The sequence below is a fragment of the Castanea sativa genome, chromosome 11 (assembly GCF_040712315.1).
Source record: "Castanea sativa cultivar Marrone di Chiusa Pesio chromosome 11, ASM4071231v1".
Lineage (NCBI taxonomy): Eukaryota > Viridiplantae > Streptophyta > Magnoliopsida > Fagales > Fagaceae > Castanea > Castanea sativa.
The window spans coordinates 64,173,145-64,239,420 of record NC_134023.1 but is presented as its reverse complement, the minus strand read 5'-3'; the positions used below and the strand labels follow the sequence as shown (position 1 = coordinate 64,239,420).

Genomic DNA, 66,276 nt, shown 5'->3' with positions numbered 1-66,276 from the left:
TACTTATTGAATCATAAATAAAATAGTATACATTTACTTCATCTAAGTATTAAGTTAATTATTTGACAATATACTATAGTAAACATTGGATAATAATAATATACGCATAAATAATTTACCAGCTAATCCTTATTAGTCCATTCCCCATCAATGAGTCCAGTCCACTGCTCAACTGTGGCATTCTTTGGTGGGTGGCTTCTTGCATAGTCAGCACCATGAGATTGTACAAGCTTTTTATAAGTTTAATGCAACTTGTTGGAGTTTCAACTCAATAATCTTCCACATTTTGTATTTAATGCTTTCGTTACCAAGTTGGAATCTCCTTGTAGCTCAAACTGATTCTGTAAAATGAAGTGTATATGTATTATAAAAATATTATTATATGAATTTAATATGCTTAGTGAAAACAAAGACAAGTTAGATGTTATCAATGTAAATTTACCGCTATATTTTGAAGCACCACATCTCTAGTAGCAACATCAACACTTTTCCAATTTTTCACGTTATAATTAGACAAATTACTTCACACTTGTACGCCAATTTGATTGACAAGCTTGCACGCATTCTTCCCAATAGGAGCATCATACTTTGCAGCTATACGTACTGGCAGCTTACCACTTTTTTCAACAAGTGCCCGTACTGCTATACCTCGTGTTGTTCCACGGGTATTTTTGCTAGCAGATCCTATTTAAACATCATCAAAGTTAAATCAAGTGAAGTATAATCTCAATAGTAAAGACAAGATGCAATTGTAATTAAGTATATTCTATGTAATTACCAGTCATGCTAGTTAATGCGTTGGTAGCCTGCGCCTCTGCACTAGAAGAACTTTGGGCAAAAGGATTTGCCTCAAGAGGTGTTTCCGTAGATTAGACCACCGGAATGGATGCCTCACCTCGCGAGCGTGTAAGCCGTCCTAGTGCCATCTGTAACTAACAAACATACATATAATGGAACAACAAAGTTATTACAAATAATGGAACAACAAAGTTATTATCATCTATTGTACCCTATGGAACATCTATTGTACCTTATGGATTATAGAATTAGATGACTCATCATCATTGTCATCGTCACTAATAGGTGGTACATAATCATCATCTACCATAACACTAGCTCTACTTCTTTTCCCTTTTGCACAATTGGACTGAGCAGAATCCTTTAGAGAAGTTGAGATGTGCTTCAATCCCAAAGTATCAATTCTCTCTTGGTTTTGCCTCATTTTATCCAATCTTGCCATCTCATACCTTGGTATATGATGAGCGTATCTGGCCCTTTTGGGCATTTTTTGAAACTATATATTGACATGAAAGATAAGTACAATTGCTACTAACTTAACATTATAGTCTACACCATTATCCATATCACACAAGTGCAAAATTTGAACACAGTTGCTATTAACTCAACACAACAAATGACCACATCAATATCCATATCAAGTTCAAGATAAGTACAAAACATCTTAATAACAATTACTACTAACTTTACATATCATAGTCCATACCATTATCCATATCAAGCAATTCACAAGTGCTAAATTTGAACACAATTGCTACTAACTCAACACAAAAAATGACCACATCAATATTCATATCAAGTTCAAGTATAAAACTTTAAGATAAGCACATAACATTTAAGACAATTATTATGAACTCTACATATCATAATCCATATCAAGATTAACATCAGGTATGTCATGCACTTCATTTTGATTAGCATCTCCTGAAGTTCCACCTTCAAGAACAACCTCAGTTTCAACATCACCCATACAATACTCAATAATATTGTCCTCAACATTGACAGAGACAATATCAACAATCGCTTCTTGTTGAAACGCATCACTATCTTCTGTATTATCATTGGATTCTCCACCCCCGACTTTCGGGACATCAAACACTCCCCTATGTTGGATGGATTGCACAATTTTTCAAGGTTCACCCAATTTGGTATCTTGAAGGTAGAAAACTTGTCTCGTTTGACTAGGAAGTATAAAAGGGTCATTTTCATACCACCGACTTGTAACATCAATACTTGTGCAGTGTGCATCAGTTCTTATCATTCTCCTTTGACCATTGGTACCAGTATTGTACCATTCACACTGGAACAAAACAACTTTATAGCGAAACGCATACTTCAATTCCCAAATTTTGTACACGTGACTATAAAAGTCGTGCATTTCTCCCTCATGGTCCCCTTCCGTACATACACCACTGTTTTGGGTTACACGACGATTGTCTAGGTCCCTTGTATGAAACTTTACATCATTGACCATACAAACTGTGTACTCCTTCACATGCGGCTTAGGACCATTTGCTAATGACCATAACTGTTTAGTTGCTTCTGGTGATTCGCTAACTTTCAATCTGTTCATCTATAATGACACACAACAAGTGATATTAATTAGTAATAAGCAATGACGAATCACAAACATCACAAGTATAGAGTGTTTACAAGTATTGAAATCAATTAAAGTACTATTCATCACATCTAATCAACAAATTCCATTCACATTTTCAAGAAACTAAAAACACTCCCAATATGAATTTAAACTACCTTATAACACCCTGCAAGCCATCCGCTTGCTCCAACACAACAACCTACCACAAATCCAATTTCCAACATCACAAGTATAGAGTGTTTACAAGTATTGAAATCAATTAAAGTACTATTCATCACATCTAATTAACAATACTCATTCACATTTGCAAGAAACTAAAAACACTCTCAATATGAATTTAAACCACCTTATAACACATTGCAAGCCACCCGCTTGCTTCAACACAACAACCCACCACAAAACCATTCACAAACATCACAAGTATAGAGTATTTACAAGTATTGAAATCAATTAAAGTACTATTCATCACATCTAGTCAACAAATTCCATTCACATTTGCAAGAAACTAAAAACACTCCCAATATGAATTTAAACCACCTTATAACACCATGCAAGCCACCCGCTTGCTCAAACACAAAAACCCACTACAAATCCAATTTTCAACATCACAAGTATAGAGTTTACAAGTATTGAAATCTAATAAAGTAATATCCATCACATCTAATTAACAATACTCATTCACATTTGCAAGAATTGAAAAAACACTCTCAATATGTATTTAAACCACCTTATAACACCATGCAAGCCACCTTGTTGCTCCAACACAACATACTACTACAAATCCAATTTCCAACATCATAAGTATAGAGTTTTATAGGTTTTTAACTAAAATTTACTTATTTTGCTTAAGCTAAGCTTACAACTTTCAGAAAAAAAAATCCAAAGTTATTGCATACAATGTGTATTTAGCCTGCAAAAGAAACGTTAAATTTATAAATACTTCAATCTTAAAAATGATCCTATCATAATAAAAAGAAGAAGTGAAGGCACCAGGCCGGGAGTGACAAATCACTAGTTTTTGCCAAAGGGACACTCACTGTTGAAATGCTATCCTGCAAAAAGAGAAACAAAATTGAAAATTGAGGAGCACAAACAATAATCTAAAATAACTAACTAAACCATAAAACAAAGAGAAATAAAAATAAATAAATAACATTATAACTAGAAGACATAACGAAATTGAGTCCCTAATGATAACTTCTCTTTGGTGTTCAGCTACTCAATTGCTTAAATACTATAATCAGAATTCTGTTTCTTTCATCCTATGGTACATTATCACAATACCTAATGGTGTCACACTACATTTTCTCTTCTAAACCAAACAAAATTTTCTCAAAATTCTAACATAAGCATCATAGCAAACAATTTTTTTCTCAGAACCCATATAATTTCTCCTCTTATTCACAAGGACAACTACCTATCTATCATTTCTCAATCAAATTTCTCACCTAAATCAAATGAAAATTTCTCAGAATCTAAACACAGCTCAAATATTACACCAAAAATAGAAGGAAAAAAAAAAACGCACCGTGAGCCTTGAGAACACGAAGGATCTTGCTTCCGGTGACAAACCCTTCTTGGCGAATTTGTATATGTTCTCCTCCACCTACAAAACCCAAAAAAGAAACTCAGAAAAGAAAATAAAAAATAAATGACAAAAACCCAAAAAAGAAAATAAAAAAGAAAAGGAAATAAAAAACCCAATCTTGAGAAAGTTAAATTAAATTCAAAGCAAAAAGGTCTCATTTAATTCCAAAAAAAAAAAAAAATCTTAGTAACCAAACACAGAATAAACCCAGATGAAATTGACAATTTTGTTCAATAATATGCCTGTAGAGAATGATCTGGGAGTAGTGAAGTGGGAAAATCTAGTAGCATAGAATGAAAGAAGCGTCGCCGAAGCATTGCGGCCACGAAGCGTCGCTTGAGCGCCGCGAAGCGACGCGGTGCGATGCGATACGTTGTCGAAGCTCACTGGTGCTGGAGTGTCGCCGAAGCTTGTTGGTTTGATTTGGAGTGGGTACGGGTATCAGTGTGAGGGAGTGGGTATCTGTGTGAGGGAGTGGGTATTACCGAATGAGTAAGGGGAAAAAAAAAGAGTTAAAGTGCTATATATAGGACATCTATAGCGACGAATTTAGTTTCGTCACTATTTATTGCCTTTAGCGACGAATCCGAGTTCATCGCAGATGCTCCACAAAATCATGTGTTTTTCTTTTCAGCGACGAAGCATTTTTGTCACTAATTGTCTTCTTCAGCGACGAAACCATTTTCATCACTAAAAGCATGACAACAGCACCTTTAGCGACGAAAAAATTTCATCGCTGTAGCTCCATTTTTTTTGTGCCTACACTTTTGATTGGCGCCCATAATTCAGCACCCTCTATAGCGACGAAATCTATGTTTCGTCTCTAAATGTATCTATAGTGACGAATTTAGTTTTGTCGCTATTCATTGCCTTTAGTGACGAATTTGAGTTCGTCGCAGATGCTCCACACAAATCTTGTGTTTTTCTTTTCAACAACGAAGTATTTTCGTCGCTAATTGTCTCCTTCAGCGACGAAATATGTTTCGTCACTAAAAGCATAATTACTAGCACCTTTAGCAACGAAATTGTTTCGTCGCAAAAAACTAGAATTTTTTGCGACAAAAAAAGTCGTCGCTGTAGATCCATTTGGTTTCGCGCCTGCCCTTTAGTTTCATGCCTCTAATTCACCACCCCCTATAGTGACGAAATCAATATTTCATCGCTAAATGTTACCAATTTTTTATAAATAGCGACGAAATATAAATTTCGTCGCTATATGGTACTTTTTTGCGGCGAAAAAATTTTCCTCACTAAAATTCGTCACTGTAGTTACATTTTGTTGTAGTGTTAAAAATTACTATTAACAAGAGAGAAGATCATTTTCCTTTCTTGGCCTTCATTTCTGTACATTGAAACTTTCTCATGTAAATCTTGGGTCTCTAATCTCATATTCAACTCTTCCACAAACGTTGTATAGATCAACAAGAAGCAGAAATAAAAAGATCAAAGAGAACAATGGAGGGTGAGATAAACAACTTCATAAAGGTATGGTTCTTAGTCTTGGTATGTCTTTCTTATTGCTATGCAATTAGTAAGATAGTCTCCAAAGGTCCTTCAAGACTCCTTTGTGTTCTCCCAATAGTCTGTATCTTCCTCTTCCTTCCTCTTAGCCTCCATACCATTCATCTTGGAGGTACAATTGCTTTTTTCCTTGCTTGGCTTGCCAATTTCAAGCTCTTACTATTTGCTTTTGGTAAAGGCACTTTGTGTTCTGACCCATCAATCTCTCTTGGACACTTTGTTGCTCTTGCTGGCCTTCCCATCAAGATCCAACAAAACACAAGCCCAAAACCATTAGAGAAACCCCAAAACACCCAAAATAAGATAAATTTTTCTCCACTAAAGTCACATTTAAATGGCCATAATATAATAATCCCACCTCCAAAACAAATAGAGAAACCCAAAAAATACCAAAAATAAATTAAACCCATTTCCACCAATTTCACATCTAAATGGCCAAAACAAAGAAAACCCAACTTCCAAATAGACCAAAGAAGGCCATATATCCCTTCTTAATTATGCCATTAAGTGTATCCTTATGGTTATTATGTTTCGTGTCTATGACTATGGTGATCAAATCCATCCAAAGCTCATATTGATCCTCTATTGCTTTCACATATACTTTTCCCTTGAGATCATTCTAGCCATAGTGGCAACCTTGGCTCAAGCCCTGGTAGGACTAGAGCTAGAGCCACAATTCAATGAGCCATACCTCTCCACTTCACTACAAGACTTTTGGGGTAGGAGATGGAATCTCATGGTCACCAGTATCCTACGTGTCACCATATACAATCCCACCCACCGCTCAATGACGTGTCATCAGCCACAAGTGGGCCTCACTGCTTGCTGTCTTCACCACATTTGTAGTATCAGGGCTCATGCATGAGCTCATTTTCTACTACATGGGGCGCTTGAGGCCCACGTGGGAGATCATGTGCTTCTTTCTCCTACATGGTTTTTGTTTGGTGGTTGAGATTGTCTTGAAGAAGTCATTTTTTACCGCTGGCGGTGGGTGGAGATTGCCTTGTCTAATTTCGGGAACATTGACATTAGGATTCGTGATCAATACCTCATTATGGTTGTTCTTCCTCAATACCTCTGGTCTAAGGTTGATAGGGGTTTTGGAGAGTGCGCTTTATTTTATGAGTATCTAAATAATGTTACTCATTCATTTAAGGAATCGTAACTAAGTTTTACCTATGTTTGAAGTGAAATAGAAGCAACAAAAAAATTATGGAAGCAATAATTATCTCATCCACCTTATAAATCTACAGTTTCTGAGAAATCATGAAGAGTGAGCAGAATATGAAGTAAAATTCTCAAACATAGGGATACAAGGAATAGGGTTAAAACTCCTTGGAGTTAGTAAATTGCATTGTAGGAGGAAATTTAATGTGGTTGCCACTTGCCAGATATTGTATTTGCAATTCTCAATGAAATGTAGCTTTGAATTTATTGTAATAATTTTTTTTTATTCTATGATATATAGTTTTGACTTTTGACTGAGTTTTGTTATGTGGCAAGTTGCTGTCACACATGATAATTATATGCCAACTTGCCAAGTTTCTTTTAAAATATATATATATATATATATATATATATATATATATATATATTTGAGTAACATAGACTAAGTGGTTAATTAGTGCTGTATGCCAATAATTAATTCTCAACACTAGTAGAAATTTTAAGGCGAGTTGCATTGCTTTCAATGGGAAATGTAATTTAACAAAAAAAAAAAAAAAACGATATCTGTAAGACAACTTCTTAGGTTATTTGAATGGGAAATATGAGCAAAGCGAAGTAAATAAAATTTGGGTGCTGATAATGGGTGTTAATGGATTATTTTTAAGAAAGTTTTAATATTACTTTTATGGAAGATATAAAAAGCTGTCAAAAGAATTAATAACTTTTTTTATAAAAATTTTCTAAAAATAGTTCATAAACTAATGTTTTAAGACATTTGTCAACTTAATTTTCCCATAAAAATTAGTAAATTGAGAAAACTCTTCAACATCTCACCTTAAAGTTCCTCAAATTCAAATACCTAGACTATAGGTTATGTTTGGTAACAGTTTTTGAAGAAAAAATAGAAAATACTAAAATATGTTGTTACTAGGATTTGAACTCTAATGCTAAATCATTAAATGAGACGGATTGATTAAATCAAATGCGTGTTTTCATTGACTTTTGAAAACTAAATACTACAAACAAGCATTTTACATATTTTCAGTTTCCTTTTCAAATTGAGTTTTGAAAACAGTTTTTATTTTATGTCCATTTTGGGTTGCCAAACAAGTTTTTTAATCTCAAAAATAGAAAATTGTTTTTAAAAATATAAAATAAGGGAAAAAAATAGTTACCAAACACACCCTAAGAAAGTTTGTCTTTATTAGATAAATACCACAAACACAACTTTTTTATTTAATATTTTTCAAAATTCATTATTGACGTGGTTGACTTAAAAATAGACACAATTTTTTACTTGAAGCTGTCACTATTTTTTTTTCACCGCTCACAATTAATCATTGCAGTAATTATGAAAAGTATTGTGAAAAAATTGTGCATAGCATTATTAGTGTAGATCTTTTCATCCTCTCCTCCTGAATGTTGTTGAAATCAAAGTACCTAAACTTAAGTCTTGTAATTAAAAAGTACCCTAAGCATTGCACCTGATCCTGATCCAAATCATTCACTTCTAATATTTAGCTTGAGGCCCACTACATTATCACATTGAAGGTCCTTTAGAATGTATTTTTTGCGCTAGGCCTATTGATAGCTTGAAACAACTACTTCTTTCATTAGGAAAACAAAACCATCTACCAGTACTTCACCAGGTTCTTCATCTTGCTTAGGAATATTTTTATCTTGCTTATCCTATAAAAACCAAACCAGAAAAAACTCTTCAACTGGATGTTTGGAAACCTCCAACTAACCCATATGTTACATTAAATACAGATGGTAGAGTGATAGGAAATCCCAATAAAAGGAGGGGGAGGTGGAGTCATTACTCATTAGAAATAGTAATGGGCACTAAATATAAGAATTTTCTATTAATCTAGAAATCACAAAAAATAACCTAGCTACCGCCGCACACCTTTGGTGCATTGGTCACTCTACAAGTATAAGTGCTTGTGGGGTGTGAGGGGCAAGAGCTGGGGTTCAAGTCTCTAGGAGGGAGCTTCACGCACATATATACTTAGATTAGGTTAGAGTGGAAATTCAATCTTGTATAAAAAATATATAAAATAAAAAATAAAAAACTAGCTGAACTTTGTTGTTCATTATGGACTTAATCTAGCATCGCAATTGGGTTATAAATATGTTACTTTGAAAATTTTGATTCACAAATAGGACTTATTAGACCAACATTTAATGGTGTACTTACACCAGACATTGCTATTTTAGTTTTTGATTGCAAGAACTTAATGGCTCACAACTAGAACGTCCACCTCAAGCACATTTACTGTGAAGCCAATAGTTGTGCAGATGGTCCAGTGAAAAAGGGGCCATAAACAAGAGAAAAATACAGAAGAATATGCTAGTTGTCCCTATTTTGTGTACCAATGTTATATATAGGACTTAATGTATCTGGGATTCCCACGGGAATACCCTACAAATGCTCTGTATGTATAAATAATTTACTTAATTAAATAAACCTTCCATTTTCGACCAAAAAAGAAAGAAAAAATATTTTAGAAAATTGTACATAACAGGTCTAATGTCTAGAGCATATATCCTTAAACATGTTTGATAGGCCAAAATCGTATTGACCCCTTGTGATGAATTAATTGATTAATTAACCAAGTTTAATTAATTAACCAAATTAACATGCAAGTGCGTGGTAGCACAAACAAATCACCAATAAACTAATGTGCAGCAGAAAATAAATTGACACGGTGATTTTTTTACGAACGGGAAAAACCTCCAAGGCAAAAACCCCACCGGGTGATTTTAAGGTCACCACTCTCGAGAATCCACTATGATCACAACAAGCGGTTACAAGTAAATGAATCTCAGTACCTTCTACCAACCTGCAGTTGAACCCTTACCCTAATACCCAATTGGACTTGTTCTGTAGTAACAATCTCTTCCTTTTTAATGCATGGCTCCCAGTACGTGACTAACCAATTGCGCGAATCCTAATACACGACTTCAATCACCAACTTGAGAAAGATGTTGGTTGCAAAGTTCTTCAGTTTCTCTTCACAATGAAGAACAAGAAGATATTTGGTTACAAAACCCTATGGTGCAAATACACAACAACTTCTTCACAAAGAGATGAACTAGGGCAAACTTTGTCTCCGGCCACAAATTGCTTGAACAGACTTTGCTCAATACTTATGCAACTTGTGTTTACTTTAACGGCCCTTAAAATAATCTTTTTATATGTCTAAGGTTGTGAGAAAAGAACGCCCAAAGACATATCCACGGATTGGAATCAAAACAAATTTGAAAATCTATTTTCCTTAAACCTCGATAGATAGAGGTGTCGAGGTGTTGTCGAACAGCTGTCGAGCCACGGGGTTGGAATAGCTTCTTAAAGCTTGATAGATGCAGCTTGTTTCTTGGACAGACTTGCATGGTTTTAACACTTGATCTTGAAATTTTATTTCTTAAAGTATTAAAAATATCCTAGATCTACCCAATTACAAGTAAAGTGCATTTTGTCAAAGGATTAGCCAATTACATAAAAAAAACGACATATGTTCTTAACAAGTGAACCACATATGTCCTAACAATGTTCATCTTTATTATTAATTTTTTATCACCCATGAACCAAAAAAAGAGAGAGGATTTTTCTGTATATATTTTATCTTATTTTTATTTTTTCCTCATTATTTTCTTTTCAGTTTATTATAAGTAATTCTAAACTGAATATCTTCTTTTGAATTTTCCATTTTGTAGAGATTTTTTTGAAATATTACCCTTCGTTGTTTCCTATATATCACTGATAATTAGTAATGGAGAATTAAACCTGGCCCACCAATCATGAACTGAGGCCTACATGAGTTGGGCGTAGTCACCATGGGCCCATTAATGAGACTATTAAATAATGCGAATAATGGCCGAGCTATGGTCTGATTCTCTAACTCTTTCGCCGGCCAATTTGGCCCAAAAGCAATTTTCTTAGTGCAAAGGAAGAAAATAGAATATTTGTGCCGGTGGGAAAAAAAAAAGCCATCCTAATTGTCTTTTTCTTGTTCATTGGTGGGAAAAGGATAATCTTGTTTTTCACATGGAGATGATCTATTTGAGGATTTATTAATTTAGGAATTTAAAAGTGAAATAAAATATATTTATTTAATATTTAAAGTTCGATTTCATTCTTTATTTGGTGAAAATATGATTTTAATTGACCTAATTTCTAATCAATTAAATTAAATATAAATTAAAACTTGTAAAAAGCAAGTCATATGATATCTTTTGTGATGTTCTATATCAATAATTTGAACACCGCATCCCCTTTTTCATTATCTACTTATTAATAAATAAATAAATTTGAAAAATCAATTAATTGACCAGAAACTATGGGGCACGTGGATGGCCTTACAAAACATAGGTTACCACTAGCTTCATTGCCATTGACCCATCATATCAAACTCTTAAGTCTTAACCGTGCACAACCACCTACAACTTTTCAAATTGAACCCTAACCTCCATAAAACTATTATCCACAAACCGAATCCACCCCCAATTAATAATCCAAACCTCTTATGTTCATATGGCATTAGTCCATTATTAGTTTGATATGCTGAGCTCTTTGTTAACTCATCATTTTATAATATAAAGCACAATTGATCTTAGGTTTATTGTACTTTACTTGTATTACACTCATATGTCTGCTTATATAAACGCAATCTCTTATACAATTTTTGTTCAAAATTCACGTATGAGTAAAATCTCACATTGAATAAATATTATAAGAAAGAGGTGTTGTCTTCCTCACAACTTCTTTTTTTTTCCTAAGTCTATCATACTTATATTTAATATGAAGTGTCAAATTTTATGGTTAATACAATTTCTTTAGAAAGAAAACCTAAAAATTAAAGTAATGCCACTTTTTTGCTACGCAATAACGTAATGTTAGCTAGTTAGCCTAATAAAGAGACTAAACATGGTCCAATCCAATCCTATTATCTATTTGCAAGGCTTTTATTTCAATATTCAAATTTCAAAACATAAAAATAATAAAATAAAATAAAATAAAAAAGTTTTATTGGCTTTTATAGGCGAGGTACAAATTTGGGCCAAACGTGGGTTCATAATATTGGGCCAAATGGCCGGTACACAAATCACACGATTGCGTAAGTCCATATAAAAAGTCCGAAGATTCTTTGACCAGAAAAAAAAAATAATAAAAAAAGGTTTGCCAATTTAGAAGATTTGCCAAGTGCAAGTAAAATTTTATTAATTAAACTAGGCTATAGTTTGTAGCAAGTAATTAAACTATGGAGGTGAAAGATTAACCCCAGCCAAATTTTACCCTTCTTGGGTTAAACCTTAAACTTTAATCTCCAACAAGAGGGAGAGACTAGAGAGATTTTTTTTTTGATTATGAGAGAGAATTAAATCGAAGAACAATTTAGTCATTTTTTTATGAGCTAGACACTAGCTAAAAGTAGCACCGAAGGTCACATGCATAACTTCTCTGTCAAAGTTAACCTCTAAAATAAACGGCAAAAGGTATGTTATAACAAAAAAAATCTCAAATTAGAGAGTTACTCGTGCATTTTCAAAATTTGGGAGGACACAATAATTTGGGTGAAAAATCAATGTAAAAGTATAATTTTCCCTTAGTTATATTAGCCTCTTTCCCAATGAATAGTTGAGACTTGAGACAAAGAAAAGAAGAAAAAAAAAAGTAATGTATATCTAAAATGCAAAAAGATAAAAGTAGTAGTAATGGCCTAATCTCAGCAATTATGGACTCCGCGAGGCTAATCCCCAATGGTCCATTGCAAATATTCTGAAGATCCAACTGATTTTTTGGCCCAAAACTAAGTTAAATGGGCTGCATTTTGTGAAGACTATGGGCCTGCTTCCATCTTTTCTATTCCTGTCTTGTATATAAATTCATGTTATTCAGCAAAAAAAAAAAAAAAAAAATCAATTTGAAATTTTCCTCATCCTTAAGATGGTGAAGGGGAAGAGGTTTGATAGACTTCTAAATATGCACACATTACATTATTTTGAGAATCCCTCCAAAGATTTTATAACTTAGAAAAATAGCTTATCAGCCGAAACAAGAGTATTGATGTTTAGGAGAACAGACTCCATCCAAACAGAGAAAAATAAAAATAAAACCTAGCTCTCTTTATCAAGGCATCAGTAACATAATTACCTTGCCTATAGGTATGAGGGAAACTAAAACTCCTAAGAGAGCTTACATAAGACATAGTATCTTTAACTAAGTGACCAAAAACAGAATAAAATGGGATGAGTATTCCGAACTTGTTAATGGATGAATAATACCCATCTAAAATGAGAATTTTGTACCACAATAACTTAAAATTGTGAGCATTTATATATTTCTAGGAGGTGTAGCATGTAAAGTACATTCAATTTATTCTTTTCATCGATTGATAACTTGTAACTCCATAATATATAATTGCTCAACTTAATCATCATTTGATTTCTCCTTCTGTGCTGAACTTGAAAAGTACCATATAATGGTAAATTAAGATTAACAAGTAGTTATTACAATGAAATTTGTTTTAGTAAAGGGAAATAGACATGTTGATTGTCCCATGCTTTTTAATGTAAGCAACATATTGATAAATAAATCATAATAGGTGCATCCACTGCCTTTTGAATCCACACTTACAATCCCAATTTCATTGTTGTATGGAAAGTGTTATTAATTGAACTCAACATGATTGGATTTGTTGAGTAAAAAAAAAAATCAAAATTAAAAGAGGATTGTGCTTTGCTCTGAACCAGAATGGCAACTTGCTATTTTACTCATTGTGATTGAAAACAATCAGATAAAAAGTTAGTTGGCACTAGAATTGCAAAGCTGAGCCCTATAACAGGTCAATGATATGGCCAACTAAGAGACTAAAAGAAACTAGTATGACCTAGAATAAGGAAGAGGTTTGCCACTAAGGAAGTGACTGATCAAAGAAAGTGCTCTCAATGGCTGGTAGCTTGGCACTTGATGCCCTGCCCCTCTTACAGTTGCAAATGTTAGGTCTCCCTTATACTTTTGTGTATACCCACCAACCTATAACACCAACAACGAAATTTTTTAAAAAAAAAAAGTACATATATGGTAATTCTTTTAAAAGTAAAAAAGACGTGTGAAATTATCCGAGATAAAAATGATAGGCAAAACAATAAGCCTTGAGTCACAACTTAATTAGAAAGTACTCTAGGAAAAATAAAGTTACCTCTCTGTTGATGAACCACGGATACCATGCAGTCTCTATAGGAAGCCTCATTTTATTTAAAGAGTACTTTGTCGAAGTAACAGGAACCCTTCCATCAGTATCACCGCTGCATTTCACCAAACAAAGACTCATTTCAAATTTGAAAAAAATTTTAACTATCATATATTGATAGGATCGTGATGTGAAGTTATGATCCACAATTCTTCTTTTGACCTTTAGGTGAAGTAGGTTAAATCATAAATAACCTCCTTTTCTATTAGGGTGGGGTAAGCACTGAAGAATGCCAGTTAGAATTAAGGATAATATTTCAAATCAAAAGTCCTTTATTATTTTATTACACCAATCATGGTGATGCTTATCTAGTAATTAAATGGATTCAGTAGGATTTGATTGCTTCTAGTATTATGTGGTACATAACCTTTTTATTTCCTTTAAATCCTAAGTAGTGGGGTTATCAAGTAGGTAGAGAACTTTGTTATCCAAGCAACCATGAACCATGTAATTATCCATAAACAAATTAAAAATGATAATAATTTAAGGATTCAATTAACGGGTACCCTTAGTGCATTTGTTAATGAATCATTTTTTATAAAAAAAAATTGATATCACTTTTATAGAAAATATGAAAACCTATCAAAAATTAGTAACTTTTTTCTTTACCCATTAAATATTTTTAAAAATATTTCCCAAACCAATGTCTTTAGAGCGTTGGTGTTAAATTTTTTTTTTTTTCATTCCCTTAAGTCATTAACCATGCCAAAGATGATACTCTTACCTGAAAACCCACACTCGAATGCCATTGGCCATGAATTCTCTCAAAAGGGGAATGATGGTTGATGGGCTATCCTTCCATTTTTCAATGATATCACTGCATGGTTCCCAGTCATGTGTGAGTTTAGTAACATTGGCATGCATGGCTTCTTGAACATCAGGCCGATTCAGATAAGCATACACGTAGTCATCACTACATGGATCGAAATCCAATATCTGCACGCAAAAAGACAATAAAACAATTTATTTCAAATTATTAAAAGCAAATTAACATTCATATAATTTCATTATATAAATGAGCCCCTCTTTTTAAAAATTTAACTTCCAACTTCTAAGATTCATGCAACATGAACAGTGGTTGAAGAAAATTATTTTCCTAAACTACTAATTAAGCTAAAAGCATAGTGTTTGTTAAAAATTGAAGTTCTAATGGATCTTAGAAATCATGCGCTTTCTAAAGGAAATAAAAATTACAAAACTTACAAGAACGTGTTAAAGATATTATGGTCTAAGAGATCCAAATTTATTATAGACCCATATACTTGTACCACAATCTACAACTAAGATTAGGGTTATCTCACTTATTCTGTAGCGGAGTATATGGACATATAATAAGTTAGGCCCTCTTAAACGCAATACATTACAGTCCCCAACAATCAACAGAAAATTTCTTTATCCAAAAAAAAAAAAAAAACACTTACAGAGGCTTTCTTGGGAAGAACTGTGAGATTGGTATTGTGGCACAAGGGACCATAAATGTTATAGATATCAATAGGGTCACTAGATGTTGAGGCTAAATTATAGCCTTCATGGCACTGATTAGACGATTTGGTTGCATTGGGTGAGAAATCACAATACTTTTGTATTTTGTTGTTAGCTTCGTCGGAAATGATAACGTGGGTGGCAAGGTAATCATACCTTCCCTTTTCGTCAGTTTCATCATTAATCGCTGCATTTCCAATCTGCATATATAATGAACAAGAAATCAATGAGATGCATAAACATTGAAATAACACAGTCTATTGTGAACTATAGAATATAAAGGGAATGAGAGCAAGACTGAGATGCTATTTTTGTTTTTACATTTTTTTTTAATCTTTAATCCATATGCATGACTAACTCAACCTCTCCATTTCATAGTATTTATTTATAAATTTACTAAATTATTAAGATTTTTTTTTATTAAAAAAAACGATAAAAGAATACTTAAACATTTTTGTAACAAAATTTATAATTGTAGAAATTTGGTGCCTACTTGTATAACAATAGCTCAAAGGGGATTACTTTTTTTTTTTCTCCTTCCCTTCTTACTTTAGTTAATATTTTGAACCTAATTTGCACCACAACCCTTCCCAGGAAAACATGATCATCATCATGAATTAATAGTTCAAATTTTACTATTTAAAATATTGTTTCCTACAGCTTACTTCTATTTTTTTTTTTTTTTTGAGAGTCTACAGCTTACTTTTATTGATAAAATTGTACTTAGGAAAAAAAAAATAAAAAAAAAATTGTACTTGTAAGAAAAATAAGGTCTTAAAAATATATACATAAACAAATGATTTCAATAAAATAATAACAATAACCAAACAAGCATTTAATCGTGATAAACAGCTAACAAATTTAACAGTACCCAAAGTGGGTAATGCGCCTAAGGTGGCCCAGATGGTCCATAGTGTGGTCCAATTCATATTATAAATTCCTAATTTGTGACCCAATAATGATGGCCGAAATCATGACAATCTATGGAGCTAACACGAAAGTTGGGAAACAATCAATTATTCTGGGCCATTGGACCAGTCCATACACTTTTAAATGTTTTTGTACTTGTGAGGTATTAGTACTGCTTCTAAATATAGATAATAAAATTCTATTCAATTATAATAAATTTGTATGTATACCTTTGAATTTGTGACACTTAATTTTTTATTTTTATCTAATGGTTGATTAAATTATTGTAGTCCTGAATATCATTACACCATGTAAATCAAATCAAACTTTTGTGAGCCATATATGATCACTTAGAAAAAAGTATGTTATTTTTATATAGATTATTGTTTTAAGTCATGTTTTTCTTTTCCCATTGTAGCACAAAAAATGAAATTGTGCTTTGCATGTTTTTCACTGTTGACCTTTCTTTCTTTGGTGATCATGGATTTCTTAGTTCATTCAAAGTGGAAGTTCATTGAGTTGGACCCACTGTTATCACCATTTTTCTTCACCATCATGAAAATTATAGGAGAAAAAAACAAAAGGCAAAGAAACATTGTTTAACTTCTAAGATTCAATCATCCTCGTTGTAAAGCACAATCATATATTTTTGGGGGAGAGAGAGAGACTTACAATGATTCCTTTGAGGTTGATAAGGGTCTTGTTAGCCTTTTTATTATGTTGAAGAATGGTATGAGCAAGTTGAGGAACATAATGTCCAGCATAACTTTCTCCAGAAATATAAAATTCTCTGTTCTTGTATTCTGGAAATCTTTCTAGCCAGTTAATCACAAACCAATAATTGTCTATAGCAGTTCTACTATCTCCACTCGTATTATAATCCGATGTTTTATTGGAGTATGAAAATCCTACCCCAGCAGGAGACTCAAGAAATAAAACATTTGCAGCTGAAAATAAAATTTCAAAAAAAATTGAGCTTTCAGATTTGACCAAAGAATGAAAATTAAAATTCTAACTTCTTGCTAGGGCATAATAATAGTAATATAGTTGAATAAAATATTTGACATTCAATCTTCCTCTACACCAACAAGTGAATGGTGTATTGGTTTGATGATAAAAGAACAAAAATCACAAAAGTGGACGTCATAGATTGACACTCTATAAAAAAAAAAAAAGGTAATATTGTTATAAGATAACTATACCTTTATTCCATGCAAATTTATTTGTAAAAAGTGTTTTGCCATCACTGCGTACACGAAATGGTCCGAGCTCTTGCATTGCTCCATAAGCAAGAGATGAACAACCTGGGCCTGCGGAGAAATTAAGCAAGGTTTAATCACCATATTAAAACATGGAATTAACTTCTTCTTCTTTTTATTTTGAACCAAAACATAATAATAACAAGGTTTCACATGCTATAGAGTATAGATGTAGATAAATTTTCTTTTTTTGGAAAGTAGATGCAGATAACATGTTATTAATTTGATATAATTATATCTTATTGTCAAATATATTAATACATTTATAAATCTCAAAGTTTTAGGATTACAAAAACTAGGGATTACTGTTGTACAATAAACTTATACTCTAGTATTTGGTTTTTACATGTCTATTTAAATTCATTGAATATATTTAAAACACTAATAAATTAGGGCCTGTTTGGTAGAAGAGTTTGAGTAATGTTGTTTGTAGTTTTTCGAAATATCTGTGAGTGAAAAAATTTGTGAAAATATGTGTAATATTGTTTAAAATATGAGTTTGAACTTGCCTACCAAACAGACCCTTAATAATCCCAATGACAAATCCTCTTTTTATATGATAATAGCTTGCTTTAGGAGCAATTAACAATAGTTGAAAGTAAAAGTTTATTGGGTAGCCATACTTTTTTAAAATGAGGAAGAGCTAGCAAATGGGCAATAGCCGCAATAACCTTGTTAAAAAAATAAATCATATCTGAATTTAAAGAGGTGATGATACTATAACTTAAAATGCATGCTAAGCTTGACTATTCTAGTGTAAAAGAATGATAAATTAATTTATTAAATCATACATCCATATGTAGTTTTTAATATTTTCTTTATTTTAAATTACAATTTGCAAGATGGATATACAACAGTACTCTCGCCGAGAAATCTTCCAGAAGAGTGAGTTTTGGGATTTGATTTGCAGAGCTTCCACAAAAGGCAGTGGCACAGATGCCACCTGAGCAATATATATATATATATATATATATATATATATATATATATATATATATATATATATATATATATAATTTATGTATTTAAAAACAATAATACTTTTTTTTAGAATCTTTTTTAACTAATAATAGAGCAAGAGCGATTGAAATGTCTTTCAATATATAAGAGTGTGACAATTATAGGAATTTATATTAACAATAATATATATAGGCAATTTTTTAGGTGGAATTTTTTTTTAAATCAAAATTTTGGAAAAAAAAAATATTATTAATATTATAATTATACACCTAAATTACAACTTCTCATCTTCATAGTATTAATACTATAATTATAAACAGGCAAAGAAGCCACTAATCATTCACATTTTTTTCATTGAAGAGTAATCATTCACAGTTTTGTACAGTAACATATAATATTGTTGAAAATGTTCTTATAATAATGACAACCTATTATAGGTATTATCATGCAAAGGTATGGCCTCACTTCAGAGAGAGAGAGAAAGAGTCCCAGAGAAAGAGGGGTGTAACCACCACATAACTAATGATGAATATTTCAAGAATTCTAGTTCAGGTTCTTATGACTTTTTTATGGGATATTTTCATGCATTCCTATCCAAACCATCTCTGGCTGTCTCCCTCTAAAGGAAACAAAAAAGAAAAGAAATGAGAAAAAGTCCAAAACCATAGCCAAATAATCAAAGAAAAAATCCCAAAAGGACAAGAAGACTCTCTGCATTATACAAACAACCTACATTATTTGTGCTAGTTAGTGACAATTATGATCAGTTTGGAGAGATTGATAGAATAGATGAAAGTTTACCTCCATTGAGCCAAAGAAGAAGAGGCAAATCCTTAGAATTCTCAGCTTCAGTAAAATAATAATATAGTGCACGACCAGCTAATTTATTCACTGTAACATAGCCACCATATTGAGAGAATTTCACTTGGGGTTGTCCAGGCAATCTCACAATCCTATCTTTCTCCTTCAAACCCACTTCATGAGGATGAACATGATTATCGACCTTATCGGCTTCATCGACAACAGTACTTACCTCGAAAGGACCAGTGTCCACACCCAAACTTTCCTTCAACTTTGGCTTGAAAAGAAAACCTAGAGCCTTTCCTTCCTTACCAACGCTTCCATGAGTTTGAGCCAAAAGGCATGAAACACTGAAAAAGAATAGAACCCAACAAAAGGTTTTACTTCCCATTGTGTGTTTCTTTCTTTCGCCAGAAACTAACAAAGGGAGAACGAAAACAATGGAAGGAGAAAAGGTAGTAGGTTTGAATATTGGATCCCAAGCTAGTTTTTTTTTTATGGGAACTTCTCAGCCAAGCTAGTTATATATATAGTAGAGTCGAAGAAAGATAGATTGTTTAATTTAGACGGGTACGTTTCAACTAGCATGAAAGGTTAAAAATGCAGAGAGATCTTCTTCCTTTTTTGTCACAATGATAATATATGTGGACCAAATTGGTAGTGAATTGTTTGTTGCCATGTGCGTTTAATGTTGAGTGAGTGATTTATAACTATATATCATATAAAAATAAAATAATGCTACAGTCACCAATTATTTTATAACATTTTTGCAAAATGTTGACGAGACCAATTTTTTATTGGTTTTCATTTAGTCTCACCATTAATATTATTTTTTTATTTACCAATAATCACTCACCGTATTAATAATTTGTAAACTAATTTGTACCTCTAGCATTATTCATAAAAATAGTGTTTGTTCGAACTTTCCTCTATATCTAAAGGCTGTTAATTAGTAAAATTCGGGATTATTTCTTTGACCAAACAGTGAGAATTGGAATTTGGTGCTACATTTAAACTGCAATTTATGTTTCCATCTGTCAATTTCTCAATATTATAGAGAAGTTGCAGGCTCAAATTTAAGGTGTTTGGGTGTACTTTGATGATATTTTTGGACAGATTCAATTTTAGGAAAAAAAGAAAGAAAAAGGAAATAGATAAAATCCCTTTGTAGTTTTACTTTAAAATCCAAAAATCATGGGTGTATTTTGTTGATATTTTGGACAGATTCATTTTTATAAATTAAAAAAAAAATGGAAACCAGACAAAATCCCGTAGTATTTTTACTTTTAAATCCAAAATCTTTCAAAATTTTAAGTGTAACACTTAATCCCACATAATATTGTTTGTTAATTAGATAATACATAAACTTCCTACAATTTTTAAATTAAAACAAAATTCCGGTGGCATTTTTTTTTATGTGAAAATACAACTCTACATATAAACGCATGTATTATCACATGAGCAATTCACATGGGGATTAAGTTACACTTAAAAAATGGATAGATTTTGTGTTTTAGGGAGAAACCACAAATATTTGTGTATTTTTCCCTTCAATTTTTTAAAAATAAATAGTACATTAAAATATTAAATGTGTCTTAACTTGTCTTACTCAGAACTTAGACAATTAGTTAACAAGTCCATATTATATTATCATTGAATGCAATGATGACCAAAAAAAAAAAGTATCTATGGTGGAATCGTTTGGTGAGCAATAAGACAATGAAATAAGATAAATTAAGTTTCCTTTTCGGTTTTTCCTAAGTTTAATGAAATTGTAAATTTCGCTATCCGGCTGCAATGTTGTAATTTGTTGTCATTATTTCTTGTGATAATCCTTCACTGCTTTCTTGATACTAAAAGCAAAACTAGATTAAAAGTTACATCCTTTAAATTTTGAGTTATTTTGATTTTGTTCCCTAATTGTGTAAAGTTTTGAATATTTTTCCCTACTTGCATTCATGCTCTTTAAAAACCGCATAATCTCTCCAAAATAGTAGCCATGAATGAAATAATTAAAAAGGACAAAAAATTAAAAACTAAATTATATGGATTAATAAATAAATAAATAAATAAAAATTTTTATTGTGGATTAAATAGGGCCTAAAAACAACATAATTCTGTAAATTTTCGTGGTTTTGAGTTTATGTGGTATTTAATGACCACCTTATCAATTGACATAGAGAATAAGGTTGAAATTCAAAAGAATCAAAACACTATAATGTAAGGGATGACAATCTAAAATTTTAAATTTAAGGAGGTGAAATGAAAATGAGATTGAACTTAGGGTGTAATTAAAAAATTTTAGTTTAAAAATAATAAATTACTTTACTAAATTATAGATGCATGCAACTGCAAAAGCCAATGACAGAAAAGTTTGATTTGCTCTTGTCTAAATGGATTTTTCATTTATTTCCATTCATTGTTATTCAATAATTGTGTAGTTTAATGTGAGACGCAAACTGATTTCATATACAAACAACAGCCTATTTTATATAATTGATATTCTCTCTAGCCATTTATAGTTTTTTTTTTTTTTTCTTTTTGTGCTATTGGAAATACATTACTTTGAATAGACCCCACTTCTATAGACATGAAGAGAAATGCAAGGCAAGAATGCACATGCAATGTGAGCCCTACTTTGAGATTCCAAAATCCAAATATATATCTTCTATATAGAGTAGTAGTCAACGTAAGTGGTATTAGTATTGTGTAATATATAATTGCCTAATAGAACAATTTAAATAGAAACTATATATGAATAATTGTCTAATATTCATGTCCTCAAGACAACAAGTTTTTTAACTCCTAAAATTATTACCTATAATTCAAAAGACCATATGTTGTCACTCACTGATAGTCTGATACTTCAATCATTGATAGTCAACAGTTCAGTGCAACACTCTCAAATGAAGACTCTGAAGTTCAAGTGTTCAAAACCCATGAAATACAAATATGATGGCTGGCCACCATAATTAGAGGGTCCCCTTATGGTTATAAGATCCACCATAATAAGTACAAGATCCACCCAAGAAAAGAATTACTAACTTTTTTCACAACCTATTAAAGATAATTTATTATAATTAAAGATAATTTGTTTAGGCTGAAGCCAAAGATTAAAGAACTTAATTTGGTATCGTTTATCTAGGTCAACTTAATTGGCCAACTTAAAAATTACTATTAACAAGAGAGAAGATCATTTTCCTTTCGTGGCCTTCATTTCTGTACATTGAACCTTTCTCATGTAAATCTTGGGTCTTGAATCTCATATATAACTCTTCCACAAACGTTGCAAAGATCAACAAGAAGCAGAAATAAAAAGATCCAAGAGAACAATGGAGGGTGAAATAAACAACTTCATAAAGCCATGGTTCTCAGTCTTGGTATGTCTTTCTTATGGCTATGCAATTAGTAAGATAGTCTCCAAAGGTCCTTCAAGACTCCTTTGTGCTCTCCCAATAGTCTGTATCTTCCTCTTCCTTCCTCTTAGCCTCCATACCATTCATCTTGGAGGCACAGCTGCTTTTTTCATTGCTTGGCTTGCCAATTTCAAGCTCTTACTGTTTGCTTTTGGTAAAGGCCCTTTGTGTTCTAACCCATCAATCTCTCTTGGACACTTTGTTGCTCTTGCTGGCCTTCCCATCAAGATCCAACAAAACACAAGCCCAAAACCATTAGAGAAACCCCAAAACACCCAAAATAAGATAAACCATTCTCCACTAAAGTCACATCTAAATGGCCATAATATAATAATCCCACCTCCAAAACAAATAGAGAAACCCAAAAATACCAAAAATAAATCAAACACATTTCCACCAATTTTACATCTAAATGGCCAAAACAAAGAAAACCCAACTTCCAAATAGACCAAAGAAAGCCATATATCCCTTCTTAATTATGCCATTAAGTGTATCCTTATGGTTATTATGTTTCGTGTCTATGACTATGGTGATCAAATCCATCCAAAGCTCATATTGATCCTCTGTTGCTTTCACATATACTTTTCCCTTGAGATCATTCTAGCCATTGTGGCAGCCTTGGCTCAAGCCCTGGTAGGACTAGAGCTAGAGCCACAGTTCAATGAGCCATACCTCTCCACTTCACTCCAAGACTTTTGGGGTAAGAGATGGAATCTCATGGTCACTAATATCCTACGTGTCACCGTATACAATCCCACCCACCGTTCAATGACACGTGTCGTTTGCCACAAGTGAGCCTCACTGCTTGCTATCTTCACCACATTTGTAGTATCAGGGCTCATGCATGAGCTCATTTTCTACTACATGGGGCGCTTGAGGCCCACGTGGGAGATCATGTGCTTCTTTCTCCTACATGGTTTTTGTTTGGTGGTTAAGATTGTCTTGAAGAAGTCATTTTTTTACCACCGGCGGTGGGTGGAGATTGCCTTGTCTAATTTCAGGACCATTGACATTAGGATTTGTGATCAATACCTCATTATGGTTGTTCTTTCCTCAGTACCTCCGGTCTAAGGTTGATAGGGGTTTTGGAGAGTACTCTTTGATGATGCCAAGAAGATCAGTAGGCTGGATGCTTCGGACTTGAAAGGACCACTTGCTCTCTCTGCGGCCTGAAGAAAAAAGAAAAGCGAATAAAAGGTGACCGGGGGTGCCGGCCAAAAACCCTCCGATGGCAAAGTTAGTTTTTCTCTCTATATTTTTGGAGTTCCAACTTTTTTGGAGTAAAATTCACCATAAACCCCAAGAATTTACCCGATGAAACCCCGAAAGCACACTTGCTCGGATTTAATTTCATGTGGTACCGTCGCAACGTATCAAAAGTCTCTTGAAGGTCATCCAGATGTTTATCCTCGTCCTGGCTCTTCACTAGTATGTTGTCCACATAAACCTCCACATTTTGCCCGATTTGAGGACGGAACATATGGTTAACCAGCCTTTGATAGGTTGCCCCCGCGTTCTTCAAACCGAAGGGCATTACCTTGTAGCAATACAAACCTTGGCTCGTGATGAATGAGGTCTTCTCTTGATCCGCTTCATTCATCTGAATCTGGTTATACCCTGAGAAAGCGTCCATGAAGCTAAGTAGCCTGTGACCTGCCGTCGAGTCCACTAACTGGTCAATGCGCGGCAATGGGTAGCTATCCTTGGGGCAAGCTTTGTTTAGATCAGTGAAGTCCACGCACATCCACCATTTACCATTGGCTTTCTTGACCATGACTACGTTTGCCAACCAGTCTGGGTAATGCACTTCTCGGATGAACTTCGCGGTGACCAACTTCTGCACCTCTTCCTTAATGGCATTGTCTCGCTCGGGAGCAAAAACTCTTCTCTTCTGACGCACTAGTTTCGAATGGGGACACACGTTCAGGCTATGGGTAATGACGCTCGGATCAATGCCGGGCATGTCCTCATGACTCCATGAAAAGACATCGAGGTTTTTCTTCAGAAACCGAATCAAAGCGTGCTTTGCCCCCTCCTCCATGCTCGCCCCAACTCTAGTAGACTTCTCGGACTGGTTATCATCCAAAGAGACGTCCTCTAATGCTTCAGTGGGCTCAGCCACGACCCTTCTTCTATCTATACTCATCGCCTGCATATGCTCGTCCATGGCCAGCATAGCTAAGTAGCATTCTCTGGCAGCCAGCTGGTCTCCTTGTACCTGGCCTACTCCGTGCTCGGTTGGGAATTTGATGGACAGGTGGTAGGTAGAGGTTACCGCTTTCCAGCTATTCAAAGTTGGTCTTCCAATAATTGCATTATATGACGATGCACAATCAACAACATGGAAATTTACCTCCTTGGCTATCTACTGCGGATACGTTCCGACGACCACTGGCAACGTGATGGTGACCACTGGCAACGTGATGGTGCCCACAGGTTGCACCTTCATTCCTTCGAATCCCACCAACGGCGAGTTCACTGGTCGAAGCTGATCTCGTCCTAGCCTCATTTGTTGAAATGCGGGGTAGTAGAGAATGTCTGCAGAGCTGCCATTGTCTATCAGTACCCTCCTGGTCGTGTAGCCAGAGATGAGTAGGGTGATGACTATCGCGTCATCGTGTGGGTGGTGAAGTCGTCCTGCCTCCTCGTCCGTGAACGTAACAGCCTGTTGGTCTACTTCCCTCGTCATAGGAGGTCGTCCAGACAGTTGGATGTTCTGCACCACCTTCAGGTATGTCTTCCTTGACTTGGACGATTGCACCGTCAAGTTTCCTCCTACAATTACCCTTATCTCTCCTAGTGGGGGGCGTGATGATTCTTCCACCTTGGCCTTCATTTTCTCATCTCTCTGGTCTCGTCCAAGGAAGTTCCTCAATTTTCCCTGTCTAATGAGATTTTCTATCTGCTGCTTCAAGTCAAAGCACTCATCCGTATCATGCCCATGGTCCCTGTGAAAACGGCAGTACTTGCTCCTATTACGCTTGTTGGGGTCTCCCTTCATTTTGTCCGGCCATTTCAAGGACGGATCATCCTTGATCTGCATAAGAACCTGCTCTAGTGGCATAGTCAGGGGCGTGTATTGCTGATTCCTCGCGGAGGAACTGGCCTTCTTACCATCCTTATCTTTCCTCTCGTCTACCCGGGCTTTCTTTGGACGAGGTCCTTGATCTGAATAACGGTGGTGACCCGCTTCCGAACGTTCTGCCCTTTTTCTCTTCTTGGCTATGATAGCGTCCTCAGCGTTCATAAAATTCTGGGCCGAATGGACGAGATCGGCCATGGTTTGCAGCTCTTGCTCATAGAGCTTATGAATGAACAAGTCAGAATTGACCCCATTGTGGAAAGCGGCCAGTAATAGCTTGTCATCCATCTCGTCCTTTGTCATGGCCTCCCTATTAAAACGGGTGATGAAGGATCGCAAACTCTCATTTTCCCCTTGCTCTATGGTCAGTAAGCTGGAGGAGGAACGCTTATGACGCTGTCCTCCAATGAAATTGTTGACAAACAACTTACTCAACTCTTCAAAGGATCCCACTGAGTTTGGGGGTATCTTACCGAACCATACTCGTGCCGGTCCCTTAAGTGTGGTGGGAAAAGCTCTGCACATAATCTCGTCCGGGACTCCTTGTAGGTGCATGGTCGTCTTGAAAGTTGCAATATGATCGCAAGGGTCGCGATTTCCATCATACGAGTCCAGAGAAGGCATTTTGAACTTTGGAGGTAGGGGGTGACTGCTGATGGAAGTCGTGAAGGGTGAGTCCGTTCGGTGAACCATTTCATCCACTGGGTTTGCTCGCCTCATGTTTTCCCTCATTTCATCCATGGCTTTTCTCATCTGGTCCATTTCTTTTTCCAAGTGCGGCACCCTTCTTGAAGCGGTACCCCTTGTTTGATCTTCGGACTCTACATTTTCTCCTCCACCTTCCTGACTCGGTGCCCGTCTATCCGCATGCCCATCTTGGCGCTGCCTCCTGAGGTTGATCTCCCTATTCAACTCCTGGTTTTGACGTGTTAGTTCCGCCATAGCGGCGGCCATGGATTGTATATGCTGAATGGAGGGTGGTTGCACGACAGGCGCTGATCTGCGATCGCGAAGGGGGTTGCTAGAAGCATCCCTACTCTCCTGGTGGCCTGGGCTTGTAGCCCTTGATCTTGTTCGAACCATTCAGCCCTTTGTCTGGGAAGGACTAATTGTTGAAAACAGAACAACAACCGAACGAAGAGAACACTAAAGTGTTCCCACAGACGGTGCCAACTGATGATGCAAAGAAGATCAGTAGGCTGGATGCTTCAGACTTGAAAGGACCACTTGCTCTCTCTGCGGCCTAAAGAAAAAAGAAAAGCGAATCAAAGGTGACTGGGGGTGCCGGCCAAAAACCCTCCGATGGCAAAGTTAGTTTTTCTCTCTATATTTTTGGAGTTCCAACTTTTTTGGAGTAAAATTCACATACCTTTGCCTTATCTGAATCAGTCTTTATATAGTGCCTTCATGAACGGTTATCGAAATTGGGACCTCTCCTGGATTCAAGGAGGATTAAACGTAACTGCCATAACCGTTTAGGAGTTACACTTCTACTTCACAACGGATACATGACGGTTATGCGTGGGATAAGGGATTGTCACATTATATTCGGAGATTCTTCTAAGTATGATCTCCTCGTCCTGTAATTCCTTCGTCGAGTGTGCCTGATAACTCCAAGTGTAGCATACTCGTCCACGAAGCTTTATGTGGACGAGTCCTCTCGGGGCAGGCCGCGCGCATCCCCTGGACGAATGATGTAGCTTAGCTATCATCCTCTGGACGGCCTTGTCCGTTACCCTCGTCCTGAGGATAACTCCTGGACGGCTGCCGAGGTGATGACCGTCCAGGGACGGTCTGAGCGTTTTCATCCCACATCACTCTTTATTTTACGAGTATCTAAATAATGTTACTCATTCATTTAAGGAATTGTAACTAAGTTTTACCTATATTTGAAGTGAAATAGAAACAATGACAAAATTATGGATGCAATAATTATCTCATCCACCTTATAAATCTACAGTTTTTGAGAAATCATGAAGAGTGAGCAGAATATACAAACATAGGGATATAAGGGATAGGGTTAAAACTCCTTGGAGTTAGTAAATTTCATTGTAGGAGGAAATTTAATGTGGTTGCCACTTGCCAGATATTGTATTTGCAATTCTCAATGAAATATAACTTTGAATTTATTGTAATAATAGTTTTTTTTTATTCTACGATATATAGTTTTGACTTTTGACTGAGTTTTGTTATGTGTGGTAAGTTGCTGTCACACATGATAATTATATACCAACTTGCCAAGTTTTTTTTTTTTTTTTTTTTTTTAAATATTTGCGTAACATAGACTAAGTGGTTAATTAGTGCTGTATGCCATTAATTAATTCTCAGCACTAGTAGAAATTTTAAGGCGAGTTGCGTTGCTTTCATTGGGAAATGTAATTTAACAAAAAAAAATTCAAATGATATCTGTAAGACAACTTCTTAGGTTATTTGAATGGGAAATATGAGCAACGCGAAGTAAATAAAAATTGGGTGCTGATAATGGGTGTTAATAGATTATTTTTAAAAAAGTTTTAATATTACTTTTATGGAAGATAAAAAAGCTGTCAAAAGAATTAATAACTTTTTTTATAAAAATTTCTAAAAATAGTTCCTAAATTAATGTTTTAAGGCATTCGTCAACTTAATTTTCCCATAAAAATTAGTAAAGTGAGAAAACTCTTCAACATCTCACCTTAAAGTTCCTCAAATTCTAATACATATACTATAGGTTATGTTTGGTAACAGTTTTTAAAGAAAAAAAATAGAAAATATTAAAATATGTTGTTACTAGGATTTGAACTCTAATGCTAAATCATTAAATGAGACAAATTCATTAAATTAAATACGTGTTTTCATTGACTTTTGAAAACTAAAAACTGAAAACAAGCATTTTACATATTTTCAGTTTCCTTCACAAATTAAGTTTTGAAAACAGATTTTGTTTTCTGTCTATTTTAGATTGCCAAACATGTTTTTAATCTCAAAAATAGAAAATTATTTTTAAAAACATAAAATAAGGGAAAAAATAGTTGTCAAACATACCCTAAGAAAGTTTGTCTCTATTAGATAAATACCACAAACACAACTTTTTTAATTAATATTTTTCAAAATTCATTATTGACGTGGTTGACTTACAAATAGACACAATCTTTTATTTGAACCTGTCACTATTTTTTTTTTCACTACTCACAGCCAATCATTGCAGTAATATGAAAAGTATTGTGAAAAAATTGTGCATAGCATTATTAGTGTAGATAGGAAATCCCAATAAAAGGAGGGGGAGGTGGAGTCATTAGAAATAGTAATGGGCACTAAATATAAGAATTTTCTATTAATCTAGGAATCACAAAAAATAACCTAGCTACCACCACACACCCTTAGTGCGTTAGTCACTCCACAAGTATAAGTACTTGTGGGGTATGGGAGCAAGAGCCAGAGTTCAAGTCTGTAGGAGGAAGATTCACACACATATATACTTAGATTAGATTAGAGTGGAAATTCTATCTTGAATATATATAAATAAAAAAAACCTAGCTGAACTTTGTTGTTCTTATGGACTTAATCTAGCATCGCAATTGGGTTATAAATATGTTAATTTGAAAATTTTGATTCACAAATAGGGACTTACTAGACTAACATATAATGGTGTACTTACAGCAGACATTGCTATTTTAGTTTTTGATTGCAAGAACTTTTTTTTTTTTTTTTTGAGAACGTTGATTGCAAGAACTTAATGGCTCACAACTAGAACGTCCACCTCAAGCACGTTTACTGTGAAGCCAATAGTTGTGCGGATGGTCCAGTTAAAAAGGGGCCACAAACAAGAGAAAAATACAGAAGAATACGATAGTTGTCCCTATTTTGAGTGCAATGTTATATATGAGACTTAATGTATCTGGGATCCCCATGAGAATACCCAACAAATGCTCTGTATGTATAAATAATTTACTTAATTAAATAAACCTTCCCTTTTCGACCAAAAAAGAAAGAAAAAATATTTAAGAAAATTATACATAATAGGTCTAGTGTCTAGAGCTTCTATCCTCAAACATGTTCATCTTTATTATTCATTTTTTATCACCCATGAACCAAAAAAAGAGAGGATTTTTCTGTATATATTTTATCCTATTTTTATTTTTTCCTTATTATTTTCTTATCAGTTTATTATAAGTAATTCTAAACTGAATATCTTCTTTTGAATTTTCCATTTTCTATAGATTTTTTTGAAATATTACCCTTCGTTGTTTCCTATATATCACTGATAATTAGCAATGGAGAATTAAACCTGGCCCACCAATCATGAACTGAGGCCTACATGAGTTGGGCGTAGTCACCATGGGCCCATTAATGAGACTAGAAAAAAATGGCCGATCTATGGTCTGATTCTCTAACTCTTTCACCGGCCAATTTGGCCCAAAAGCAATTTTCTTAGTGCAAACTGCAAAGGAAGAAAATAGAATATTTGTGCCGGTGGGGAAAAAAAACCATCCTAGTTGTCTTTTTCTTGTTCATTGGTGGGAAAAGGATAATCTTGTTTTCCAAATGGAGATGATCTATTTGAGGATTTATTAATTTAGGAATTTGAAAGTGAAATATAATATATTTATTTAATATTTAAAGTTCGATTTCATTCTTTATTTGGTGAAAATATGATTTTAAAAAGTAAGTCATGTGAACTCTTTTGTGATGTTATATATCAATAATTTGAACACCGCATCCCCTTTTTCATTATCTACTTATTAATAAATCAATTATTTTGAAAAATCAATTAATTGACCAGAAACTATGGAGCATGTGGATGGTCTTACAAAACATAGGTTATCACTAGCTTCATTGTCATTGACCCATTATATCAAACACTTAAGTCTTAACCGTGCACAACCACCTACAACTTTTCAAATTGAACCCTAACCTCCATAAAACTATTATCCACAAAAAGAATCCACCCCCAATTAATAATCCAAACCTCTTATATTCATATGGCATTAGTCCATTATTAGTTTGATATGCTGAGCTCTTTGTTAACTCATCATTTTATAATATAAAGCACAATTGATCTTAAGTTTATTGTACTTTGCTTGTACTACACTCATATGTTTGCCTATATAAACGCAATTTCTTATACAATTTTTGTTCGAAATTCACGTTTGAGTGAAATCTCGCATTGAATAAATATTATAAGAAAGAGGTGTTGTCTTCCTCACAACTTTTTTTTTCCCTAAGTCTATCATAGTTATATTTAATATGAAGTGTCAAATTTTATGGTTAATACAAGTTCTTTAGAAAGAAAACCTAATAATTAAAGTAATGCCACTTTTTTGCTAAGCAATAACGTAATGTCAGCTAGTTAGCCTAATAAAGAGACTAAACACGGTCCAATCCAATCCTATTATTTATTTGCAAGGCTTTTATTTCAATATTCAAATTTCAAAACATAAAAATAATAAAATAAAATAAAAAAGCTTTATAGGCTTTTATAGGCGAGGTACAAATTTGGGGCTCATAATATTGGACTAAATGGCTGGTACACGAATCACATGATTGTGTCAAGGTAAGCCCATATAAAAAGTCCAAAGATTCTTTGACTAGAAAAAAAAGTTTGCCAATGTAGAAGATTTGCCAAGTGTATGTAAAATTTTATTAATTAAACTAGGCTATAGTTTGTAGCAAATAATTAAACTGTGGAGGTGAAAGATTAATCCAGCCAAATTTTACCCTTCTTGGGTTAAACCTTAAACTTTAATCTCCAACAAGAGGGAGAGACTAGAGAGATTATTTTTTGATTATGAGAGATAATTAAATCGGACAATTTAGTCATTTTTTTTATGAGCTAGTCACTAGCTAATAGTAGCACCGAAGGTCACATGCATAAATTCTTTGTCAAAGTTGACCTCTAAAATAAATGGCAAAAGATATGTTATAACAAAAAATCTCAAATTAGAAAGTTATTCGTGTATTTTCAAAATTTGGGAGGACACTATAATTTGGGTGAAAAATCAGTGTAAAAGTATAATTTTCCTTTAGCTATATTAGCCTCTTTCCTGATGAATAGTTGAGACTTGAGACAAAGAAAAGAAGGAAAAAAAAAAGTAATGTATATCTAAAATACAAAAAGATAAAAGTAGTAGTAATTGCCTAATCTCAGCAATTATGGACTCCGCGAGGCTAATACCCAATGGTCCGTTGCAAATATTCTGAAGATCCAACTGATTTTTTGGCCCAAAACTAAGATAAATGGGCTGCATTTTGTGAAGACTATGGGCTTGCTTCCATCTGTTCTATTCCTGTCTTGTATATAAATTCATGTTATTCAGCCCATAAATTTTTGGACTTTTACTTATACACGAAGATCCAAAAGATTTTTTGGCCGACAACTTAGTTAAATAAGCTGCATTTTGTAATGACTATGGGCCTGCTTCCAACTTTTCCATTCATATCTAGTATATAAATTCATGTTATTCAGCACACAAAAAGAAAATCAATTTGAAATTTTCATCATCCTTAAGATGGTGAAGGGGAAGAGGTTTGATAGACTTCTAAATATGCACACATTACATTATTTTGAGAATCCCTCCAAAGATTTTATAACTCAGAAAAGTGGTTTATCAGTTGAAACAAGAGTACTGATATCTAGAGGAACAGACTCCATCGAAATAGAGAAAGAAGAATAAAACTTAGCTCTCTTCGCCAAGGCATCAGCAACATAATTACCTTGCCTATAGATATGAGAGAAACTAAAACTCCTAAGGAAGCTTATATAAGACATAGTATCTTTAACTAAGTGACCAAAAACATAATAAAATGGGATGAGTATTCTGAACTTGTTGATGGATAAGTAATACCCATCTAAAATGGGAATTTTGTACCACAGTAACTTAAAATTGTGAAAATTTATATATTTCAAGGAGGAATTATGAGCATTTTTATATTTCTAGGAGGAGTGGCACGTAAAGTACATTCAATTTATTCTTTTCATTGATTGATAACTTGTAACTCCATAGTATATAATTGGTCAACTTAATCATCATTTGATTTCTCCTTCTGTGCTGAACTTGAAAAGTACCATATATATAATGGTAAATTAAGATTAACAAGTAGTTATTACAATGAAATTTGTTTTAGTAAAGGGAAATAGACATGTTGATTGTCCCATGCTTTTTAATGTAAGCAACATATTGATAAATAAATCATATATAGGTGCATCCACTGCCTTTTGAATCCACACTTACAATCCCAATTTCATTGTTGTATGGAAAGTATTATTAATTGAACTCAACATGATTGGATTTGTTGAGTAAAAGAAAAATCAAAATTAAAAGAGGATTGTGCTTTGCTCTGAACCAGAATGGCAACTTGCTATTTCACTCATTGTGATTGAAAACAATCAGATAAAAAGTTAGTTGGCAATAGAATTGCAAAGCTGAGCCCTAGAACAGGTCAATGATATGGCCAACTAAGAGACTAAAAGAAACTAGTATGACCTAGAATAAGGAAGAGGTTTGCCACTAAGGAAGTGACTAATCAAAGAAAGTGCTCTCAATGGCTGGTAGCTTGGCACTTGATGCCCTGCCCCTCTTACAGTTGCAAATGTTAGGTCTCCCTTATACTTTTGTGTATACCCACCAACCTATAACACCAACAACGAAATTTTTTTAAAAAAAAATGTACATATATGGTAATTCTTTTAAAAGTAAAAAAGACGTGTGAAATTATCCGAGATAAAAATAATAGGCAAAACAATAAGCCTTGAGTCACAACTTAATTAGAAAGTACTCTAGGAAAAATAAAGTTACCTCTCTGTCGATGAACCACGGATACCATGCAGTCTCTATCGGAAGCCTCATTTTATTTAAAGAGTACTTTGTCGAAGTAACAGGAACCCTTCCATCAGTATCACCGCTGCATTTCACCAAACAAAGACTCATTTCAAATTTGAAAAAATTTTAACTATCATATATTGATAGGATCGTGATGTGAAGTTATGATCCACAATTCTTCTTTTGACCTTTAGGTGAAGTAGGTTAAATCATAAATAACCTCTTTTTCTATTAGGGTGGGGTAAGCACTGAAGAATGCCAGTTAGAATTAAGGATAATATTTCAAATCAAAAGTCCTTTATTATTTTATTACACCAATCATGGTGATGCTTATCTAGTAATTAAATGGATTCAGTAGGATTTGATTGCTTCTAGTATTATGTGGTACATAACCTTTTTATTTCCTTTAAATCCTAAGTAGTGGGGTTATCAACTAGGTAGAGAACTTTGTTATCCAAGCAACCATGAACCATGTAATTATCCATAAACAAATTAACAATGATAATAATTTAAGGATTCAATCAACGGGTACCCTTAGTGCATTTGTTAATGAATCATTTTTTAAAAAAAAAATTGATATCACTTTTATAGAAAATATGAAAACCTATCAAAAATTAGTAACTTTTTTCTTTACCCATAAAATATTTTAAAAAAAATTTCCTAAACCAATGTCTTTAGAGCGTTGGTATTAAATTTTTTTTTTCATTCCCTTAAGTCATTAACCATGCCAAAGATGATACTCTTACCTGAAAACCCACACTCGAATGCCATTGGCCATGAATTCTCTCAAAAGGGGAATGATGGTTGATGGGCTATCCATCCATTTTTCAATGATATCACTGCATGGTTCCCAGTCATGTGTGAGTTTAGTAACATTGGCATGCATGGCTTCTTGAACCTCAGGCCGATTCAGATAAGCATACACGTAGTAATCACTGCATGGATCAAAATCCAATATCTGCACGCAAAAAATTTATAAAACAATTTATTTTAAATTATTAAAAGCAAATTAACATTCATATAATTTCATTATATAAATGAGCCCCTCTTTTTAAAAATTTGACTTCCAACTTCTAAGATTCATGCAACATGAACAGTGGTTGAAGAAAATTATTTTCCTAAACTACTAATTAAGCTAAAAGCATAGTGTTTGTTAAAAATTGAAGTTCTAATGGATCTTAGAAATCATGCGCTTTCTAAAGGAAATAAAAATTACAAAACTTACAAGAACGTGTTCAAGATATTATGGTCTAAGAGATCCAAATTTATTATAGACTCATATACTTGTACTACAATCTACTGCTAGGATTAGAGTTATCTCGCTTATTCTGTAGCAGAGTATATGGGCTTATAATAAGTTTGGCCCTCTTAAACACGATACATTACAGTCCTCAACAATCAACAGAAAATTTCATTATCAAAAAAAAAAAAAAAACTTACAGAGGCTTTCTTGGGATGAACTGTGAGATTGGTATTGTGGCACAAGGGACCATAAATGTTATAGATATCAATAGGGTCACTAGATGTTGAGGCCAAATTATAGCCTTCATTGCACTGACTAGACGATTTGGTTGCATTGGGTGAGAAATCACAATACTTTTGTATTTTGTTGTTAGCTTCGTCGGAAATGATAACGTGGGTGGCAAGGTAATCATACATTCCCTTTTCGTCAGTTTCATCATTAATCACTGCATTTCCAATCTGCATATATAATGAACAAGAAATCAATGAGATGCATAAACATTGAAATAACACAGTCTATTGTGAACTATAAAATATAAAGGGAATGAGAGCAAGACTGAGATGCTATTTTTGTTTTTACATTTTTTTTAATCTTTAATCTATATGCATGACTAAATCAACCTCTCCATTTCATAGTATTTATTTATAACTTTACTAACTTATTAAGATTTTTTTTATTAAAAAAAACGATAAAGGAATACTTAAACATTTTTGTAACAAAATTTATAATTGTAGAAATTTTGTGCCTACTTTTATAACAATAGCACAAAGGGGATTACTTTTTTTTTTTTCCTTCCCTTCTTACTTTAGTTAATATTTTGAACCTAATTTGCACCACAACCCTTCCCAGGAAAACATGATCATCATCATGAATTAATAGTTCTAATCCTACTGTTTAAAATATTGTTTCCTACAGCTTACTTTTTTTTTCTTTTCTTTTTTTGTGAGTCTACAGCTTACTTTTATTGATAAAATTGTACTTAGACAAATAAGTTCTTAAAAATATATACTTAAACAAATGATTTAAATAAAATAATAACAATAACCAAACAAGCATTTAATCGTGATAAACAGCTAACAAATTTAACAGTACCCAAAGTGGGTAATGGGCCGATCGAGTGTGGCCCAGATAGTCCATAGAGTCTAGGGGTGGCAAAATTTGACACGACCCGCGAACCCGACACGACACGATACGAAATTAGCAGGTTATGGGTTGAGGCTTAATGGGTTCGTGTCATATTCGGGTTGACACGACTAACCCGTTTAATAAATGGGTTGGGTTAGTGTTGAACACATAGAACCTGTTTGACCCGTCTGACCCATTTAATTAAATGATATTTTACCAATATACCCTTCAAACTCTAGGTATATAAACTTATTAGTTGTTGTGATTTATTTTCTTTGACATATTGTGATTGATTATTTGTGATATTGAGATATGCTTTAATTTTGAATGATTATTTATGATGCAGTTACTCGTTAGTTCTGAATTTTATATTAAAAATATTTATTTGTTTGTTTTTTCATTAATTTTTATTTTTCATTTTGATAAAATCTGATAAACAGGTCGACACGACTGACCCGTTTAATAAATGGGTCGTGTTAGGGTTGAGAAATCTTGACCCGTTTAATAAACAGGTCGGGTTAGTGTTGACCTATGTAGTCGAATACTCATGACTTGACACGACACGAATCCGACACGCGAACACGAATTGCCACCCCTAATAGAGTCGTCCAATTCAAATAATAAATTACCCTAATTTGTGACCCAATAATGATGGCCGAAATCATGACAAATTATAGAGCTAACACGAAAGTTGGGAAACAATCAATTATTCTGGGCCATTGGACCAGTCCATACACTTTTAAATGTTTTTGTACTTGTGAGGTATTAGTACTACTTCTAAATATAGATAATAAAATCCTATTCAATTATAATAAATTTGTATGTATACCTTTGAATTGTGACACTTTTTTTTTTTTTTTATCTAATGGTTGATTAAATTATTGTAGTCCTGAATATCATTACACCATGTAAATCAAATCAAACTTTTGTGAGCCATATATGATCACTTAGAAAAAAGTATGTTATTTTTATATTGATGATTGTTTTAAGTCATGTTTTTCTTTTCCCATTGTAGCACAAAAAATGAAATTGTGCTTTGCATGTTTTTCACTGTTGACCTTTCTTTCTTTGGTGATCATGGATTTCTTAGTTCATTCAAAGTGGAAGTTCATTGAGTTGGACCCACTGTTATCACCATTTTTCTTCACCATCATGAAAATTATAGGAGAAAAAAACAAAAGGCAAAGAAACATTGTTTAACTTCTAAGATTCAATCATCCTCGTTGTAAAACACAAGCATATATTTTTGGGGGAGAGAGAGAGAGACTTACAATGATTCCTTTGAGGTTGATAAGGGTCTTGTTAGCCTTTTTATTATGTTGAAGAATGGTATGAGCAAGTTGAGGAACATAATGTCCAGCATAACTTTCTCCAGAAATATAAAATTCTCTATTCTTGTATTCTGGAAATCTTTCTAGCCAGTTAATCACAAACCAATAACTGTCTATAGCAGTTCTACTATCTCCACTCGTATTATAATCCGATGTTTTATTGGAGTATGAAAATCCTACCCCAGCAGGAGACTCAAGAAATAAAACATTTGCAGCTGAAAATAAAATTTCAAAAAAAATTGAGCTTTCAGATTTGACCAAAGAATGAAAATTAAAATTCTAACTTCTTGCTAGGGCATAATAATAGTAATATAGTTGAATAAAATATTTGACATTCAATCTTTGTCTACACCAAAAACTGAATGGTGTATTGGTTTGATGATAAAAGAACAAAAATCACAAAAGCAGACATCATAGGTTGACACTCTATTAAAAAAAGAAAGTAATTTTGTTATAAGATAACTATACCTTTATTCCATGCAAATTTATTTGTAAAAAGTGTTTTGCCATCACTGCGTACACGAAATGGTCCGAGCTCTTGCATTGCTCCATAAGCAAGAGATGAACAACCTGGGCCTGCAGAGAAATTAAGCAAGGTTTAATCACCATATTAAAACATGGAATTAACTTCTTCTTTTTATTTTGAACCAAAACATAATAATAACAAGGTTTCACATACAATAGAGTATAGATGTAGATAAATTTTCTTTTTTTAGAAAGTAGATGCAGATAACATGCAGATAACATGTTATTAATTTGATATAATTATATCTTATTGTCAAATATATTAATACATTTATAAATCTCAAAGTTTTAGGATTACAAAAACTTGGGATTACTGTTGTACAATAAACTTATACTCCAGTATTTGGTTTTTACATGTCTATTTAAATTCATTGAATATATTTAAAACACTAATAAATTAGGGCCCGTTTGGTAGAAGAGTTTGAGTAATGTTGTTTATAGTTTTTTGAAATACCCGTGAGTGAAAAAGTGTGTGAAAATATGAGTAATATTGTTTAAAATGTGAGTTTGAACTTGCCTACCAAACAGGCCCTTAGTAATCCCAATGACAAATCCTCTTTTTATATGATAATAGCTTGCTTTAGGAGCAATATTTAACAATAGTCGAAAGTAAAAGTTTATTGGGTAGCCATACTTTTTTAAAATGAGGAAGAGCTAGCAAATGGGCAATAGCCGCAATAACCTTGTTAAAAAAATAAATCATATCTGAATTTAAAGAGGTGATGATACTATAACTTAAAATGCATGCTAAGCTTGACTATTCTAGTGTAAAAGAATGATAAATTAATTTATTAAATCATACATCCATTTGTAGTTTTTAATATTTTCTTTATTTTAAATTACAATTTGCAAGATGGATATACAACAGTACTCTCGCCGAGAAATCTTCCAGAAGAGTGAGTTTTGGGATTTGATTTGCAGAGCTTCCACAAAAGGCAGTGGCACAGATGCCACCTGAGCAATATATATATATATATATATATATATATATATATATATATATATATATATATATATATATAATTTATTTATGTATTTAAAAATAATAATACTCTTTTTTAAATAATAATAGAGCAAGAGGGGTTGAAATGTCTTTCAATAAGAGTGTGACAATTATAGGTATTTATAATAACAATAATATATATAGGCAATTTTTTAGGTGGAATTTTTTTTTAAATCAAAATTTTGGAAAAAAAAATTATTATTAATATTATAGTTATACACCTAAATTACAACTTCTCATCTTCATAATATTAATACTATAATTATAAATAGGCAAAGAAGCCACTAATCATTCACATTTTTTTCATTGAAGAGTAATCATTCACAGTCTTGTACGGTAACATATAATATTGTTGAAAATGTTCTTATAATAATGATACCTCCCAACCTATTATAGGTATTATCATGCAAAGGTATGGCCTCACTTCAGAGAGAGAGAGAAAGAGTCCCAAAGAAAGAGGGGTGTAACCATCACATAACTAATGATGAATATTTCAAGAATTCTAGTTCAGGTTCTTATGACTTTTTTATGGGATATTTTCATGCATTCCTATCCAAACCATCTCTGGCTGTCTCCCTCTAAAGGAAACAAAAAAGAAAAGAAATGAGAAAAAGTCCAAAACCAAAGCCAAATAATCAAAGAAAAAATCCCAAAAGGACAAGAAGACTCTCTGCATTATACAAACAACCTACATTATTTGTGCTAGCTAGTGACAATTATGATCAGTTTGGAGAGATTGATAGAATAGATGAAAGTTTACCTCCATTGAGCCAAAGAAGAAGAGGCAAATCCTTAGAATTCTCGGCTTCAGTAAAATAATAATATAGTGCACGACCAGCTAATTTATTCACTGTAACATAGCCACCATATTGAGAGAATTTCACTTGGGGTTGTCCAGGCAATCTCACAATCCTATCTTTCTCCTTCAAACCCACTTCATGAGGATGAACATGATTATCGACCTTATCGGCTTCATCGACAACAGTACTTACCTCGAAAGGACCAGTGTCCACACCCAAACTTTCCTTCAACTTTGGCTTGAAAAGAAAACCTAGAGCCTTTCCTTCCTTACCAACGCTTCCATGAGTTTGAGCCAAAAGGCATGAAACACTGAAAAAGAATAGAACCCAACAAAAGGTTTTACTTCCCATTATGTGTTTCTTTCTTTCCCCAGAAACTAACAAAGGGAGAACGAAAACAATGGAAGGAGAAAAGGTAGTAGGTTTGAGAATTGGATCCCAAGCTAGTTTTTTTTTTACGGGAACTTCTCAGCCAAGCTAGTTATATATATAGTAGAGTCGAAGAAAGATAGATTGTTTAATTTAGACGGGTACATTTCAACTAGCATGAAAGGTTAAAAATGCAGAGGGATCTTCTTCTTTTTTTATGTCACAATGATAATATATGTGGACCAAATTGCTAGTGAATTGTTTGTTGCCATGTGTGGTTAATGTTGAGAGAGTGATTTATATCTTTATATCATATAAAAATAGAGTAATGCTACAGACACAAACTATTTTATAATATTTTTTACAAAATATTGACGTAACCAATCTCTTATTAGTTTTCATTTAGTCTCACCATTAATATCATTTTTTCATTTACCAATAATCACTCACCGTATCAACAATTTGTAAACTAATTTGTACCTCTAGCATTATTCATAAAAATAGTGTTTGTTCGAACTTTCCTCTATATCTAAAGGCTGTTAATTAGTAAAATTCGGGATTATTTCTTTGACCAAACCGGGAGAATTGGAATTTGGTGCTACATTTAAACTGCAATTTATGTTTCCATCTGTCAATTTCTCAATATTATAGAGAAGTTGCAGGCTCAAATTTAAGGTGTTTGGGTGTACTTTGATGATATTTTTGGACAGATTCAATTTTAGAAAAAAAAAAAAAAAAAAAAGGAAATAGATAAAATCCCTTTGTAGTTTTACTTTAAAATCCAAAAATCATGGGTGTATTTTGTTGATATTTTGGACAAATTCATTTTTATAAATCATAAAAAAGGAAAACGGACAAAATCCCGTAGTATTTTTACTTTTAAATCCAAAATCTTTCAAAATTTTAAGTGTAACACTTAATCCCACATAATATTGTTTGTTAATTAGATAATACATAAACTTCCTATGATTTTTAAATTAAAACAAAATTCCGGTGGCATTTTTTTTTATGTGAAAATACAACTCTACATATAAACGCATGTATTATCACATGAGCAATTCACATGGGGATTAAGTTACACTTAAAAAATGGATAGATTTTGTGTTTTAGGGAGAAAGCACAAATATTTTTGTGTATTTTTCCCTTCAATTTATTAAAAATAAATAGTACATTAAAATATTAAATGTGTCTTAACTTGTCTTACTCAGAACTTAGACATTTAGTTAACAAGTCCATATTATATTATCATTGAATGCAATGATGACCAAAAACAAAAAGTATCTATGGTGGAATCGTTTGGTGAGCAATAAGACAATGAAATAAGATAAATTAAGTTTCCTTTTCGGTTTTTCCTAAGTTTAATGAAATTGTAAATTTCGCTATCCGGCTGCAATGTTGTAATTTGTTGTCATTATTTCTTGTGATAATCCTTCATTGCTTTCTTGATACTAAAAGCAAAACTAGATTAAAAGTTACGTCCTTTAAATTTTGAGTTATTTTGATTTTGTTCCCTAATTGTGTAAAGTTTTGAATATTTTTCCCTACTTGCATTCATGCTCTTTAAAAACTGCATAATCTCTCCAAAATAGTAGCCATGAATGAAATAATTAAAAAGGACAAAAAATTAAAAACTAAATTTTATGGATTAATAAATAAATAAATAAAATTTTTTATTTTGGATTAAATAGGGCTTAAAAACAACATAATTTGGTAAATTTTCGTGGTTTTGAGTTTATGTGGTATTTAATGACCACCTTATCAATTGACATAGAGAATAAGGGTGAAATTCAAAAGAATCAAAACACGATAATGTAAGGGATGGAAATCTAAAATTTTAAATTTAAGGAGGTGAAATGAAAATGAGATTGAACTTAGGGTGTAATTAAAAAAATTTAGTTTAAAAATAATAAATTACTTTACTAAATTATAGATGCATGCAACTGCAAAAGCCAATGACAGAAAAGTATGATTTGCTCTTGTCTAAATGGATTTTTCATTTATTTCCATTCATTGTTATTCAATAATTGTGTAGTTTAATGTGAGACGCAAACTGATTTCATATACAAACAACAGCCTATTTTATATAATTGATATTCTCTCTAGCCATTTATAGTTTTTTTTTTTTTGTTCTTTTTGTGCTATTGGAAATACATTACTTTGAATAGACCCCACTTCTATAGACATGAAGAGAAATGCAAGGCAAGAATGCACATGCAATGTGAGCCCTACTTTGAGATTCCCAAATCCAAATATATGTCTTCTATATAGAGTAGTAGTCAACGTAAGTGGTATATGTATTGTGTAATATATAATTGCCTAATAGAACAATTTAAATAGAAACTATATATGAATAATTGTCCAATATTCATGTCCTCAAGACAACAAGTTTTTTAACTCCTGAAATTATTACCTATAATTCAAAAGACCATATGTTGTCACTCACTGATAGTCTGATACTTCAATCATTGATAGTCAACAGTTTCAGTGCAACACTCTCAAATGAAGACTCTGAAGTTCAAGTGTTCAAAACCCATGAAATACAAATATGATGGCTGGCCACCATAATTAGAGGGTCCCCTTATGGTTATAAGATCCACCATAATAAGTACAAGATCCACCCAAGAACTTAATTTGGTATCGTTTTTCTAGGTCAACTTAATTGGCCAACTTAAAAATTACTATTGACAAGAGAGAAGATCATTTTCCTTTCGTGGCCTTCATTTCTGTACATTGAACCTTTCTCATGTAAATCTTGGGTCTTGAATCTCATATTCAACTCTTCCACAAACGTTGCAAAGATCAACAAGAAGCAGAAATAAAAAGATCCAAGAGAACAATGGAGGGTGAAATAAACAACTTCATAAAGGTATGGTTCTCAGTCTTGGTATGTCTTTCTTATTGCTATGCAATTAGTAAGATAGTCTCCAAAGGTCCTTCAAGACTCCTTTGTGTTCTCCCAATAGTCTGTATCTTCCTCTTCCTTCCTCTTAGCCTCCATACCATTCATCTTGGAGGCACAGCTGCTTTTTTCATTGCTTGGCTTGCCAATTTCAAGCTCTTACTGTTTGCTTTTGGTAAAGGCCCTTTGTGTTCTGACCCATCAATCTCTCTTGGACACTTTGTTGCTCTTGCTGGCCTTCCCATCAAGATCCAACAAAACACAAGCCCAAAACCATTAGAGAAACCCCAAAAACACCCAAAATAAGATAAACCCTTCTCCACTAAAGTCACATCTAAATGGCCATAATATAATAATCCCACCTCCAAAACAAATAGAGAAACCCAAAAATACCAAAAATAAATCAAACCCATTTCCACCAATTTTACATCTAAATGGCCAAAACAAAGAAAACCCAACTTCCAAACAGACCAAAGAAGGCCATATATCCGTTCTCAATTATGCCATTAAGTGTATCCTTATGGTTATTATGTTTCGTGTCTATGACTATGGTGATCAAATCCATCCAAAGCTCATATTGATCCTCTATTGCTTTCACATATACTTTTCCCTTGAGATCATTCTAGCCATTGTGGCAGCCTTGGCTCATGCCCTAGTAGGACTAGAGCTAGAGCCACAGTTCAATGAGCCATACCTCTCCACTTCACTACAAGACTTTTGGGGTAGGAGATGGAATCTCATGGTCACCAGTATCCTACATGTCACCGTATACAATCCCACCCGCCACTCAATGACACGTGTCGTTTGCCACAAGTGAGCCTCACTGCTTGCTGTCTTCACCACATTTGTAGTATCAGGGCTCATGCATGAGCTCATTTTCTACTACATGGGGCGCTTGAGGCCCACGTTGGAGATCTTTCTCCTACATGGTTTTTGTTTGGTGGTTAAGATTGTCTTGAAGAAGTCATTTTTTATTGTTGGAGGTGGGTGGAGATTGCCTTGTCTAATTTTGGGACCATTGACATTAGGATTTGTGATCAATACCTCATTATGATTGTTCTTTCCTCAGTACCTCCGGTCTAAGGTTGATAGGGGTTTTGGAGAGTACTCTTTATTTTACGAGTATCTAAATGATGTTATTCATTTAAGGAATTGTAACTAAGTTTTACCTATGTTTGAAGTGAAATAGAAACAACAACAAAATTATGGATGCAATAATTATCTCGTCCACCTTATAAATCTACAGTTGTTGAGAAATCATGAAGAGTGAGCAGAATATAAAGTAAAATTCTCAAACATAGGGATATAAGGGATAGGGTTAAAACTCCTTGGAGTTAGTAAATTGCATTGCAGGAGGAAATTTAATGTGGTTGCCACTTGCCAGATATTGTATTTGCAATTCTCAATGAAATGTAGCTTTGAATTTATTGTAATAATTTTTTTTTTATTCTATGATATATAGTTTTGACTTTTGACTGAGTTTTGTTATGTGGTAAGTTGCTTTCACACATGATAATTATATACCAACTTGCCAAGTTTCTTTTCTTTTTCTTTTTTTTTAAATATTTGCGTAACATAGACTAAGTGGTTAATTAGTGCTGTATGCCGTTAATTAATTCTCAGCACTAGTAGAAATTTTAAGGCGAGTTGCGTTGCTTTCAATGGGAAATGTAATTTAACAAAAAAAAAAATTCAAATGATATCTGTAAGACAACTTCTTAGGTTATCTGAATGGGAAATATGAGCAACTCGAAGTAAATAAAAATTGGGTGCTGATAATGGGTGTTAATAGATTATTTTTAAGAAAGTTTTTGTACGGGCCCTACCCCCATGTCAAGCCCAATTGCCCTAAGGTCCGTAAGGACTAACTCTTATAGAGGCCCCATGCTGACCACACGTAGTAATGCGCGTGCCGTCCAAGAGGTCCGATCTAGGAGTGCTCAAAGTAGCCTATGACGTGCCCTGCCCTGTCGAGCACAGACTTACCTACGGGGTTGGTCCCGACGCCACTATCATTTTCTCCTTTCTGCCACCCGACTTCCACTTAGATGAAACAGTATTGGACCTCCTTTCCATTGCCTAGGGAACGCCCCTGCCGAGCATCAAACCCAGCGGTAGAGCCAGTTCCAATGTCACTCATTTTCTCCCACTCCCAACTAAACCCCCACTTAAGGGTAATATTATTGGACCCATTCCTTCACCCATCAGGAGAATAATCATGACCATTTCACTAAATTTGGCTATAAATAGACGAAGAAGAATCAGTCAAAGGTTGTTGGCAATTTCAAAGAGAAAAGACTAGAGAGAGAGCGATATCGACTCTCCCCGAGGAACAAATGGGAGAGATAGTGAGAAATAAGGGAAGGAGGACCAGTACACGAGACTGCCGAGCATAACATCACCCGTGGTAGGAAATTCAAAAGCCCACTATACAAATAGATTGTGAGCCCAAATTCCTTCAAGGCCCAATAGCTGTATCCTGGGACGCATAATTGGCGTTGTCTATGGGGAACTCCTACGCAGCTGTGGTGCTATCTTGGCACGCTTGTAAGGATGTTTGGAAGCGAACAGAGAAGCCATGCAGAGAGCGGCACTGGAGGGACGTTGCGGGGATCTACATGGCGGGAAAGGAGGCAAAAAAGGCAGGAGGACAGAAGGCACGGGGAGGTAGAAGAGTCTGGGCCTGGGGAAGGGTCATACCAAACCCTCCGGACTATGTCTGACGCCTCAAGTCGCAACCGCCTTGACAGAAGAGACCAGGAGCTTGAACGGAGGGACCGGGAGCTCGAGCGCCTGCGTAGGGCGATTAGGGATTTAGAACTGCAAGCACAGGGCCGACGAGGGAGAAGGGACCATGGAGTACGAGAGGAAAGGTCAGTAAGTGTGGGGAATCACCGTGAGGCTGGATCTCATCAATCCAGGTCTCATAGGCACCACGACCGCTCGCGAGAATATGCGGACCGCGAATCAACTTCCCCCGACGGCGAGCGGCCACGTAACGCGGCAATGTATACCATGAGCCGAGCACTACGACAAGCCGCCTGGTCACCATTCTCTAGAGATATCGAAAGCGTGCCTATGCCAAGCTGGTTTGTGCGGCCACCGTTCAATTCCTACACTGGGAGGACAGACCCAGTGGAACATGTAAGTCACTATATTCAGATGATGTCCTTGCACTCTCATAATGATGCATTGATGTGTAAGGTTTTCCCCTCGAACCTCGGGCCCACTGCATTGAGGTGGTTCAACGGGCTAAAGAAAGGCTCGATCCATAGTTTCTCGAAACTGATCCAGGAGTTTGGAGTACGATTCATAACGTACGGCCGAGTTCCGCAGCCCGTGGACGCGTTGCTATCAATGAAGATGGGGGCGGGAAAGACCCTTTGCAACTACGCCAGCCGATACTAGGAGCTGTACAACGAGATCAGTGGGGGTAACAAAAAGCTCGCGGCTAGTACCTTTAGGATGGGCCTGCCTGAAGAGTCCGGGCTGAGAGAATCGTTGACCTTGAAGCCTCCCGAGGATATGAGGCAGCTGATGAGGCGTATCGAGGAGTATAAGCACTTGGAGGATGATCGGCTGCAGTCCAAAGGGAAAAAGCCGATAATCAGTTATCCTCGGAACAACAGCTTCAACCCCAGACACAAGAAGGATTTGAGGATTCAGGAGCCCGGCCCGGCAGTTGGGGGAGTCAATGCGACATTCAAGGAGCCTGTACACCGCATCATTGATAGAATAAAAAATGAGCCATATTTTAGGCGACCGAACAGGATGGTAGGCGACCCGTCAAGGAGAAACCAGAACTTGTATTGCTCCTATCACAGGGATAAAGGGCACACCACCGAGCAGTGTAGGGTGTTGAAAGATCACCTGGAACAGTTGGTGAAGGCGGGGCATTTGAAAGAGTTTCTAGTGGAGACAGGGAGTCAGGAGACTAGACAGGCTGAGTGGCTGCATCAAAACCCTCTTCTTCCCCCTTTGGGAGTGATAGAGGTCATCCACGCCGCTCCAAGGGCAATTATGACACCCACCACTAAGGGGGTGTTGACTGTGGTGTCAGCAAAAGGAAGCACAAGCGAACAACCCTCGGGGAAGAGGTCAAGGTACAATAGACAACCCATCGCATTCAACGACGATGAGCTGGAGGGTACTACCCAGCCCCACCACGATGCTCTGATAGTCACGGCTCGAATAAGGGGGTTCATAGTGAAGAGAATAATGATCGATCAAGGGAGTAGCGCAGATGTGATGTACCCAAACTTGTACCGGGGGCTCGGCCTGAAAAAGGGGGACTTGTCCAAGTATGATACACCTTTAATGGGATTTGACGGGCACATGGTGATTCTAGAGCGGCAAATTTCGCTCCCGGTTATCATGGGTGGCCGGGAGGTGATGGTGACATTCATAGTGGTCACCTCTTTCTCACCGTACACGATAATATTCGGAAGGCCGTATATACACGACATGGGGGTCGTGCCGTCCACCTTGCACGTAAAGGTCAAGTTCCGAACTGATGAGGGGATTACAGTGATAAAGGGTGATCAGCAGGCGGCCAGACAATGTTTGGTGACCGCGGCAATTGAACAAACTAAGTAGAGGGAACCAGCTGAGAAGTAGCCCCTATAGCAATTACAGGACCCCAAGGTGGAGGGGACCAGCTCTGCCGAGGATTTAGTAAGCGTAAAGATCCTGCTGGGAAATGAGAGGATTTTTCAGATAGGGGCAAGCTTGAGTGATGGGGAAAGGGTGCAGCTGCTGTTATTCCTCATACAAAACGTGGATGTGTTCGCGTGGAGTCTATATGAGGTGCCTGGCGTTGATCCCGAGTTCATAGTTCACAAGCTGAATGTGGATCCTTTGTGCCCCCCCCCCCCAAGAAACAAAGGCCAAGAAGGTCTGCTAAGGAGCACGCGGACGCTGTCAGACAAAAGTTGGGAGGCTGAAAGAAGCGAAGGCCATAAAGGAAACGTTCTTTCCGGAATGGCTCTCAAACACGGTGGTCATGAAGAAGAAGAGCGGCAAGTGGAGGGTTTATGTTGATTTTACCGATCTTAACCGAGCATGTCCGAAGGATCCGTTTCCAATGCCGAAATCGACCAATTGGTGGACGCTACATACGGGCACCCGAGGATGAGTTTCCTCGAAGCTTTCCAAGGCTATCACCAAATTGCCTTGGTCGCCGAGGACCAGGAGAAGACAGCATTCTTAAAGCCCAACGCTAACTACCACTATATTGTGACACCATTCAGTTTGAAGAACGCGGGAGCCACATATCAACGAATGATGACGAGGATGTTTAGGGATAAGGTTGGACGGACGGTGGAAGTATACATTGACGATATGGTGATAAAAAGCAAGCAAGAGGGGCAGCACATTGGCGACTTGAAAGAAGTGTTCGAGGTACTCCGACGACACCGGCTGCGCCTTAACGCTGACAAGTGTGAGTTCGGGGTTGGATCTGGCCGATTCTTGAGTTATTTGATTACTAAACGGGGGATAGAGGTCAGCCCCGACCAAATCGAAGCCGTGAAACGTCTCAGACCGCCGAGCAACCCGAAAGAAGTTCAAAAGCTGACTGGTATGCTGGCCGCCCTCAACCGGTTTATTTCCAAGTTCACTGATCGATGCCGTCCTTTTTACCAACTTCTGAAGAAATGGAAGGGATTCCAATGAGACAAGGAATGTGATAGGGCCTTCCAAGATTTAAAGGATTACCTTGGCCAAGCACCGACGTTGTCAACCCCCAAGCCAAGAGAAGACTTATACATGTACCTCTCCGTGTCCGAGCATGCAGCGAGCGCCGTATTACTAAGGGATAACGGGGCACAGCTCCTAGTTTATTACATCAGTAAGACGCTAGTCAACGCGGAGACCAGGTACTTGCCACTGGAAAAGCTGGTGCTGGCACTCGTACACTCTACCCGAAAGCTGCCCCATTACTTTCAGGCCTACATGGTCCACGTCTTGACCGAGTACCCGCTCCAGTCACTGTTGAGGAGATCTGACTTCACGGGGAGGATAGCCAAATGGGGGACTCGGCAGGGTTCCTTCGACATTAGATACAAGCCGAGGAACTTGGTGAAGGGATAGGTACTTATGAATTTTATTGCCGAGTTCACGTCGAGAGCTACAAGTATAACCGGCGTGGTAAAAATCAGGCCATGGAGGGTGTTTGTGGACGAAGCGTCCAATACGGTTGGAGCAAGGGCAGGGATCTTGGTCATCACCCCGGAAGAGTTGAAGCTGGAACACTCATTCAGGTTAGGCTTCAGAGCTTCTAACAATGAGGCCGAATACGAAGCTCTGCTTGCAGGACTAAGGGTTGTCACGCATCTGGGAGTAAGGGAGGTGGAGGTATATTCGGACTCCCTGCTCGTGGTAAGTCAGGTCCAGGGGAACTTCGAGGCCAAGGATCCCCGGATGATAGAGTACCTGCGGCTAGCAAAGTAGATGATGGGTAACTTTGATACGGTCAAGATAGAGCGAATAGCCCGGGGGCAAAACCGGCACGCCGATTCCTTGGCAACTTTAGCATCATCAATAGCTGACGAAGTACCTCGGCTGATTAGGGTGGAGTTGGTGCTCGAACCAAGTATTTCCACCAGGGCACTGATTGTACAGGTCACTAAAGCCGAGAGATGCTGGATTGATCCGATCATCGACTTCCTTTCAGAGGATCGAACCCTAGAATACGAGAAGGAGGCAGCCAAAGTACGGCGAACTGCCGCTCGTTACTGGTTATCTGCCGATCGAAAGCTATATCGCAGGTCATTTGAAGGGCCATACCTGCAGTGCCTACGCCCCGACCAGGCTAAGGAGCTGTTAGCCAAACTGCACGAGGGAGTTTGCGGTAGCCACGTAGGGGGACACTCCCTGGCTCACCGAGCAATGACCCAGGGTTTCTAGTGGCCGCAAATGAGGAAGGAAGCCACCGAGTATGCTTAGAGATGTGAACAATGTCAGGTTCACGCGTCGATGATCGGCCAACCAGCTAGGAACTTGAACCCAATTTGCAGCCCGTGGCCATTCGCCCACTAGGGCTGGATATAGTCGGGCCTTTTCCCTGAGCAACGGAAAATCGAAGGTTCGTGCTGGTGGCGGTGGACTACTTCACAAAGTGGGCAGAGGCCGAGGCGCTGGCTAACATCCGAGATGTTGATGTTAAGAGATTTGTATGGAGGAACATTATAACAAGGTTCAGCGTGCCAGAGTCCTTAATATCAAACAACGGCCTACAGTTCGACAGCAGAACGTTCCGGGATTTCTGTGAGGGCCTTGGTATCCGGAACCGATACTCCACACCGGCCTATCAGCAGAGTAACGGCCAGGCGGAAGCAACCAACAAGGCCATCGTGAGCAGCCTGAAGAAAAGGTTGGAAGGCGCCAAGGGCAGATGGGCCAAAGAGTTGCCAAGCATCCTGTGGGCATACCGAACTACTCCGAAGAGATCCACCAGAGAAATGCCGTTCTCTCTGACCTAAGGGGCGGAGGCAGTCATCCCCGCCGAAGTAAACTTGTGTAGCGCCCGAGTCGCAAGATTCTCTTCTGACGAGAACGAGGAGTTGATGGTTAGGGAGTTGAACCTGCTGGAGGAGCACTGAGATATGGCCACCATCCGGCTGGCGAAGTATCAACAGAAGCTTGCCCGGAGGTACAATAGAGCTGTCAGAAGGAGGGATTTTGCCGCGGGAGATCTGGTACTCCGAAAGGTAGTGCGAAACACGCGAGACGCGAGCGCGAGGAAGCTAGCTTTGACTTGGGAAGGGCCCTACCGTGTGACTGCTATTGCCAGAGCAAGGGCATACTACCTGGAGGATTTGGAGGAAATACCACTTCCTCGGCCGTGGAATGTTCGCAATTTGAAAAAAATTTATCAGTAACCAGACACCCTCCCAAAGATACAAAACTGATGTAACCAAGCACTTCTGCTTGTTTAATATAAAGTCCTTAACTCAGCGCCTCTTTTTTATTTCAAGTTATGATTGCCAAGCAAGGGTTACAAAGAGGATCGTGGGGTTAAAAGCAGCTCGTTCGCGGCAAGGACAGAAACCTGCCCTCAGTTCGAGCCCTATCACCGAGCAGGTGAAAACCTTACACTATTTTTATCTAAGGATAGAAACCTACCCTTGGTTCAAGCCCTATCACCGAGCAAGTGAAAACCTTACACTATTTTTATCTAAGGACAGAAACATGCCCTCGGTTCAAGCCCTATCGCCGAGCAGGTGAAAACCTCACTCTATTTTTGTCTAAGGACAGAAACCTGCCGTCGGTTCAAGCCCTATCACCGAGCAGGTGAAAACCTTACACTATTTTTATCTAAGGACAAAAACCTACCCTCGGTTCGAGCCCTATCACCGAGCAAGTGAAAACCTTACACTATTTTTATCTAAGGACAGAAACCTGCCCTCGGTTCGAGCTATGGCCGAGCAAGTGAAAACCTTACGCTATTTTTGTCTAAGGACAAAAATCTGCCTCTGTTCGAGCCCTATCACTGAGCAAGTAAAAACCTTACACTATTTTTATCTAAAGACAGAAATCTGCCCTTAGTTCGAGCCCTATCACCGAGCAGGTGAAAACCTTATACTATTTTTATCTAAGGACAGAAACCTGCCCTCAGTTCGAGCCCTATCACCGAGCAGGTGAAAACCTTACACTATTTTTATCTAAGGACAGAAACCTGCCCTCGGTTCGAGCCCTATCACCGAGCAGGTGAAAATCTTACGCTATTTTCTATTTTAAGATAGGAACCTGCCCTCGGTTTGAGCCCTATTACCGGGCATGTAAAAGCCTCACGCTAGCCCTGTTGCCAAATTGGGATTTGGCTAGTTTGTTTGATTTAAATTGTTCACTGACGCCGGGCATCCCATAAGATAACCCCCGGCAATCTAAAGCGAGAGAGTAAGATATGATGAAATTTAACAACGATATAAATGGCATAAATTAAAACAACGGTATCCAAAAAACATTAATTATAGATATATGACAGACAAGGAAATTGTTCTATCATCACAGCCCGGCGATTTAAGCTTTTTGAACGGCAAAGAAAAAATAATTACGGTAACAAAACAAAAGGAAAAGGCAAAAAGACAAAGAACGGTTGAATCATCAAATGGCAGGATCGGCTGGAGGGGGGGAAGGCACAGGCTGCTCGATGTCGTTCACAGCTGTCATTAGGGCTTGTTCCGGTGCAACTTCGGCCCCCGCGCGAATGTGGCTTGACACGTCAGGGTCGGCTGCCTCCAGATGAGCATCGATGTCCCGTACAAGGTTGATCATACTTGGAGTCTCCTCCTCGTCTGATGCCTCGGTCCGACTCTGAATGGCAGGTGGAGAAGGGGTCGGGTAGGGGATATGCTCGGTGTCCCACAGCGGAGAGTTCGCAGCCACGCCCACCGCCAGAAGGTTAGCTAGCCATCCCTCCCCAAAGCCATGGCGCCGAGCTTGGTAAATGATCGGCTCCCGAAGTTTTCAGCATCCAAAAAATCGACATTGTACCACTTCTCCTTGCAGGCTTCAAGGGACTCCTTCAGGCTGGCTATCTCATTAGCCTAGGCTAGACTCAAGCTGTCCATCGTCGCTAGCTTGAGCTCGGTCTCCCCTAGCTTCGTCTCCAGGAGAGTCAGCTTCCCTTTGGCGGCCTTTCCTTCGGCGGCCTGCTGGGCTTTCTCTGCGTCCACCGCCTTCCTCTCCGACGCCGCAGCAACCTCCCCCTTCTCACTAGCCGTGGATTCAGCAACAGCCTTCAGCGCCCTCTCCCCATCCAGGGCCTCGGCAGCGTCCTTCAGCCACCCGATCACAACACTTGTCATCTGCGCGGCCTGGAGATAGGATAGTAACCAAATGACGAAATTAGAAAAGAGAAGAGAGAAACACTTGGTGCAATGCACACAGTCAAGGGGGATAGAACGTTACCACGATAGAGTGCCATAGTAGTCGCGTGGCCAGTGTCTCGTCGTCGCCCTGTGCCAAGTTGTGGGCCACTCGCCCCCCTGCGCCCCTGTCCCATAGCCGGAGGCTGGTGGTGGCCGGCAAACACTCGTCACCCAACTGGAAGGTGTGCTGCCAGCCGGCCACTTGTCGTGAAGAGGATGCCACGTCCGACCCTAGCTGCACCGCGGGGGGTGTCGTTGTCGGCTCCTCCAGAAGCTTGGAACCACCCGCTGCATGGGGAGGGGTCTTCAGCAAAACGTCGCCTAGTACAGGAGGGCTACTCTCAGCAGCGCGAAGTAAATAAAAATTGGGTGCTGATAATGGGTGTTAATAGATTATTTTTAAGAAAGTTTTTGTACGGGCCCTACCCCCATGTCAAGCCCAATTGCCCTAGGCCCATAAGGACTAACTCTTATAAAGGTCTCGTGCCGACCACATGTAGTAATGCACGTGCCGTCCAAGAGGTCCGATCTAGAAGCGCTCAAAGCAGCCTGTGACGTGCCCTGCCGAGCATAGACTTACCTACGAGGTTGGTCCCGGTGCCACTATCATTTTCTCCTTTCTGCCACCCGACTTCCACTTAGATGAAATGGTATTGGACCTCCTTTCCATTGCCTAAGGAACGCCCCTGCCGAGTATCAAACCCAGCGGTGGAGCCAGTTCCAATGCCACTCATTTTCTCCCACTCCCAACTAAACCCCCACTTAAGGGTAATAGTATTGGACCCCTCCCTTCACCCATCAGGAGAATAATCATGACCATTCCACTAAATTTGGCTATAAATAGACAAAGAAGAATCAGTCAAAGGTTGTTGGCAATTTCAAAGAGAAAAGACTGGAGAGAGAGCGATATCGATTCTCCCCAAGGAACAAAGGGGAAAGATAGTGAGAAACAAGGGAAGGAGGACCAGTACATGAGACTGCCGAGCATAACATCACCCGTAGTAGGAAATTCAAAAGCCCACTATACAAATAGATTGTGAGCCCAAATTCCTTCAAGGCTCAACAGTCGTATCCTTGGACACATAGTTTTAATATTACTTTTATAAGTACACAATTTGTACCCAGTCCAATCCCTAGATGGACTCAGACCAAAAGAGTCTTATATAATGAAATTTGTAGAGTATGAGTTTGCAACCTAGGTTAGGGATATTGGAGAGTTAATAAACAGGCTAGAATGCTGTGGTCTATGCGAATAAAAGATAAATATGACAAAAAACTCTCCTCGGACGTAAGCCGAGGACCACTCGTATTGCCTTTCTTTCTTTAAGCAAAATATTACAATTTTTAGTTTCCCAAAAAAAAGGTCTCTCTCTTCTTTCCTCTCTCGTCTTCTTATAGCCCTCTTCTTCTTCCTTGTTTCTTCCACGTGTAACACAGATCTTCTCCATAGATACTTGTCCCATCAACCACTTTCTTGAAGTCTTCAAATAATAGCTGGAAGGCTGAATATTACTGTTCAGAGGTCATTCCTCCATTAATGCGGCCAGGGAGGTAGGTGCAGTACCTTTAATGTGATGGTAGCAGCTTTTTTCTCTTCTAGTATTTCTCATACGTTCCTCCTTCTAATGAGTGCTTGGATCACGCCTTTACCCAACGGATCTTCCAGAATTCTGTCTCTAAATCCTTTAGCACGTCCCATGGCCTTTACTGGGCCCGTCTGAAGAGATACTCCTCCTTGGACAATTCCTCTGCCCCTTGTAACGCGAACTGGCCTATGGGCCTCGAAGACTCTGATTGAACAGACCTATACCAACAAACCAGGTCCAAGACCCAAATGTGCATTTAAGCATTTTTTTTACCCCCCACAACTTTCATGGAAGATAAAAAAGCTGTCAAAAGAATTAATAACTTTTTTTTATAAAAAATTTCTAAAAATAGTTCCTAAACTAATGTTTTAAGGCATTCGTCAACTTAATTTTCCCATAAAAATTAGTAAAGTGAGAAAAATCTTCAACATCTCACCTTAAAGTTCCTCAAATTCAAATACCTATACTATAAGTTATGTTTGGTAACAGTTTTTAAAGAAAAAAATAAAAAATATTAAAATATGTTGTTACTAGGATTTGAACTCTAATGCTAAATCATTAAATGAGACAGATTCATTAAATCAAATACGTGTTTTCATTGACTTTTGAAAACGAGAAACTGAAAACAAGCATTTTACATATTTTCAGTTTCCTTCACAAATTGAGTTTTGAAAACAGTTTTTGTTTTCTGTCCATTTTGGGTTGCCAAACATGTTTTTTAGTCTCAAAAATAGAAAATTATTTTTAAAAACATAAAATAAGGGAAAAAATAGTTGCCAAACATACCCTAAGAAAGTTTGTCTTTATTAGATAAATACCACAAACACAACTTTTTTAAGTAATATTTTTCAAAATTCATTATTGACGTGGTTGACTTACAAATAGACACAATCTTTTATTTGAACCTGTCACTATTTTTTTTTTCATTACTCACACCCAATCATTGCAGTAATATGAAAAGTATTATGAAAAGTATTGTGAAAAAATTGTGCATAGCATTATTAGTGTAGATAGGAAATCCCAATAAAAGGAGGGGGAGGTGGAGTCATTAGAAATAGTAATGGGCACTAAATATAAGAATTTTCTATTAATCTAGGAATCACAAAAAATAACCTAGCTACCACCGCACACCCTTGGTGCGTTGGTTACTCCACAAGTATAAGTACTTGTGGGGTATGGGGGCAAGAGCCAAAGTTCAAGTCTGTAGGAGGGAGATTCACATACATATACATTTAGATTAGACGAGAGTGGAAATTCTATCTTGAATATATATAAATAAAAAAAACCTAGCTGAACTTTGTTGTTCATTATGGACTTAATCTAGCATCGCAATTGGGTTATAAATATGTTAATTTGAAAATTTTGATTCACAAATAGGACTTACTAGACTAACATTTAATGGTGTACTTACACCAGACATTGCTGTTTTAGTTTTTGATTGCAAGAACATTTTTTTTTTTTTTGAGAAGGTTGATTGCAAGAACTTAATGGCTCACAACTAGAACGTCCACCTCAAGCACGTTTACTGTGAAGCCAATAGTTGTGCGGATGGTCCAGTGAAAAAGGGGCCACAAACAAGAGAAAAATACATAAGAATACGATAGTTGTCCCTATTTTGAGTACCAATGTTATATATGAGACTTAATGTATCTGGGATCCCCATGAGAATACCCAACAAATGCTCTGTATGTATAAATAATTTACTTAATTAAATAAGCCTTCCCTTTTCGACCAAAAAAGAAAGAAAAAATATTTAAGAAAATTATACATAATAGGTCTAGTGTCTAGAGCTTCTATCCTCAAACATGTTCATCTTTATTATTTTGAAAATTATACATAATAGGTCTAGTGTACACATTACATTATTTTGAGAATCCCTCCAAAGATTTTATAACTTAGAAAAGTGGTTTATCAGCCGAAAGAAGAATACTGATATCTAGAGGAACAGACTCCATCCAAAAAGAGAAAGAGGAATAAAACTTAGCTCTCTTCGCCAAGGCATCAGCAACATAATTACCTTGCCCATAGGTATGAGAGAAACTAAAACTCCTAAGGAAGCTTATATAAGACATAGTATCTTTAACTAAGTGACCAAAAACATAATAAAATGGGATGAGTATTCCGAACTTGTTGATGGATGAGTAATACCCATCTAAAATGGGAATTTTGTACCACGATAACTTAAAATTGTGAACATTTATATATTTCTAGGAGGAATTGTGAGCATTTATATATTTCTAGGAGGTGTGACACGTAAAGTACATTCAATTTATTCTTTTCATTGATTGATAACTTGTAACTCCATACTATATAATTGGTCAACTTAATCATCATTTGATTTCTCCTTCTGTGCTGAACTTGAAAAGTACCATATATATAATGGTAAATTAAGATTAACAAGTAGTTATTACAATGAAATTTGTTTTAGTAAAGGGAAATAGACATGTTGATTGTCCCATGCTTTTCAATGTAAGCAACATATTGATAAATAAATCATATATAGGTGCATCCACTGCCTTTTGAATCCACACTTACAATCCCAATTTCATTGTTGTATGGAAAGTATTATTAATTGAACTCAACATGATTGGATTTGTTGAGTAAAAAAAAATCAAAATTAAAAGAGGATTGTGCTTTGCTCTGAACCAGAATGGCCACTTGCTATTTTACTCATGGTGATTGAAAACAATCAGATAAAAAGTTAGTTGGCACTAGAATTGCAAAGCTGAGCCCTAGAACAGGTCAATGATATGGCCAACTAAGAGACTAAAAGAAATTAGTATGACCTAGAATGAGGAAGAGGTTTGCCACTAAGGAAGTGACTGATCAAAGTAAGTGCTCTCAGTGGCTGGTAGCTTGGCACTTGATGCCCTGCCCCTCTTACAGTTGCAAATGTTAGGTCTCCCTTATACTTTTGTGTATACCCACCAACCTATAACACCAACAACAACAACAAAATTTTTAAAAAATGTACATATATGGTAATTCTTTTAGAAGTAAAAAAGACATGAAAATACCTGAGATAAAAATGATAGGCAAAACAGTAAGTCTTGAGTCACAACGTAATTAGAAAGTACTCTAAGAAATATAATGTTACCTCTCCGCCAATGAACCACGGATACCATGCAGTCTCTATAGGAAGCCTCATTTTATTTAAAGAGTACTTTGTTGAAGTAACAGGAACCCTTCCATCAGTATCACCGCTACATTTCACCAAACAAAGACTCATTTCAATTTTGAAAAAAATTTAACTATCATATATTGATAGGGTTATGATGTGAAATTATGATCCACAATTCTTCTTTTGACCTTTAGGTGAAGTAGACTAAATCATAAATAACCTCTTTTTCTATTAGGGTGGGGTAAGCACTAAAGAATACCAGTTAGAATTAAGGTTAAGAATTCAAATCAAAAGTCATTTAGGCCTTGTTTGGATTTTGCATAACTGAGTTAACAAAACCCTGAGTTTTTTTAACTCATCATCCAAAATTCGTGGGGCCCATAAGGGAACATTTTTTGGCCAATTTTTTTTTTTTTTTTTTTTGTTCACTCAGTTAACAAAACTGAGTTTTTTCAGCTTTGAGTTATCAATTTTGGAAACACCGGATGCTTGTTTCGAAGTTATGAGTTCATTAACTCAGTGGCATTTGTGGTTACATCACTGCAGAACCACAAAGAGAACAACAGATACATCTGAATTTTTCCCAACTACCCAAGCTCCTTTCTTCATCTCACTTTTCCTTTTCTTCTCCCAAACCCACAACAACTGAAGCAGAGCTCCATTGCGCCGACCAAAACCTTCAGCCCGAGACAAGCATTCACAGAGCACAACCAACAGAAAAAAAACAAAAGGGAGAGCCAAAAAAAAACAGAGCACGACCATCGACGCTGCAGGTCCAAACCGTTATGTCCGTCGCTGGGTTCGTGGAGGGGTTTGCTGGGTTCGTAATTTCCGTCGCTAGGTTCAGACCTAATCAACAACTTTTCTTCTTTATTTCTTTCTTTCTTTCTTTCTTCTCCAGTTCACGCAGCTTCTTCACTTTGCCTATGTTATTCCTCACTTCTCTCTTCTTTAATTTTTTTTGCTTAAATTGATTTTGACCATCAACGGTAAGATTCGATCGTTCTCTCTCTCTTGGATTTCTCTCTCTCCATCCGTTTGTCCCTCTCTCTCTCTCAGTTTGCGACTTTGGGTAGCCGATCTAGTGGTGGCTGTGGTTGTGGGTATGGATATGGGACGTGAGCAAAATCTAATTAGAGCCATGGTGGGTTTGGGTATTGTGAATTTTCTGTGGGTTTGAGTTTTGGTTTTGTGAATTTTTTTTGGGTTTGAGTATTGTGAATTTTCTGGGTTTTTTATTGTTCATTGTGATGAAGGTGTGTTTTTAGTTTTGGTTTGCTATGTGGGTGAGGTGTAAAGTTTTGGTGAACAAAACTTTCTAGGTTACGCTATGAAAAATGAACCTAGGAAAAAAACTGTTTATAAAAAATCTGTTTATGTTTAACAAGGAGAAGCAGAGGAGTTTGGGAGGGGAAAAAAGATAAGTGGGGGAGAAAGAAAGAGAGACGCAGGTAAGGAAAAAAAAAAAAGAGAGGTTGGAACTTTATAAAAAAATCTCACCCAATTTGACATGTGAGCTCCATATGTGGAGTGAAAAACTCACTGAGATATTCCACCCAAATAGGCCACCAAAAAGAGTTATAAGAAATTGGGGGTATTTTTAAGTGATGAGAGATGAGTGATAAGTGACGAAAATTGAGTGATGAGTAATGAAAAAATATTAACCAAACAGGGTCTTAGTATTTTATTACACCAATCAAGGTGATGCTTATCTAGTAATTAAATGGATTCAATAGGATTTGATTGCTTATAGTATTACGTGGTACATAACCTTTGTATTTCCTTTAAGCCCTAAGTAGTGGCGGTTATGAAGTAGGTAGAGAACTTTGTTATCCAAGCAACCATGAACCATGTAATTATCCATAAACGAATTAATGATGACAATAATTTAAGGATTCAGTTAACGGGTACCCTTAATGCATTTGTTAATGAATCATTTTAAGAAAGTTTTGATATCACTTTTATAGAAAATATGAAAAACTATCAAAAATCAGTTAATTTTTTCTTTACCCATAAAAAGTTTTTAAAAATATTCCCTAAACCAATGTCTTTAGAGCATTCGAGTTAACTTTTTTTTCATTCCCTTAAGTCATTAACCACGCCAAAGATGACACTCTTACCTGAAAACCCACACTCGAATGCCATTGGCCATGAATTCTCTCAAAAGGGGAATGATGGTTGATGGGCTATCTATCCATTTTTCAATGATATAACTGCATGGTTCCCAGTCATGTGTGAGTTTAGTAACATTGGCATGCATGGCTTCTTGAACATCAGGCCGATTCAGATAAGCATACACGTAGTAATCACTACATGGATCAAAATCCAATATCTGCACACAAAAAAACAATAGAACAATTTATTTCAAATTATTAAGAGAAAATTAACATTCATATAATTTCGTAATATAAATGAGCCCCTCTTTTTAAAAATTTAATTTCCAATTTCTAAGATTCATGCAACATGAACAGTGGTTGAAGAAAATTATTTTCCTAAACTACTTATTAAGCTAAAAGCATAGTGTTTGTTAAAAATTGAAGTTCTAATGGATCTTAGAAATCATGCGCTTTCTAAAGGAAATAAAAATTACAAAACTTACAAGAACATGTTTAAGATATTATGGTCTAAGGGATCCAAATCTATTATAGACCCATATACTTGTACTACAATCTACAGCTAAGATTAGAGTTATCTCGCTTATTTTGTAGCGGAGTATATGGACTTATAATAAGTTTGGCCCTCTTAAACACAATACATTACAGTCCTCAACAATCAACAGAAAATTTCATTATCAAAAAAAAAAAAAAAAAAACTTACAGAGGCTTTCTTGGGATGAACTGTGAGATTGGTATTGTGGCACAAGGGACCATAAATGTTATAGATATCAATAAAGTCACTAGATGCTGAGGCTAAATTATAGCCTTCATTGCACTGACTAGATGATTTGGTTGCATTGGGTGAGAAATCACAATACTTCTGTATTTTGTTGTTAGCTTCGTCGGAAATGATAACATGGGAGGCAAGGTAATCATACATTCCCTTTTCGTCAGTTTCATCATTAATCACTGCATTTCCAATCTGCATAGATAGTGAACAAGAAATCAATGAGATGCAAATATAAAAATTGAAATAATACAATCTATTATGAACTATAAAGGGAATGGGAGCAAGAATGAGATGCTATTTTTGCTTTTTAGATTTTTTTTTATTTTTTATTTTTTATCTTTAATCTATATGACTAACTCAACATCTCCATTTCATTGTATTTATTTATAACTTTACAAACTTATTAAGATTTTTTTATAAAAAACAAATAATTAAAAATTAAAAAAAAAAAAAGATAAAAGAATACTTAAAACATTTTTGTCACAAAATTTATAATTGTAGAAATTTTGTGCCTACTTGTATAACAAAAGCTCAAAGGGGATTACTTTTATTTTGTTTTTACTTTAGTTAATATTATAATTTGAACGTAATTTGCACCACAACCCTTCCCACGAAAACATGATTATCATGAATTAATAGTTCTAATTCTACTATTTAAAATATTGTTTCCTATACAGCTTACTTTTATTGATTAAATTGTACTTGGAAAAAAATCAAAAAAAAAATTGTACTTAGAAAAATAAGGTCTTAAAAATATATACATAAACAAATGATTTAAATAAAATAAAAACAATAACCAAACAAACATTTAATCGTGATAAACAGCAAACAAGTTTAACAGAACCCAAAGTGGGTAATGGGCCGAATGTGGCCCAAATGGTCCATAGAGTGATCCAATTCATAAAATAAATTAACCTAATTTGTGACCCAATAATGATGGCCGAAATTATGACAAACTATAGAGCTAACACGAAAGTTGAGAAACAATCAATTATTCTGGGCCATTGGACCAGTCCATACACTTTAAATGTTTTTGTACTTGTGGGGCATTAGTACTACTTCTAAATATAGATAATAAAATCCTATTCAATTATAATAGATTTGTATGTATACCTTTGAATTTGTGACACTTTTTTTTTTTTTTATCCCATGGTTGATTAAATTATTGTAGTCCTGAATATCATTACACCATGTAAATCAAATCAAACTTTTGTGAGCCATATATGATCACTTAGAAAAAAGTATGTTATTTTTATATAGATGATTGTTTTAAGTCGTGTTTTTCTTTTCCCATTGTAGCACAAAAAATGAAATTGTGCTTTGCATTTTTTTCACTGTTGACCTTTCTTTCTTTGGTGATCATGGATTTCTTAGTTTATTCAAAGTGGAAGTTCGTTGAGTTGGACCCACTGTTATCACCATTTTTCTTCACCGTCATGAAAATTATAGGAGAAAAAAACAAAAGGCAAAGAAACATTGTGTAACTTCTAAGATTCAATCATCCTCATTGTAAAGCACAAGCATTTATTTTTGGGGGAGAGAGAGAGAGACTTACAATGATTCCTTTGAGGTTGATAAGGGTCTTGTTAGCCTTTTTATTATGTTGAAGAATGGTATGAGCAAGTTGAGGAACATAATGGCCAGCATAACTTTCTCCAGAAATATAAAAATCTCTATTCTTATATTCTGGAAATCTTTCTAGCCAGTTAATCATAAACCAATAACTGTCCATAGCAGTTCTACTATCTCCACTTGTATTATAATCCGATGTTTTATTGGAGTATGAAAATCCTACCCCAACAGGAGACTCAAGAAATAGAACATTTGCAGCTGAAAAAAAATTTTCAAAAAAAAAAAAATTGAGCTTTTAGATTTGACCAAAGAATGAAAATTAAAATTCTAACTTCTTGCTAGGGCATAATAATAGTAATATAGTTGAATAAAAGATTTTACGTTCAATCTTTGTCTACACCAAAAACTGAATGATGTATTGGTTTGATGATAAAAGAACAAAAATCACAAGAGCGAACGTCATAAATTGACAATCTATCAAATGAAAAAGTAATATTGTTATTAGATAACCATACCTTTATTCCATGCAAATTTATTTGTAAAAAGTGTTTTGCCATCACTGCGTACACGAAATGGTCCGAGCTCTTCCATTGCTCCATAAGCAAGAGATGAACAACCTGGGCCTGGGGAGAAATTAAGGAAGGTTTAATCACCATATTAAAACATAGAATTAACTTCTTCTTTTTATTTTGATCCAAAACATAATAATAACAAGGCTTCACATACTATAGAGTACAGATGTAGATAAAATTTCTATTTTTTAGGAAGTAGATGCAGATAACATGTTAATAATTGGATATAATTATATCTTATTGTCAAATATAAATAAATTTTTAAATCTCAAAGTTTTGGGATTACAAAAACTTGGGATTATTGTTGTCGTGGTCAAATACAATAAACTTATAGTATTTGGTTTTTACATGTCTATTTAAATTGATTGAATATATTCAAAACACTAATAAATTAATAATCCCAATGACAAATCCTCTTTTTGCATGATAATAGCTTGCTTTAGGAGCAATTAACAATAGTTGAAAGCAAAAGTTTATTGGGTAGCCATACTTTTTTAAAATGAGGAAGAGCAAATGGGCAATAGCCGCAATAACCTTGTTAAAAAAATAAATTATATCTGAATTTAAAGAGGTGATGATACTATAACTTAAAATGCATGCTAAGCTTGACTATTCTAGTGTAAAAGAATGATAAATTAATTTATTAAATCACACATCCATATGTAGTTTTTAATATTTTCTTTATTTTAAATTACAATTTGCAAGATGGATTTACAACAGTACTCTCGCCGAGAATTCCTCCAGAAGAGTGAGTTTTGGGATTTGATTTGCAGAGCTTCCACAAAAGGCAGTGGCACAGATGCTTAAAAATAATAATACTTTTTTTAGAATCTTTTTTAAATAATAATTGAGCAAGAGGGGTTGAAATGTCTTTCAACAAGAGTGTGACAATTATAGGTATTTATAATATCAATAATATATATAGGCAATTTTTTAGGTGGAATTTTTTTAAATCAAAATTCTGGAAAAAAAAAATTATTATTAATATTATAGTTATACACCTAAATTACAACTTCTCATCTTCATAGTATTAATACTATAATTATAAATAGGCAAAGAAGCCACTAATCATTCACATTTTTTTCATTGAAGAGTAATCATTCACAGTTTTGTACAGTAACACATAATATAGTTGAAAATGTTCTTATAATAATGATACCTCCCAGCCTATTATAGGTATTATCATGCAAAGGTATGGCCTCACTTCAGAGAGAGAGAAAGAGCCCCAAAGAAAGAGGGGTGTAACCACCACATAACTAATGATGAATTTTTTTAAGAATTCTAGTTCAGGTTCTTATGACTTTTTTATGGGATATTTTTCATACATTCCTATCCAAACCATCTCTGGCTGTCTCCCTCTAAAGGAAACAAAAATGAAAAGAAATGAGAAAAAGTCCAAAACCATAAACAAGTAATCAAAGAAAAAAGGCAAAAGGATAAGAAGACTCTCTGCATTACAACAACCTACATTATTTGTGCTAGCTAGTGACAATTATGATCAGTTTGGAGAGATTGATAGAATAGATGAAAGTTTACCTCCATTGAGCCAAAGAAGAAGAGGCAAATCCTTAGAATTCTCAGCTTCGGTAAAATAATAATATAGTGCACGACCAGCTAATTTATTCACTGTAACATAGCCACCATATTGAGAGAATTTCACTTGGGGTTGTCCAGGCAATCTCACAATTCTATCTTTCTCCTTCAAACCCACTTCATGAGGATAGACATGATTATCGACCTTATCGGCTTCATCAAGAACATTACTTACCTCGAAAGGACTAGTGTCCACACCCAAACTTTCCTTCAACTTTGGCTTGAAAAGAAAATCTAGAGCCTTTCCTTCCTTACCAAAGCTTCCATGAGTTTGAGCCAAAAGGCATGAAACACTGAAAAAGAATAGAACCCAACAAAAGGTTTTACTTCCCATTGTGTGATTCTTTCTTTCTCCAGAGACTAACAAAGGGAGAAAGAAAACAATGGAAGGAGAAAAGGTAGTAGGTTTGAATATTGGATCCCAAGCTAGTTATATATATATAGTAGAGTCGAAGAAAGATAGATTGTTTAATTTAGACGGGTACGTTTCAACTAGCATGAAAGGTTAAAAACGCAAAGAGATCTTTTTTTTTTTGTCACAATGATAATATATGTGGACCAAATTGCTAGTGAATTGTTTGTTACCATGTGGTTAATGTTGAGGGAGTGGTTTATCATATAAATATAGTGTTTGTTCGAACTTTCCTCTATATCTAAAGGCTGTTAATTTTTAAAAAATTCAGGATTATTTCATTGACCAAACCGTGAGAATTGGAATTTGGTGCTACATTTAAACTGCAATATATGTTTCCATCTGTCAATTTGTCAATATTATAGAGAAGTTGCAGGCTCAAATTTAAGGTGTTTGGGTGTATTTTATTGATATTTTTGGACAGATTCAATTTTAGAAATAACAAAAAAGAAGGAAATAAATAAAATCCCTTTGTAGTTTTACTTTAAAATCCAAAAATCCTGGGTGTATTTTGTTGATACTTTGGACAGGTTCTTTTTTATAAATAATATATATAAAAAAAATGAAAAAATAAAAAGGAAACAGACAAAATCCCGTAGTATTTTTACTTTAAAATCCAAAATCCTTTGAAAGTTTGAGTGTAACATTTAGTCCTACATAATTAATATTATTTTTTTTTTTGGGAGAAAATTAATATTGTTTGTTAATTAGATAATCAATAAACTTCCTACCATTTTTAAATTAAAACAAAGTTCCAACAATTTTATATGTGAAAATACAACTCTAAATATTAAATGTGTCTTAACTTGTCTTAGTCAAAACTCAGACAATTATTATTATTTTTTATATATAAAATAAAAATTATACTCTAACATAATCTAAATGTATATGTGTGTAAAATTTCTTTCTAGAGACTTGAATCTCGACTCTTGTCCCCACACCCTACAAGCACTTATACTTGAAGTGACCACCGCATTAAGGGTGCGCAGTAACTCAGACAATTAGTTAACAAGTCCATTAATTTATATTATCATTTAATGAAATAATGACCAAAAAAAAGTATCTCTGGTGGAATCGTTTGGTGAGCAATAAGACAATGAAATAAGATAAAGTTTCCTTTTTGGTTCTTACTAAGTTTAATGATATTGTAAATTTCGCTATCCGGCTGCAATGTTGCAATTTTTTGTCATTATTTCTTGTGATAATCCTTCATTGCTTTCTTGATACTAAAAACAAAACTAGATTATAAGTTACATCCTTTAAATTTTGAGTTATTTTGATTTTGTTCCCTTGTGTAAAGTTTTGAATATTTTTCCCTGCTTGCATTCATGCTCTTTAAAAACCACATAATCTCCAAAATAGTAGCCATGAATGAAATAAGTAAAAAGGATAAAAATAAATAAAAACTAAATTATATGGATTAATAAATAAATAAATAGTTGTTATTGTTGCTTAAATAGGGCTTAAAACAACATAATTTTATAAATTTTCATCGTTTTGAGTTTATGTGGTATTTAATGACCTTATCAATTGACATAGAGAAAATGAAATTCAAAAGAATCAAAACACTCTAATTTAAGGGATGAAAATCTAAAATTTAAATTTAAGGAGGTGAAATGAAAATGAGATTGAACTTAGGGTGTAATTAAAAATTTTAGCTTAAAAATAATAAATTACTTTACTAAATTATAGATGCATGCAATTTCTAAAGCCAAGGACAGAAAAGTTG

At 35.4% G+C, this 66,276-nt stretch overlaps 5 protein-coding genes and 3 pseudogenes across 5 annotated transcripts; 5 read left to right on the top strand and 3 right to left on the bottom strand.

Annotated features, from left to right (window-relative positions):
- The first annotated feature begins 5,438 nt into the window (after window positions 1-5,438).
- LOC142616947 (acyl-CoA--sterol O-acyltransferase 1-like) lies at window positions 5,439-6,672 on the top strand (annotated as a pseudogene).
- A 6,615-nt stretch (window positions 6,673-13,287) lies between these two features.
- On the bottom strand, window positions 13,288-19,809 carry LOC142617433 (serine carboxypeptidase-like 40). The gene is made up of 7 exons (XM_075790305.1): window positions 19,342-19,809; window positions 17,524-17,631; window positions 16,994-17,268; window positions 15,352-15,612; window positions 14,655-14,866; window positions 13,880-13,985; window positions 13,288-13,713 (listed from the first exon to the last, which is right to left on the bottom strand). Exons 1-7 carry the CDS (start codon window positions 19,730-19,732, stop codon window positions 13,558-13,560), a joined length of 1,509 nt encoding a protein of 502 aa, XP_075646420.1. The 5' UTR covers window positions 19,733-19,809; the 3' UTR covers window positions 13,288-13,557.
- A 2,864-nt stretch (window positions 19,810-22,673) lies between these two features.
- On the top strand, window positions 22,674-23,901 carry LOC142616946 (acyl-CoA--sterol O-acyltransferase 1-like; annotated as a pseudogene).
- Window positions 23,902-32,976: 9,075 nt separating this feature from the next.
- Window positions 32,977-40,016, bottom strand: LOC142617456 (serine carboxypeptidase-like 40). The gene is made up of 7 exons (XM_075790330.1): window positions 39,626-40,016; window positions 37,806-37,913; window positions 37,278-37,552; window positions 35,079-35,339; window positions 34,385-34,596; window positions 33,615-33,720; window positions 32,977-33,448 (listed from the first exon to the last, which is right to left on the bottom strand). Exons 1-7 carry the CDS (start codon window positions 40,014-40,016, stop codon window positions 33,293-33,295), a joined length of 1,509 nt encoding a protein of 502 aa, XP_075646445.1. The 3' UTR covers window positions 32,977-33,292.
- A 2,854-nt stretch (window positions 40,017-42,870) lies between these two features.
- LOC142616945 (acyl-CoA--sterol O-acyltransferase 1-like) lies at window positions 42,871-44,095 on the top strand (annotated as a pseudogene).
- Window positions 44,096-46,398: 2,303 nt separating this feature from the next.
- LOC142616943 (uncharacterized) lies at window positions 46,399-47,973 on the top strand. The gene is made up of 2 exons (XM_075789679.1): window positions 46,399-47,508; window positions 47,650-47,973. Exons 1-2 carry the CDS (start codon window positions 46,399-46,401, stop codon window positions 47,971-47,973), a joined length of 1,434 nt encoding a protein of 477 aa, XP_075645794.1.
- A 1,413-nt stretch (window positions 47,974-49,386) lies between these two features.
- LOC142616942 (uncharacterized) lies at window positions 49,387-49,839 on the top strand. Its single transcript, XM_075789678.1, has one exon. It carries the CDS (start codon window positions 49,387-49,389, stop codon window positions 49,837-49,839), a length of 453 nt encoding a protein of 150 aa, XP_075645793.1.
- Window positions 49,840-56,935: 7,096 nt separating this feature from the next.
- On the bottom strand, window positions 56,936-64,526 carry LOC142615344 (serine carboxypeptidase-like 40). Its single transcript, XM_075788094.1, has 7 exons — window positions 64,079-64,526; window positions 62,486-62,593; window positions 61,954-62,228; window positions 60,330-60,590; window positions 59,633-59,844; window positions 57,489-57,594; window positions 56,936-57,323 (listed from the first exon to the last, which is right to left on the bottom strand). Exons 1-7 carry the CDS (start codon window positions 64,467-64,469, stop codon window positions 57,168-57,170), a joined length of 1,509 nt encoding a protein of 502 aa, XP_075644209.1. The 5' UTR covers window positions 64,470-64,526; the 3' UTR covers window positions 56,936-57,167.
- Window positions 64,527-66,276: the final 1,750 nt, after the last annotated feature.

Excerpts from the sequence above, each read along its gene's own strand:
- LOC142617433 (XM_075790305.1), bottom strand. The coding sequence starts at position 19,732 with ATGGGAAGTAAAACCTTTTGTTGGGTTCTATTCTTTTTCAGTGTTTCA. Across the intron at positions 17,632-19,341 it reads TCTTCTTTGGCTCAATGGAG|GCCCAGGTTGTTCATCTCTT; the intron begins GTAAACTTTCAT and ends ATTTCTCCGCAG. Across the intron at positions 13,986-14,654 it reads ATTCGAGTGTGGGTTTTCAG|CGGTGATACTGATGGAAGGG; the intron begins GTAAGAGTATCA and ends GGTGAAATGCAG.
- LOC142617456 (XM_075790330.1), bottom strand. The coding sequence starts at position 40,016 with ATGGGAAGTAAAACCTTTTGTTGGGTTCTATTCTTTTTCAGTGTTTCA. Across the intron at positions 37,914-39,625 it reads TCTTCTTTGGCTCAATGGAG|GCCCAGGTTGTTCATCTCTT; the intron begins GTAAACTTTCAT and ends ATTTCTCTGCAG. Across the intron at positions 35,340-37,277 it reads TCAACCTCAAAGGAATCATT|ATTGGAAATGCAGTGATTAA; the intron begins GTAAGTCTCTCT and ends TTATATATGCAG.
- LOC142616943 (XM_075789679.1), top strand. The coding sequence starts at position 46,399 with ATGGGCCTGCCTGAAGAGTCCGGGCTGAGAGAATCGTTGACCTTGAAG. Across the intron at positions 47,509-47,649 it reads GACAATGTTTGGTGACCGCG|ATAGGGGCAAGCTTGAGTGA; the intron begins GCAATTGAACAA and ends AGGATTTTTCAG.
- LOC142615344 (XM_075788094.1), bottom strand. The coding sequence starts at position 64,469 with ATGGGAAGTAAAACCTTTTGTTGGGTTCTATTCTTTTTCAGTGTTTCA. Across the intron at positions 62,229-62,485 it reads TAAATTTGCATGGAATAAAG|CTGCAAATGTTCTATTTCTT; the intron begins GTATGGTTATCT and ends ATTTTTTTTCAG. Across the intron at positions 57,595-59,632 it reads ATTCGAGTGTGGGTTTTCAG|CGGTGATACTGATGGAAGGG; the intron begins GTAAGAGTGTCA and ends GGTGAAATGTAG.
- LOC142616942 (XM_075789678.1), top strand. The coding sequence starts at position 49,387 with ATGGGTAACTTTGATACGGTCAAGATAGAGCGAATAGCCCGGGGGCAA.